Here is a 60948-nt window from a genome sequence, read left to right as displayed (position 1 = left end):
AGAATAATTTTCACCGACAGTTCTGAGATAAGCTGCATGTTATTCTTGGATGCGGTTGTAGGACCAGCTTTAAAATCGCATGACAAAAATATCATACACATTAAAAAAAACTGTATCACCAACGTAGCCTGGACAACATTTGCTAGTTAGATGAAGTCAGCTATCTCATCGTAGCATATTTATATGCATATTTATAATTATACGGTTCTTGGAGTGAGTGCATACACTCATGAAGTTTAGTAACTTCAGGTCACTGCAACAAGCCCAGGTACAGTTTACCGACGGATGGGTGCAGGACCTTGAAATGCACAGTGTAGAAAGTAAAGACCATCGTACGTATCATAAGTTTACCAGTCTCACAAATCGTCGTCATAAATACACATTCCTTAACCGTTTATTAATAGGACCTTTGAGCTCAACGGTAATTAGTCAGTAGTGGAAATAATTTCTGGTAGCATCACAGAAATGTAGCAGTGACAATAATATTGTATGCTGTAATCGCACTGGGCAATTAGTGATACAAAAAACCTGTTTTATCCTGTGAATAAAAGTATATGTTTTTGTCAATGTACCATAATAACAGAGGCGAAACGCAATATTGTGTCAGGACAATTCACTATTTATGCACAATAAATAAAGGAGCATAGCGCGACAATTTCTGTTCAGCGCCAGACTTGCTTGTAACCTATATCACCAATTATGTTATGAAAATGACGTATTAACTACTACAAAACACTGACCTTCGTGTAAATGCTTGGAGCAGACTAACCTGTGAGCTGGAGTGTTCTGGGACGTTATATTTGATCTTTGAATGGCTGAAATCCAGGCCATCCGTCGCGTCTTTGTTACTTCGGAAACATGGCTCGAACAATTTCTCTTCAACGCCGTAATCCGATAACAACCGATCTCTTTACCCGTCGGCTTCCCGTGGCTGTCATGCGACCGGCTATTGCAGTTAATAATACAACAGCTTCTTGACATTTTTGTGTTTCTTTTTATCGCTGTGTGACTGATTTCAATTGAAAGCCTGCGTGCGCTAGTACCTCTTGCCACGAGTTCCCAGAATCCTTTGCGGTTTTACCCCTGAATGACATCACATTTTCAATCTCTATATAATATGCATGTTAAGTTTTATATTTGGGGTGAAATATCAAGTCTTTTCAAGTAAACCGGTTCAAGTCCAATTCAAGTCCCAGGTCATTGGTGTAAAAGTCCAAGTCAAGTCACAAGTCTTAGAACATTTTTTCAAGTCAAGTCTAAAGTCACTGCTTTTGTGACCCCCTGGGGATTATATGAGTGGATTCGCATCCCCTTTGGACTTATGAATGCCCCTGCAGCATTTCAGCGCTGTATGGAAGAGTGTCTGGATGGACTGCGCGACAACATCTGCATCCCCTATCTGGATGACACATTAGTTTACAGCAAAACGTTCAAAGATTACTTGGAGGACGTGAGAAAAGTGCTCCAGAGATTGAGAGGCTTTGGTATAAAGCTTAAGCCAAGTAAGTGTGACATGTTTAAGTCTGAGGTGCGCTATTTGGGCAGAATAGTGTCTGCAGAGGGCAGTAAAGTGGATCCTGCAGACTCTGAAGCAGTCAAAGCCCTCAAAGGTATAAAACCACAAAATGTTGGTCAGCTCAGAAAAATGTTAGGCCTTCTCTCCTACTACAGACAATACATAAAAGACTTCTCCAGAAAAGCAGGTTGTTTGTATGAACTGTTAAAAGCTGACAAAACCACAGAGAACTCAGACACCACAAAAGGGACACGGGCAAGACCAAAGAGAGCCAGTCAAGTTGTGCCCTCCTCAAAACAAATCGTGTGGACTGGCCAGCATCAAAGTGCGCTTGAAGAACTAATAGACTGTTTGCTCCACCCACCAGTGCTGGGGTTCCCAGATTTCACACAGCCGTTCATCGTACACACAGACGCCTCACACAAAGGGCTAGGCGCAGTGTTGTACCAGAGACAAGATGGTAAGCTGCGAGTTATTGCTTATGGCTCCCGTACTCTAACAGCGGCTGAAAAAAACTACAACTTCCATGCAGGAAAACTAGAATTTTTAGCATTGAAGTGGGCTATCACTGACAAATTCAGAGACTATTTGTACTATGCCCCAACATTTACTGTCTATAGCGATAACAACCCGCTAACGTACATTCTGTCAACAGCCAAACTGAATGCCACCACATCAAGATGGGTCGCTGAGCTTGCTGATTTTCACTTCACCATTAAGTACAAACCAGGGAAGGAAAACAGTGATGCAGATGCTTTATCAAGAATGCCACTTGATGTCGAAACCTTGATGAGAGACTGCTCTGAGGAAGTGCCACCGGACACTATTGCAGCTGCTATCCAGGCCATTGAGGTACAGAAAGACACACCTGCTGCATGGACACTCTCAGCTGCAGCAATGTCAGTCACAGCAGACGGTGAGCCAGCAGAAGCAATATTCACACCCATACCAAAAGAACAGCTTAATGAAGCGCAAAAGTCTGATCCTGTTATAAGCCCTGTATTACAGTGTAAACAGACAGATTCAAAACCACTGCCCAAAGAGCTAAGAACATTTGACCCTAAGACAAAATGTTTGTTCAGAGAGTGGGGCAAGTTAAGACTAGATAACAATGGCATCTTGTACAGACTCACTTCTGCCCGGAAACAGCTAGTCCTGCCAGATCAGTTCAAAAAGACTGTACTTGAAGAGCTGCACAATAATATGGGCCATCAAGGTGTTGATCGCACAATGTCTTTGATACGTGAACGCTTCTTTTGGCCACACATGCAGGCAGACATCGAGCATTATGTGACCAACGTTTGTTCCTGTGTAAAGCAGAAAAAGCCCAGCCATGAAGCAAGAGCTCCTTTAACAAACATTATAACTACGCAACCCTTTGAGCTGGTGTGTATAGACTTTCTCCATCTTGAAAAATGCAAAGGCGGTTATGAATATATTCTAGTGATAACTGACCACTTCACACGTTTTGCGCAAGCCTATGCCACCACCTCAAAGTCAGGCAAAACTGCTGCAAACCTGATATTCAATGACTATGCCCTAAAGTTTGGCTTCCCCTGTCGCATTCACCATGACCAAGGAGGTGAATTTGAAAATCAGCTATTCAGTCAGCTCAAGAAACTTTGTGGCATGGCCGGTTCTAGGACAACACCCTATCACCCAATGGGGAACGGTCACGTTGAACGTATGAACAGGACATTGCTGCAAATGCTTAGAACGCTAACTGAAACACAAAAGTCAAACTGGAAGGAATCTATCAACAAGCTAATGTATGCATATAATTGCACACGTTGTGAAGTCACTGGCTACTCCCCATTTTACCTACTGTTTGGACGGTCACCCAGGCTACCAGTAGATATGCTCTTTGGACTGTACTCAGAAACAGATTTTAGTGACCACAGAGACTATGTTGAAAAATGGAGAAAGGGCATGGAACAAGCCTACTCTATAGCAAATGAGAATGCAAAGAAAGCTGCTGAAAAGGACACTACGACACAAAAGTAAGGAGTTCTGTGTTACAACCTGGCGAGAGAGTTCTGGTCAAAAACCTGACACCTAGAGGAGGCCCAGGGAAACTGAGAGACTATTGGGAGGACACTGTTCACACAGTAGTCAGACAAATGGGGCCTGACCTCCCGATCTATGAGGTAAGACCGGAGAGAGGCAGAGGGCGCTCTAGAGTGCTTCACAGAAACTTGCTTATGTCATGTGACCACTTACCTTTTGAATAAGTGCCTGAAAACGATAATCGTACAAGACATGAACAGAAAAAGACTGATAAACCCGTCGCTGTTGTGCCAGACTCTGATGATGAGGGCAGTGTTGATGAATACCGCTGTCATTACGCACCACCTCAACCTGTGTCCCAGCCATCAGAACAAGAACGTCTCACAGCAACGTCTCAGCCCGCAGCTTCAGTCCCTGCTCTTGCACCAACACCAGAGCCTCTTGCTGGAGACCATCTGGAGGCGCCTGACCCAGCTGTCGTGGAGACAACTTGTGAGGAGGCAGAGCCCGCTGCAGGTGACATACCTGCCCCTCCTCCACCTGTTGTACTCGAGAGACTTGAGGAGGAGACACCTCAGCGGCCACAGCGAGAGAGACACCCGCCAAGACGGATGACGTATGACCAACTGGGCACCCCATCTTGCTACAGTGTTCAGCCAGCACCGCAACTGCTTCCTGTGTACCCGGGCCTGGTTCCATGGTTTCCAGCTGTGCAGTCATACTGCACCCAGCCCATTGGTTTGTATGAACTCCAGCAAATGTAAGTTGACACTTTTTCACTGATGACTTGAGAACTGTACTTACAGACTGTCATCAAGAAAAAGACATGAACCTTTCCCCATCTGTGGATTATAACCATAGACAATAGACTTTGTGAAGACTCACATATGGACTGGTTATAGACTTTGTCTTCAGTCACCAGTGATGGACTGTGGTGAAACAGGTGTTAAACCCACAGAATTGAGGACATTGGTTCACCCTGCTGTTGATGTCCTGACTACAAGAGAATATAGACTGAAAAGCATCTTGTTGGTATAATGTCGAGACGACGTTTTTTGAGTGGGGGAGAGTTCAAGGTTCAAGGTTCAAGGTTCTTTATTTGTCACATGCATAGTTATACAAGTATAACACACAGTGAAATGTAGCCTGACACGCTCCTCGACATGTGGAAAAAAATTGGGGGGGGGGGGGGGGGGGGGTGTAGAGGAAAAACATTATATATATATATATATATATATATATATATATATATATATATATATATAACACCCAGCACGCCCCTGCGGGCGGTTTATCCTTCAAGCTCGGGTCCTCTACCAGAGGCCTGGGAGCTTGAGGGTCCTGCGCAGTATCTTAGCTGTTCCCAGGACTGCGCTCTTCTGGACAGAGATCTCCAATGTTATTCCCGGGATCTGCTGGAGCCACTCGCCTAGCTTGGGAGTCACCGCACCTAGTGCTCCGATTACCACGGGGACCACCGTTACCTTCACCCTCCACATCCTCTCAAGCTCTTCTCTGAGCCCTTGGTATTTCTCCAGCTTCTCGTGTTCCTTCTTCCTGATATTGCTGTCATTCGGAACCGCTACATCGATCACTACGGCCGTCTTCTTCTGTTTGTCTACCACCACTATGTCCGGTTGGTTAGCCACCACCATTTTGTCCGTCTGTATCTGGAAGTCCCACAGGATCTTAGCTCGGTCATTCTCCACCACCCTTGGGGGCATCTCCCATTTTGACCTCGGGACTTCCAGGTTATACTCGGCACAGATGTTCCTGTACACTATGCCGGCCACTTGGTTATGGCGTTCCATGTATGCCTTGCCTGCTAGCATCTTGCACCCTGCTGTTATGTGCTGGATTGTCTCTGGGGCATCTTTACACAGCCTGCACCTGGGGTCTTGCCTGGTGTGATAGACCCCAGCCTCTATGGATCTTGTACTCAGAGCTTGTTCTTGTGCTGCCATGATTAGTGCCTCTGTGCTGTCTTTCAGTCCAGCTTTGTCCAGCTTTCTGGATATCAGCCACCTCCTCTATCTGCCGGTGGTACATACCGTGCAGGGGCCTGTCCTTCCATGATGGTTCCTCGTCTCCCCCCTCTTTCTTGGGTTTCTGCTGCCTGAGGTATTCACTGAGCACTCGGTCAGTTGGGGCCATCTTCCCAATGTATTCTTGGATGTTCCTTGTCTCATCCTTGACTGTGGTGCTGACACTCACCAGTCCCGGCCCCCTTCCTTCCGCTTAGCGTACAGCCTATATATATATATATATATATATATATATATATATATATATATATATATATATATATATATATATATATATGTAGTATATACATTGGGTGAATGTGCAGTAGTAGCAGTAGTAGTGTGACAGGTTGAAGGACTACTGCATATAAAACTGTTCAGTTAATACTAATTCATATTAGTTGATATAAGGACGAAAATAATGTAAATATGGTAAGAAAATGGTTAAGAGTTTATTATTTTTCATGTTATATTAATGGCTTTCATGTTACTTAAGAGAACTACAATCTATACATCAGTGGTCGGCTAGTAAGCCTTTTCTGGGATCGATTAGTAGTGTCTCTATTCTCCACTAGGGGGCTTTCGCGCATTCTCCTCACTGCTTTAAACTACTGCATGAGAGACGCAAGTCATAATCACTCTCGTGATTCTTTTCCCCCTGTTTTCAGGGGTGTAACAGAAGCACAGCATGAGTAGAGGTCTCTTTTTTTCCTCTTGTACTTTCCCATTGTAGTGTACATTTCAGTGTTTTTCTCCGACTTGTATGCACATGTAATGTCTGTGTTGTGTGTGTAAGGTCGGGGGGGGGGTCCCATTTCACTGCAGGGCAACCTGCATGTGGCGAATAAAGCTTTGATTGATTGATTGATTAATTGATTGATAGATAGACTAACGAAAGAGTTTTGTGCGTAACATTTTGAAATTATGGCAATTGATCATGTTGATGAGATAGAGTTCTCAGAAACTCATGTATCAAATCAATCATCTACAATACAAAGGGCATTAAATGTATATAATATTCATGTAAATGTTTCACAGCAGAAGCTATGCGGACCAATCTCTTGCAACGGTTGTAGAAGGATCGAATGGCCAGTAGCAATGCGCCAGACACCCCATACTCCCAAGCACCTCCCACAGGAAACTCTGAGGGACATGGTGAAATGCCTTCTACAGGTCCACAAAACACATGTAGACTGGTTGGTCAAACTCCTATGAACCCTCAAGTATCCTCGAGAGGGTAAAGAGCTGGTCCAGTGGTCCATGACCAGGACAAAAACCGCATTGTTCCTCCTGTATCCGAGGTTCGACTAATGGAACCTCGGATACAGGAGGTTCGACTAATGGACGGACTCTCCTTTCCAGTACCCTGGTACCTCTGCCAATCTTGAGGTGCCAGAATCTCTTCGAGGCAGTCCGAAAGTCTTTTTCCATGGCCTCTCGGAACTCCTCCCACACCTGATTATCACCATGACAGGCACAAACTATCTTGTGGCTGCAGCTCAATGCAGCAGCTTTGGCAATGCGACCTAGGGTGTCCTGGTGCCACGTGCACTTATGAACACCCTTATGTTCGAACATGGTGTTTGCTATGGACTAATGGTGATTTGCACAGAAATCCAACAACAAAACACCACTTTGGATCAGATCCGGTAGGCCTTTCCTCCCAATCACGCCCCTCCAGGTCTCACTGTCATTGCCCATATGAGGGCAAAGCACAGACGACCTTTTCCCCGATCCAAAGTTGCAGGGAACAAACCCTCTCGTCCACCAGGAGAAACCACAAAGGACAGGCAGCAAGCCAAGGAGATACCCCTGTCTTCCGCATCTCACCAATAGCAACTCCAGACTGAGACAGAGTCCAGCCCCTCTACAGGAGACTGGTTCCAGAGCCCAAGCTGTGCGTTGAGGTGAGCTCGACTACAGGGAGTGCAGAATTATTAGGCAAATGAGTATTTTGTCCACATCATCCTCTTCATGCATGTTGTCTTACTCCAAGCTGTATAGGCTCAAAAGCCTACTACCAATTAAGCATATTAGGTGATGTGCATCTCTGTAATGAGAAGGGGTGTGGTCTAATGACATCAACACCCTATATCAGGTGTGCATAATTATTAGGCAACGTCCTTTCCTTTGGCAAAATGGGTCAAAAGAAGGACTTGACAGGCTCAGAAAAGTCAAAAATAGTGAGATATCTTGCAGAGGGATGTAGCAGTCTCAAAATTGCAAAGCTTCTGAAGCGTGATCATCGAACAATCAAGCGTTTCATTCAAAATAGTCAACAGGGTCGCAAGAAGCGTGTGGAAAAACCAAGGCGCAAAATAACTGCCCATGAACTGAGAAAAGTCAAGCATGCAGCTGCCAAGATGCCACTTGCCACCAGTTTGGCCATATTTCAGAGCTGCAACATCACTGGAGTGCCCAAAAGCACAAGGTGTGCAATACTCAGAGACATGGCCAAGGTAAGAAAGGCTGAAAGACGACCACCACTGAACAAGACACACAAGCTGAAACGTCAAGACTGGGCCAAGAAATATCTCAAGACTGGTTTTTCTAAGGTTTTATGGACTGATGAAATGAGAGTGAGTCTTGATGGGCCAGATGGATGGGCCCGTGGCTGGATTGGTAAAGGGCAGAGAGCTCCAGTCCCACTCAGACGCCAGCAAGGTGGAGGTGGAGTACTGGTTTGGGCTGGTATCATCAAAGATGAGCTTGTGGGGCCTTTTCGGGTTGAGGATGGAGTCAAGCTCAACTCCCAGTCCTACTGCCAGTTCCTGGAAGACACCTTCTACAAGCAGTGGTATTCCTCAAAAATACAACTTGCCTAATAATTCTGCACTCCCTGTATATCTAGCTGGCACCTCTCAACCTCATGCACTAACTCAGGCTCCGTCCCCACCAGAGATGTGAAATTCCATATCCCAATTGTGAGTCTTGTTAGACGGAGATCGGTCCACCAGAGCCCCTGCTCCTGGCAGCTGCATGACACACATTGTACCCAACCCCTATGGCAGCTCCTGCGGGTGGTGGACCTAAAGGAGGATGGGCCCATGTCCAGTCTGTGCCCAACGGGGAACAAAGACCCGGCCACCAGACGCTTGCCGTCGGGCACCCTCCTCAGGCCTGTCTCCTGGGCGGGGCCCCGGTCACCCTATCCTGGGCAGGGTAAACTGTTCCCTTAATTGTATAATCATACGGGTCTTTTGAATTGCTGTTTGTCTGGTCTCTCACCCAGGACCAATTTGCCATGGGAGACCCTACCAGGGGGCAAAAGCCCCCCCCCCCCTCCCCCCGACAATATAGCCCTTGGGATCCCTGGGACACAGAAGGTAGCGATTCACGGAGGGGGGAATGTTGTCTGTCTAATGTAGAAAGTTTTTGATTTAAAATTGAAACAGGCAATGTGGAGTCGGTATGAACAGTGTAATGGAGCACCTTTAACAGAATGGGATCTGCTTAAAAGTAATGGGAATCAGTTACACTGAAGCATTAGGAAAAAATAAATGAGCAGTTTTATTCAGGACTGTGTGTTTGTATTAGTTTTTCATTATGATGCACTACATTCCAGAGAACTCTACAAAATAGTCAGATATCTGTTCCCTTTTAGGCATGCATCCTGATGTTAGTCATGTTTAAATTAAATATTTAAATTATATTATATTTCAGTTGAATGATATTCCGTCATAGGTCTTTACCACATTTATTTTTCATTAGTAACATAACAGACATAAGATCTATAAAATACATTTCAAAATCTTTTAACTACCCACTAGTGCCAACAGGACTGTGATGGACCGAGTTGAAAAAAAGGAGTCCCAGGAATTATTAGAAAAATATAGTTTCCATTTATTTAACCCCCAAAAATTATATTTACAAGAATAATAAATGTTGAGCTCATAAAAGAGGTCAAAGAAACAAAACTGAACTCAGGCAAAGACTGCAAACGTAACAAACCAAATGACTGCTACAAACATACATAATTGACCTAAACATGAAATGACATACAAGGGTATATACAGGGAGTGCAGAATTATTAGGCAAGTTGTATTTTTGAGGAATAATTTTATTATTGAACAACAACCATGTTCTCAATGAACCCAAAAAACTCATTAATATCAAAGCTGAATGTTTTTGGAAGTAGTTTTTAGTTTGAGCTATTTTAGGGGGATATCTGTGTGTGCAGGTGACTATTACTGTGCATAATTATTAGGCAACTTAACAAAAAACAAATATATACCCATTTCAATTATTTATTTTTACCAGTGAAACCAATATAACATCTCCACATTCACAAATATACATTTCTGACGTTCAAAAACAAAACAAAAACAAATCAGCGACCAATATAGCCACCTTTCTTTGCAAGGACACTCAAAAGCCTGCCATCCATGGATTCTGTCAGTGTTTTGATCTGTTCACCATCAACATTGCGTGCAGCAGCAACCACAGCCTCCCAGACACTGTTCAGAGAGGTGTACTGTTTTCCCTCCTTGTAAATCTCACATTTGATGATGGACAACAGGTTCTCAATGGGGTTCAGATCAGGTGAACAAGGTGGCCATGTCATTAGTTTTTCTTCTTTTATACCCTTTCTTGCAGCCACGCTGTGGAGTACTTGGACGCGTGTGATGGAGCATTGTCCTGCATGAAAATCATGTTTTTCTTGAAGGATGCAGACTTCTTCCTGTACCACTGCTTGAAGAAGGTGTCTTCCAGAAACTGGCAGTAGGACTGGGAGTTGAGCTTGACTCCATCCTCAACCCGAAAAGGCCCCACAAGCTCATCTTTGATGATACCAGCCCAAACCAGTACTCCACCTCCACCTTGCTGGCGTCTGAGTCGGACTGGAGCTCTCTGCCCTTTACCAATCCAGCCACGGGCCCATCCATCTGGCCCATCAAGACTCACTCTCATTTCATCAGTCCATAAAACCTTAGGAAAACCAGTCTTGAGATATTTCTTGGCCCAGTCTTGACGTTTCAGCTTGTGTGTCTTGTTCAGTGGTGGTCGTCTTTCAGCCTTTCTTACCTTGGCCATGTCTCTGAGTATTGCACACCTTGTGCTTTTGGGCACTCCAGTGATGTTGCAGCTCTGAAATATGGCCAAACTGGTGGCAAGTGGCATCTTGGCAGCTGCACGCTTGACTTTTCTCAGTTCATGGGCAGTTATTTTGCGCCTTGGTTTTTCCACACGCTTCTTGCGACCCTGTTGACTATTTTGAATGAAACGCTTGATTGTTCGATGATCACGCTTCAGAAGCTTTGCAATTTTGAGACTGCTGCATCCCTCTGCAAGATATCTCACTATTTTTGACTTTTCTGAGCCTGTCAAGTCCTTCTTTTGACCCATTTTGCCAAAGGAAAGGACGTTGCCTAATAATTATGCACACCTGATATAGGGTGTTGATGTCATTAGACCACACCCCTTCTCATTACAGAGATGCACATCACCTAATATGCTTAATTGATAGTAGGCTTTCGAGCCTATACAGCTTGGAGTAAGACAACATGCATGAAGAGGATGATGTGGACAAAATACTCATTTGCCTAATAATTCTGCACTCACTGTATAATGGCTGATCAGACCATTGTGACACATGAGGGGTAACAAACAAAACACAATCATAAATCACAAACGATGCAGTACAACCTAGTTTGCTAATAAACTAAACACTAAAGAAGAAAATCAAAAACCCCATTAAACCCTAAACTCAAATATTTAATTAAATACAAATACTTTGTTTTTAAAGTAAAGAAAACACCCATTCTCCCCTTCAGCAGGAAGTGGTGGTGTGGTCCAATTATCTTCCTTTGCATTTAATGGTTTCAAACCCTGGCTACCATCTTTTGTCCAGCAACTCCCAGGGATTATGGCAGGTAAGAAATAAAAAGACAAAGGTTAGTCAGAAAGCAAAGAAATGAAGTATGAATACATAAGTAAACTAAATGCGCGCGCTTACAAATAGAACAAATGTATCCAAACCAATCAATAAAGTTATTGGAAACTAAAATGTATTACTATGTTCAAATGAAGAAAGAAAATACAAAAGTTACCGACTTTAGAGTGTGGCCACGGGTTTGGCCATCACAAGGACAGATATGAATTATAGATTTTGCTATGGTAACTACCGTTAAAATACTGGAAACTCAAGTCCTTCAAACTTTTAACAGACAGAGCAAATGTGTTATTAAAAGATATTATTTTATGGTCTCCATTGTAGCTGAAACTTAATAAGTAAAGCATCACTTTAAAACTGCAATTACCAAGCATGAGTTTTACTGGGACAGAATATGTGAACATGGATTTGCTGCAATTCATGTCAACTCTTGTACAGACATATAATTGGCAACACCCTGCTAGGATTTCACAACTGTTTAACTTTGTCTTGAATGTTGAAAAGACTCAAAGTTTGTTGTGCTACTCTAGACTGAAAATCTTTGATACAAAACCTATTTAATATCTAAGGTATTTTTACAAATATCTTGGCTTTAAAATCTGTAATACACACACACTCACATTAAAAGTATTGGAAGCAAAAGTAAATGTATTGTTCTCAATAGAGCACCCAGGTGTAACTTATCCACTGCCCAATGAGCAGAGCTCAAACACACTTTAAAAGGGTTTGATTATGTGTTGAATTGTCCATCTTTGACCTGTACATTCCTGTATTATAAGTTTCTTGTTTATAATTTCCAGGCATCTCTTTGTCTGTCTGTTCTTCAGTTCTTCGCCCTGGGAAAGAAAGCAAAGTGTTAAAAAAAAGGCAGCTAGTTTGTTCAGTTTTAAGACTAACAGTGCTCATTCAACCTGTTCTGAGATGCAGCAAACAACTTTGTAGTACCTGAGTGAAGTCCCAGTATATCCCCATTCCTTTCTGCATAGCCTCTTTACAGTTGTACAGGCCAGGCTCAGTTTCTTTTGTGCCCGTGTCAGCTAAACATCGGTTGTCATTGTACTTATGTGACTTCATGCCACCAATGTAGAGCTCACCCGTTCCACGATAATATGTGAACTTAGAAAGGAAGAAAGAGAAAGAGACAGAGAGATACAGAGGGCAAAATGATATTAGGATGTTAAAAATGCTAACAACAGACAATAAGGAACAATAATTAACTTCTTCGATCTCTGTGGACTGTGACATTCATTTCAGATGGAATTGCACGCACAAATGCTTGTGTTTTGAAAGAGACATCCTGGGTGCGATCTAAAAATACCAGCTGCACTGTCAACAATCCTGAGCTTAACAAAGAGACAAGCTTAAAGACAAAATTACTCAGTTGTAACCCTTTAAAGCTTGAACCATGAAATAATTGCAAGAAAGGTTTTGAAAATAGAAAATAGAGTGTTTACCATTAAAAATTTTAAAAATATGAGTTCCAAATTTATTTTTTCTTCATTTTTTGCTTAAACTTGTGTTGTGCAATTTGTTGAGGTTGTTTGGGGGGGAGGGGGGGGAGTCTGAAAAACTCCCAAATTTGTATCAAATATGATACAGTATGCGTTAAAAGATTTAATCAATTTATAGTGTTTTTCGTTTTGATTTTTGTTTTTTACAACTGCACTGCCTTATAATCATGATTATCAACATAATTATAAGGTGCTTCACTTACTTGAGGTCCATAGTAGTAGCAATTGTAGGCTATCGGTGTGTGACCTGGTACTGGACCTTGGTCTAGGCACATGTCAGCATCAAGGTTCTTCATCTGTCATCAGGAGAACATTATGAATATTACAAATGGAAACAGGCAAATCATCAAACACAGATTCCCACACATTGTGCAGGACCTCTCTGTACCAAACATACTAAGCATCAGAGAAAAGTAAACGTACTCCTCCGTATGCGAGGAGGTCGTCCCAGGGATCCAGCTTAGGATACACATTATCCAGGTACCATTTGAAAGGTTTACAGTTCAGCCTTTCTCTGAGTTTCTTCCTCTCTGAAATGTCGCCTATGTCAATTCCATGATTCTGCAAAAAGCAAAATAAGGTGTTAATCAGCTTATAGTTTCATGTGACTGAGGAAGAATCTAAAGAGAGGTTTCCTTTGAATGTCAATGTAGAAAAAGCTAAGAGCACTCAAAGTCTCATAAAGTTGTTAATTAACCAATGTTTTTTTGCGTCATGTAAGTAAACAAATGAAATATCCCTTAAAGAAAGTGTCATTTGCTGTTTGTGTCAGTGCCACAAACACCATGCCACAAAGTTTCTTCCTCTCTGAAATGTCGCCTGTGTCAATTCTATGATTCTGCAGGAACTAAGAAGAAGATGTGAATCGATTCACAGATTGTGACTGAGGAAGAATCTGAAGAAAGATTTTCCTTAAATGTCAATGCAAAAAAAGCTAAAACTCAAACACACAAAGAGCACTCAAAGCCTAATATGTACCCATAACTCATCTCCTCATGACTCTATGAACAGGAGAATGAAATATCCTTTAGAGAAAACATAATTTGCTGTTTGTGTCAGTGCCACAAAACACCTCAAATGGGATGTTCCAAGCCAAGTTAACGTTGTGCTTGTATTCATCCATCCAGATCTCTGCAACTCTGAGGGCATTTCTCTTCATGGCAGGACCCAGGTCAGGCATGTAGGGCTTGTGGGCCCTCTCGATGTGGGCGATCTTGGAACATGGAACAACTTCAACACTGCCTCCACATGTCCATACCTACATGAAAAAAAAAAGCACAATAAAACTCAGTCACTATTCTTTCCATGGCTAAGATATAACTTTGGACCTCATCTCCTTGTTTGTATTACATAATTCATTTACTTGCTACCTGCACCTTCAGTTTCTATGGTATGTTTATAGCCATTTTAAATGATCTGCAGATTCGGACACCTGTGGTGATTATAACAAAATCCAGAAGGTCCATCTGCACAAATATTCTATATAATCTGATGGCAAAGACACTTATGTTTGCTTTACTATGAAAGAGAATTTATAACCATGTGGTCTTTACTCACACGAATTCCCAGCTCAACATTTTCTCCACCATACACTTTCATTCCTTCATCAAGGACTCCAATTTCCCCCAGAAACTTTCTATCAGCAACCATGATCCCCATGACAGATGGACTCCTAAAGTCAAAGAAGAGAACTCTATTTTAACTATTGTACATTGATATTAGATCATAATGATAGAGTTAATATGGCTGTTATATTGTTAAACATTGATTTCACTTGAACTTACTTGCCAGGCAGTGAACCATCATTAAGTTTGTAATACTCGGGTGTAAAACTCTCATACATGCACCACAGAGCCCAGTCGAAGGCGTGTGCATTGGGATGATATGTAGTAACCTTGAGATCATCAAAGTTGACTCTATCAAACACCGGGGAAACCACCACAGTTCTGTCAGCTTTAATCTGTGTCAGCAGAGGTTCAGCCCTGTATGAAGGAGGGGAACAAAGAAAAGGTGGAAAAGTTAGTCAACTAATGTGTACATTTCATTAATTGCTGACATGTCTGGGTCAACACTCTTCAATCACACTATGCAGCATGACTATGGCAACTGGTATAAACTGGAATTATGTGTCACAGTCTGGCTGGCAGACCGTGGGGATGTGGGGAAAGGAGGACCAGATCACCAGACATGTAAAGTGTTTGTATGTGAGAAAGAAAAACGTATTACTCTCAGCAAATCTGTCGTGAAACTTTGACACATCCATGGCCTCAAAAAATCACTGATGGCAATTTATATTTGGTAAACTTGTAGCTAATCTCATGAAGACAGCATTGATATGTTCTTTAACACAATGTGGTAATATAATGATAAAAGAAAACAGAAAATATAAGACTTAAACCAACAACTGAATATATGTATTTCTGCCATGTTCCTACCACATCTCATGGACTTCAATGTGTGCGTCCAGGATGGCCACCACGTCAGCAGTAGCAGCCCTCCACCCGGATGCTCTGGCATGAGCGAGACCTCTCTGCTCACTGTGCCTCACTCTCACAATACGGAGATTAGGGTTCTCCTGCTCAAGCAACTTCACATAAACGTCAAGGTCACCCTTCAGATTGTCTGAATGGAAAAAGATAGTTATGTTTTTTTCTGAAGGAAGTGTGGGTAAGGAAGTGATACCAGCAGATTCAAACCATCTAAAGAAGAAAACTAGTCCCAAACATGTGTGATGTGATAGTCTTCACTCAGCTTTTGATGATATATTTGAATTGGCTTATAACCAATCGTTTGTATCCAATTTACCATTAGAACTATGGTCATCCACCATTATTATCTCCTTCAGCAGGTTTTTAGGAGTGCGGTCGATGATGCTGCGCAGGGCTCTTTGGAGAACAGACAGGGCTTCATCCAGGTAGATGAGCACCACACTGAGACTTGGCAGGTCCTTGGGGTAACTCTTTTTCAAACACCTATTTATTAAAAAGATCAGAAATTTGAAATATTTTAGCAAGAAATAGACTGGATAGAGTAATTTTTTTTCTTTGAATGTACAGGAGAGAGAATGAAAGATTAAAATGAAAAGTTGTAAAAGTTGTACCGAGGATCTCTGGAATCTGGAAGAGGTCGATCCAGAGGGAGGCGATCGCTCAGAAAAACATTGTACCCATACTTCTCATACAGGCTCTGAGCCTCTCTTTGGTCATCTTCAGAGAGATTTGCCCCCCACTCCTTGAACAAGACCGAGTTAGGGAACAGTTTTTCAGACTTTTTCATTTGATCTGCTTCATTTTGGGGTTGGATATTTGCATCATCTTTCTTCTTCTCTGCTTGCTTTTGAACTGCTGGCTGTTGGACTTCTGCTGATTTTCTTTGTTTTTCTCTGTCCTCTTCCAATATTTTCTGCATGATATCCTGCTTTTTCTCAAAACCTCTGAGTACTTTGTCTTCAGTAAAAGAGAATGTAAGAAAAAACATGATCAAAGAAATGGAATGAGTAACTTTCATACATGCACTCATCTTCTACATTTACTACCTCTGTTTACATGCATACAGAAGGATAAAAACAAAAGCATAAATAAAAATACACTGCACGTTCAAAAGCTAAAATTGCAGTATTAAACACTGTTAGATTTGTGTTCTCATGAGTAAATATATTGATTTATTTTATGTTGGGAGAGACGATTTTTCTGATTGTCGTTTTCTGATTATCATTTTATTTTGAAAGAGATTTTACTTTGGTGATTGTTTTTTCATTTCCTCTTCCTGTTCCGTGTGTGTGTTCAGTTGGCGCGAACTGCAGCAATGATGTATCTCATTCCCTTCCTGTGTTGCTAACAATAAAAGAAACGGGCAAAGTAATCAACCAAGTGAGTGTATTATTAAGAGAACATGGCCGAAGAAGAAGAAAACTCTTCAAGCTCAACAGGTTATGGGCCCAGGCGTGACACAACAGGAGGAAGATGGCAGAGGTTAGTGTTCAACGGAGACGAAAACAGTTACGAACTTTGGGAGGCGAAGTTTCTCGGCCACATGCGGATCATTGGCCTAAAGGACACTATATTATCAGTCACTAACCCAGATGCAGAGAAGAACGCTGAATGCTACGCTGAACTGATACAGTTTCTCGATGATAAAAGTCTGTCACTGGTAATGAGAGATGCGGCTGACGACGGAAGAAAAGCTTTAAAAATACTACGTGACCACTACGATAGTAAAGGCAAGCCCAGAATCATCGCACTGTACACAGAGCTGACGTCTTTACAGGAGAAACCAGATGAGACAGTGACAGATTATATTATCCGAGCTGAAAAAGCAGTGACCTCCCTAAGAAATGCAAAAGAAGTCATCAGTGATGGACTTATTATCGCTATGATTCTAAAGTGGCTTCCTGAAACTTACAAGCCATTTGCTATCCACACAACTCAAAGCAGTGAAGATTTAACATTCACACAGTTCAAAAGCAACCTACAAAGTTACGAGGAAACAGAAAAATTTGACAACAAAGTAAAAGTGGATAATGTGATGAAGGTTGATTTAACATCAATCACCTGCCATGGATGTGGAAACAAAGGACATTTTGTAAAAGATTGTCGCCAAAAGGGAACACCTAAGTGGTGTAACTACCATAGAAGCTCGACACACAGTGATGAGACATGTAGAAGAAAAACCAAGTACAGAGATGACGCAAAACTAACTGTAGTAAAACTAGAGGGCAAGAAAGAAGAGCAGACTTTTGTATTTAAAGTCAGTCAAAGACCTCTGACTACTGACATAATGAGAGAAGGACTAATGGTGGACTGTGGTGCGACTTCACACATCATTACGGAGAAGAATAAGTTCATAAAGTTCGACGAGACCTTTGATCCTGGGGAACACTACATGGAGCTCGCTGATGGATCCAGGACAAACAACATTGCACTCAAGAGGGGAGACGCGAACGTCTCTCTACGAGACACACAAGGACACTGTACTACCATCACACTGAGAGATGCCCTGTTCATCCCATCCTACCCTCAGAGCATATTTTCAGTGAAGGCAGCTACAAACTATGGAGCACAGGTGATCTTCAAGAAGGGACAGAACGAACTAGTGAACAAAGATGGGACAGTCTTCTCCATCGAAGAATACAACAGACTCTACTATTTGAAAACGGTAAACATTGAAACATCACTCAATGACATAATGTCCTGTGATACTGTTAATCTGGCTTGTGATGTAAAAACATGGCACGAAATTTTAGGACATTGTAATGTTAGCGATGTGTTAAAACTACCTGATGTTGTAGATGGCATGAAAATCACAGGCAGTGGGATGCTAGATTGTAATGTGTGCACAGAAGGGAAATTCACTAACAACAGAAACAGACAAAGCGACCCAAAAGCGAGTGAACCATTACAGTTGGTACACACTGACCTAGCCGGCCCTATTGAACCAAGTGGCCAAAGTGGTCATAAATACGCTATAGTATTTACCGATGATTTTTCAGGGGCAGTGTCAGTTTACTTCCTAAAACAAAAAAGTGACACGACAGAGGCCACAGCAAAGTTTCTAGCCGACTGTGCACCATACAGCAGTGTTAAGTGCATTAGATCGGATAATGGCACAGAGTTCACAAGCAGTTCCTTTCAGTCTCTTTTAAGGGAAAAAGGCATAAAGCATGAAACATCTGCACCATATTCTCCTCATCAAAATGGCACAGCTGAGAAGCAATGGAGAACTCTCTTTGAAATGGGGAGGTGTCTCTTACTAGAAAAAGAGCTGCCAAAAGAATTATGGCCTTACGCCGTTCAAAATGCAGCTCACACCCGCAACAGATGCTACAGTAACAGGACTAAAAGTACACCATATCAAATGTTAACAGGGAAAAGACCAGATCTCTCAAAACTGTGGATATTTGGATCAGACTGTTATGCATACACACATAACCACAAGAAACTTGATCCCAGATGTGAAAAAGGAATATTTGTGGGTTATAGTAAAAATAGCTCAGCATACCTGGTCTATAACCCTCGCACAGGAAAAGTGTCAAAACACAGGCTTGTGAGATTTATCAAGAAGAACACTGTTGAACAACAAACACAGACTGATGAATATGACTCAGAAATTCAGACTTATGAGTATGTAGTACCCTCAAAAGAAAGTACAGGACAACAAAACGAAAATGCAACAGAGAACAGACCCCCTAGAGATGAGGAAACCACCACAAACGAACCAAACCCTGACATAGAAAGACATGAGGATGATGAGCAAAAACAAACTGAGCGCTATCCTAACAGAGAAAGGAAACCTCCCAAATATCTAGAGGATTACACATCTAACTGCAAAGATTTAACAAATGTAACCTCTGTGAGTGTTGATTACTGTTACAGAGCAACCTGTGGAATCCCCCAAACCTATAAAGAGGCGCTGAAATCACCAGAAGCACCAAGGAGGAAACAGGCAATGACAGAAGAAATCAACCCTCTGAAAGAGAATGACACATTCGAACTGACTACTTTACCTACCGGTAGAAATACCATTGGAGGAAAATGGGTCTACGCCCTCAAAGAAAATTAACAAGGACAAATATTCAAAACCAGGTTTGTAGCAAAAGGTTACAACCAGACACAAGGGATAGACTACCAAGAGACATTTGCACCAACAGCAAACATGACATCTGAATGCAAACCCAGATCCACACCGTGTGATCTAAAAACGGATACTACCACGTGTGGAGAAAATGATGGAAATGAGACTGTTAACTCAAGAGAGTATAGAGAAATAGTGGGCAGCTTGATATATGCCATGACGTGTACGAGACCAGATATAAGCTGGGTTGTTAGCAGACTATCTCAAACACTAGCTCAACCCATGAGAGAGGACCTAGTAATGGCAAAGCAAGTCCTCAGGTATCTGAAAGGTACAAATGACTTTGAACTGATCTTTAAGAAAAGCAGTGAGGATCTAGATCTAATTGCTTACGGTGACTCTGACTGGGTATCCTCTGTAAAAGACAGACGCAGTACAACAGGCTACTGTTGTGCACTTACTAAAGAGGGACCAGTAATATTTTGGAAAACAAAGAAACAGCCTACAGTGGCACTCTCAACATGTGAAGCTGAATACATTGGTCTTGCAACCACTACTCAGGAGAGCATGTATTTAACCCAACTGTTAAACGGCATGGACAAGAAAAGATACACATGCACGAAACTGTTTGGGGACAACCAAGGGGCCATTGCTTTGAGTAAAAACCCTGTGAAGAGACAGAGGTCCAAACACATTGATGTGAAATATCACTTCATTCGTGAGGCGGTAAATGAAGGGAAAATCTGCATTGAATACTGTCCATCAGAAGAAAACTGCAGACATACTAACAAAACCAGTCACAAGAGTGAGACTCAGAAAGTTTCAAAAATGTTTCTTTGGAAATGCATAAGATGCTATGGGTTGATAGCATGAGAACAAGGGGGGGTGTTAGATTTGTGTTCTCATGAGTAAATATATTGATTTATTTTATGTTGGGAGAGACGTTTTTTCTGATTGTCGTTTTCTGATTATCATTTTATTTTGAAAGAGATTTTACTTTGGTGATTGTTTTTTCATTTCCTCTTCCTGTTCCGTGTGTGTGTTCAGTTGGCACGAACTGCAGCAATGATGTATCTCATTCCCTTCCTGTGTTGCTAACAATAAAAGAAACGGGCAAAGTAATCAACCAAGTGAGTGTATTATTAAGAGAACATGGCCGAAGAAGAAGAAAACTCTTCAAGCTCAACAAACACTTTAATTGAACAGGGACATAAACTTGTGTTATCATTTTATCTCATTTGTCAACAATAAACTGCAAAAGACCTATTTATTTCTTTTTATAACCATACTAAGGGTGCTTTCATTAATGTCTTTCCCCCTATACTTTTTACTAATAAATCATTGGCGGGCATTGACTTAATGTCATATCTTCAATACATGTGCATGTAAAACTGCCTCTGAATTTAATTGATATTTCGCTTAATTTTATTACCATATTTAACTTTCTTTCTTGTATAAAACCCACGGGTAGCATTTAATCTTAATAATAATAATAATCATCTAAAAGAGAAACTTTAATCTGACTGAACTCACTTAGATCGCTGATTCTTTCCTCCAGGTTGGACGAGGTCTTCATGCGCGGTGTGTCCATCTCGTTTTTAGTGTCCACGCTATGTTGGTGTCCATTCTTCAGAAAGATGCCGAAGTACAGCATGACCCCCACAGCTCCCACTAACAACAACAGCCGTTTTATCCACGTTCCCCTCATTCTGATAACACACCAGCCTCCCAGCCAGACAATCCAACGTGAGAGGACACAAAGAAGCACACACACACAGCTCATCTACTGACAGGACGAGATCAAATAGCTGATAACTTCTGATGTGAATGCTATTAAATCGTTAGTTGAGCAGACACGTGAAGATCGCTACCCGCCCATCGCGGCAGGTACGCCCTGCAGCAAGCAGCGTCAGGGTCATGGGCGGGCCCTGTGCGTCCAGACCTGCCCAAAAAAGTGACTGTGCCTCGTGAATGTAACAGACAATAAAAGATATATTGTATATTTAAGAATTCTTTGTAAGAATAGTGTGTTAATAAACATGGTCCAGCCAAATTAATTAAAAACAACTCTCATCTCCTCATTGAATAGCTAACCAGTCAATTAGCCTGTAGTCCAAGCGGGCAGAAATCTCAGACTTGATAAGTATCCCTCACGCTTCTTTGGGACTAAAAAGAGGTCTGCAGAAAAGTCTGCAAAGACCAAAACACCACCATATTACCAGATGACGAGGGGAGGTGCACAACAGACTATCACACAAAAATGACTACATTCCTCAGTGGCTAAAGGATAAATCTAATGACAAAAATCAACTCCTACTTCATCTCATTAATATTACGAGTCCATAAGTAAACTGTGTCTTTTCTTTTTTATTCATATTTCTAAGTATGTGTGAACCCTGAATATTTCTAAGTACTGATTGTAAGATGTGACTGGATTAAAGAAAGAAATTATGGTGAAATGATGACTGAGAGGCTGTACATTTCTGCATTTATCATACTGATAACATAAACGTATGTCTAAGTTTTACATATAAGGACATATTAATGCCGCTGTTGTTTACCAGGACAGACTCATATGCAAACCGATGACCTCGGACTTCTTTTCTTTATTTGAGTCACAGATGATGAAGGTCGGTTCTCTGAAAACCTTTTACTGTATTTTAATCTATCGACCTGCTGGACCTGCTGGGGTCTTTCTAACTGAATTTAACGACCTTCTGACATCGATCATTAAACTGGAGAAGGTTGTAATATTGGGAGACTTAAACCTTCATATTGATGACGCTTCCTGTAACACTGCTGCTGAGCTCATCACTATCACTGAGTCTTTTAACTTTAAGCAGCATGTTTCTGGCCCCACACATACAAAGGGCCACACACTGGATCTTGTTTTCTCCTGGGTTTAAATATACATGATGTATGTGTGGAAGATGTCCATGTGAGTGACCATAGTTGTATATTCTTTAATTTGTCATTTTACGTGGATCCTTCACCTCCTAAATTGATGATCCAAAGGCGGCTTATAAACCAGGATGCTGCTAGAAGGTTCTCTGCCATGTTTGTCCCTCGCATGGCTCAAAATGATATGGATTCACTTATTTTGTCTTTTAACAATCAATGTAAATCTATTTTAGATACGGTGGCACCTCTGAAACTAAATGTTGTCCATTCTTCAAATTTCTGTCCTTGGATAAATGAAAATATTCGAAATTTTAGGAGATATTGTCGCAAATTAGAACGTTTATGGAAGGCTTCCAAGCTTGAGGTCCATAGGGTACATCTCAAGGAATCAATTTCCTCACTTAACGACATGATAAAAAATGCCAGAACTGAATATTTTGCTAATCTAATAGCTTCAAAAAAGAAAAATCCCAGAGTATTGTTTGATACAATTAAAAACATTGTCTCTCCTGATATTCCTCATGTACCAGTCTATACTAAATCTGATTGTAATGAATTTTTAAACTATTTTATTAATAAGGTCGCTGCCGTCAGGTCTAATATTTCTCCATCATCCTCGATCGGGGCGATCGTGGCTCAAGAGTTGGGTGTTCGTCTTGTTCGTCTTGTAATCGGAAGGTTGCTGGTTCGAGCCCCGGCTCGGACAGTCTCGGTCATTGTGTCCTTGGGCAAGACACTTCACCTACCGCCTACTGGTGAGGGGCTGATGGCGCTTCTGTCAGTCTGCCCCAGGGCAGCTGTGGCTACAACTGTAGCTGCCTCCACCAGTGTGTGAATGGGTGGATGACTGGGTGTGTAAAGCGCTTTGGGGTCCCTAGGGAGGACTAGTAAAAGCGCTATACAAATACAGGCCATTTACCATCCTCTCAGTATCACACTGACACGTTGCTGATATCTGGTCCTCTTTTACTCCTGTTACCTTACAGGACATCAGTGCTCTGCTTGGTCAAATGAAACTGACTCAAGCCACCTTGATGTACGTCCTCCATCATTTTTCATTAGTGTGTTTGACTCTATTGGCCCCTGTATTCTGGAAATAATTAATACTTCTCTTTATACTGGCTCAGTTCCCAGCTAACAAGCTATTGTTGAACCAATATTAAAGAAACCAAATATGGACCCATCTCTTCCAAGCAGTTACAGGCCAATATCAAAATTAGCATTGGTGTCAAAGATCTTGGAAAAAACAGTTGCAGAACAACTTAACAACTTTTTGGAGAAGAACAATGTTCTGGACATTTTCCAGTCTGGTTTCCGCAAATTGCACTCCACTGAAACCGCTTTGCTTAAAGTGTCTCTGATGGCAGCAGACACTGGAGAGAACACCGTTCTGGTTCTGTTGGATCTCAGCTCTGCTTTTGATACTGTTGATCACAGCATCATGATAAATAGGCTGAAGGACTTGTTTGGGATTACTGGTGTTGTTTTAAAATGGTTTATGTCGTATCTATCTGAGAGATCCTTTACTGTCTGTATGAATCATGTGCTGTCGGAAACATCAGTTCTGCCTTCTGGGGCACCTCAAGGATCTGTTTTAGGTCCTATTCTCTTTTTGCTGTATATCCTCCCTCTAGGCCACATTATCAGACGTTACAATAATATTGCTTATCACCTCTATGCTGATGACATTCAGTTATACTGTTCTTTCAAAACTTCTGAGTTTTATAAATTGTCTTGTTTAAATAATTGTCTGTCAGAAATCAAACAATGGTTAAATGACAGTTTCCTTCAGTTAAATGCAGATAAAACAGAAACCTTGATTGTTGCACCTGATCACATGCTCTCAGAAATTAGGCAGCATATCAGTTTTTTAGACCCTTAGAAACGTAGGTGTTATATTTGACAGTTCGATGTCTCTTGAGAAACACTAAACAATTTGTCCGGAACTGTTTTTATCATCTAAGAAACATTTCTAAACTCAGGCTACTTGTGTCAAAGGCAGAACTTGAGATGATTCATGCTTTTATCTCTTCTCGTTTGGATTATTGTAACAGTCTTTTTTACGTGTCTCAACAAACCAGCTCTGGATCGCCTTCAGTCTGTACAGAATGCAGCGGCAAGACTTTTAACTGGTACAAACAAGAGGTCACACATTACTCCAGTTTTGGCTTCTCTTCATTGGTTGCCTGTAAATTTTAGGGTTCATTTTAAAATTTTAGTTGTAACTTTTAGAGCTCTGCACAGTGAAGCTCCCCAGTATAACTCTGACCTGTTGAAACCTCGTGCTTCATCCCGAGCACTTAGGTCTTCAGGTCAGAGGCTACTGGTGGTCCCACGTACCGGGTTTAAAACACGTGGGGATCGAGCTTTTCAGGCACCGAGGCTGTGGAACTCCCTGCCGTTGTCTTTACGCTGTCTAGACTCTACTGACTCCTTTAAAAAGCAGCTGAAGACATTTTTATACAAACGGGTTTTTAATTAATTTTAACTTGTATGCCTGATCTTATTGTGAAGCACTTTGTGATTTTTATCTGTGAAATGTGCTATATAAATAAATTTTACTTACTTACTTAATAATAAAAAATAATCGAGTCCTCCTCAGGTTTTAAAATAACTTTATTTTACAATCCCAGATGAACAACATGTGACCTGTTATACCTTCTCGTTATTGGTTCAAAAATAACAGAAGCAGTGTGTAAACTAAGTAGACCCCATAATTCAATACTTTTTAGCACCAATAAGTTAAAATAATTCTTCCCTCTCATGCCATTATGGAGGAATCTTGGCCAACTCCTCTTTGCAAAATTGCTCCAGTTCATTGAAGTCCTTGGGCATTTGTGTGTGCGCAGCTTTCTTTAGAGCTCATTCAGCCTTTTAATTGGCTTGAATGTGGTCTGGACATTGACTGGGCCATTGCAACAGCTTTTTCTGCCATTCTGTTTTAGATTGACTGGTGTGTTTGGCATCATTGCTCTGTTGGTCAAGTCCGACAGATGGACTCACGTTTCACTCTAGAATACTTGATGTACAGAGGCGTTCCTGGTCAGCTCAGTGAGTGCAAAGTGCCCAGGTCCTGTGGCTGCATAACAAGAATAAATTGTTACCCATCAACCACTCTGCTTGACAGTTTATGTGCTGCGTTTGATTTTCACCAATTGTGGCACTGTGCACCATAGCTCAATATCATAGTTTGATTTTGTGTGTGCAAAATACATTTTTGCAGATATCTTGTGGTTCAGATACAATTTTCCAACCCTAGCCTGTGCTGCCATGTTCTTTTTAGAATTTAGAGGCTTTCTCCTGGTAATCCTTCCAAACAAGCGAGTCTTGTTCAGTCTTTTTCTTTGGATACTTTCATTAACTTGAATATTCTAATAGAGCCCTGTAGAGTCGGCGATGTGCATTTCTTTTCCAGTTTCTCTGAACATTGCACAGTTTGACCCAGAGGTGGGACCAAGTCATTGTTTTGCAAGTCTCAAGTAAGTCTCAAGTCTTTATCCTCAAGTCTCAAGTCAAGTCTCAAGTAATGTCAGGCAAGTCCGAGTCGAGTCTCAAGTCACTGGTGTAAAAGTCCGAGTCAAGTCACAAGTCTTAAACTTTGAATTTCAAGTCCTTTCGAGTCTTTAAAAAAACCCGAAAAAAAGCATGTTGCAGTTATATGCTAAATGTAAATATTAGACCATGTAATTTTAAAATCTGTGTTTTTCTCAACACATGACAAAATAGTGAACTTAGAAAATATACACAAATTGTGAAATTGCACCTCTATAAAATGCAGCTCAATTAAACCTAGCTCCAAGAATAATTTTCACCGACAGTTCTGAGATAAGCTGCATGTTATTCTTGGATGCGGTTGTAGGACCAGCTTTAAAATCGCATGACAAAAATATCATACACATTAAAAAAAACTGTATCACCAACGTAGCCTGGACAACATTTGCTAGTTAGATGAAGTCAGCTATCTCATCGTAGCATATTTATATGCATATTTATAATTATACGGTTCTTGGAGTGAGTGCATACACTCATGAAGTTTAGTAACTTCAGGTCACTGCAACAAGCCCAGGTACAGTTTACCGACGGATGGGTGCAGGACCTTGAAATGCACAGTGTAGAAAGTAAAGACCATCGTACGTATCATAAGTTTACCAGTCTCACAAATCGTCGTCATAAATACACATTCCTTAACCGTTTATTAATAGGACCTTTGAGCTCAACGGTAATTAGTCAGTAGTGGAAATAATTTCTGGTAGCATCACAGAAATGTAGCAGTGACAATAATATTGTATGCTGTAATCGCACTGGGCAATTAGTGATACAAAAAACCTGTTTTATCCTGTGAATAAAAGTATATGTTTTTGTCAATGTACCATAATAACAGAGGCGAAACGCAATATTGTGTCAGGACAATTCACTATTTATGCACAATAAATAAAGGAGCATAGCGCGACAATTTCTGTTCAGCGCCAGACTTGCTTGTAACCTATATCACCAATTATGTTATGAAAATGACGTATTAACTACTACAAAACACTGACCTTCGTGTAAATGCTTGGAGCAGACTAACCTGTGAGCTGGAGTGTTCTGGGACGTTATATTTGATCTTTGAATGGCTGAAATCCAGGCCATCCGTCGCGTCTTTGTTACTTCGGAAACATGGCTCGAACAATTTCTCTTCAACGCCGTAATCCGATAACAACCGATCTCTTTACCCGTCGGCTTCCCGTGGCTGTCATGCGACCGGCTATTGCAGTTAATAATACAACAGCTTCTTGACATTTTTGTGTTTCTTTTTATCGCTGTGTGACTGATTTCAATTGAAAGCCTGCGTGCGCTAGTACCTCTTGCCACGAGTTCCCAGAATCCTTTGCGGTTTTACCCCTGAATGACATCACATTTTCAATCTCTATATAATATGCATGTTAAGTTTTATATTTGGGGTGAAATATCAAGTCTTTTCAAGTAAACCGGTTCAAGTCCAATTCAAGTCCCAGGTCATTGGTGTAAAAGTCCAAGTCAAGTCACAAGTCTTAGAACATTTTTTCAAGTCAAGTCTAAAGTCACTGCTTTTGTGACCCCCTGGGGATTATATGAGTGGATTCGCATCCCCTTTGGACTTATGAATGCCCCTGCAGCATTTCAGCGCTGTATGGAAGAGTGTCTGGATGGACTGCGCGACAACATCTGCATCCCCTATCTGGATGACACATTAGTTTACAGCAAAACGTTCAAAGATTACTTGGAGGACGTGAGAAAAGTGCTCCAGAGATTGAGAGGCTTTGGTATAAAGCTTAAGCCAAGTAAGTGTGACATGTTTAAGTCTGAGGTGTGCTATTTGGGCAGAATAGTGTCTGCAGAGGGCAGTAAAGTGGATCCTGCAGACTCTGAAGCAGTCAAAGCCCTCAAAGGTATAAAACCACAAAATGTTGGTCAGCTCAGAAAAATGTTAGGCCTTCTCTCCTACTACAGACAATACATAAAAGACTTCTCCAGAAAAGCAGGTTGTTTGTATGAACTGTTAAAAGCTGACAAAACCACAGAGAACTCAGACACCACAAAAGGGACACGGGCAAGACCAAAGAGAGCCAGTCAAGTTGTGCCCTCCTCAAAACAAATCGTGTGGACTGGCCAGCATCAAAGTGCGCTTGAAGAACTAATAGACTGTTTGCTCCACCCACCAGTGCTGGGGTTCCCAGATTTCACACAGCCGTTCATCGTACACACAGACGCCTCACACAAAGGGCTAGGCGCAGTGTTGTACCAGAGACAAGATGGTAAGCTGCGAGTTATTGCTTATGGCTCCCGTACTCTAACAGCGGCTGAAAAAAACTACAACTTCCATGCAGGAAAACTAGAATTTTTAGCATTGAAGTGGGCTATCACTGACAAATTCAGAGACTATTTGTACTATGCCCCAACATTTACTGTCTATAGCGATAACAACCCGCTAACGTACATTCTGTCAACAGCCAAACTGAATGCCACCACATCAAGATGGGTCGCTGAGCTCGCTGATTTTCACTTCACCATTAAGTACAAACCAGGGAAGGAAAACAGTGATGCAGATGCTTTATCAAGAATGCCACTTGATGTCGAAACCTTGATGAGAGACTGCTCTGAGGAAGTGCCACCGGACACTATTGCAGCTGCTATCCAGGCCATTGAGGTACAGAAAGACACACCTGCTGCATGGACACTCTCAGCTGCAGCAATGTCAGTCACAGCAGACGGTGAGCCAGCAGAAGCAACATTCACACCCATACCAAAAGAACAGCTTAATGAAGCGCAAAAGTCTGATCCTGTTATAAGCCCTGTATTACAGTGTAAACAGACAGATTCAAAACCACTGCCCAAAGAGCTAAGAACATTTGACCCTAAGACAAAATGTTTGTTCAGAGAGTGGGGCAAGTTAAGACTAGATAACAATGGCATCTTGTACAGACTCACTTCTGCCCGGAAACAGCTAGTCCTGCCAGATCAGTTCAAAAAGACTGTACTTGAAGAGCTGCACAATAATATGGGCCATCAAGGTGTTGATCGCACAATGTCTTTGATACGTGAACGCTTCTTTTGGCCACACATGCAGGCAGACATCGAGCATTATGTGACCAACGTTTGTTCCTGTGTAAAGCAGAAAAAGCCCAGCCATGAAGCAAGAGCTCCTTTAACAAACATTATAACTACGCAACCCTTTGAGCTGGTGTGTATAGACTTTCTCCATCTTGAAAAATGCAAAGGCGGTTATGAATATATTCTAGTGATAACTGACCACTTCACACGTTTTGCGCAAGCCTATGCCACCACCTCAAAGTCAGGCAAAACTGCTGCAAACCTGATATTCAATGACTATGCCCTAAAGTTTGGCTTCCCCTGTCGCATTCACCATGACCAAGGAGGTGAATTTGAAAATCAGCTATTCAGTCAGCTCAAGAAACTTTGTGGCATGGCCGGTTCTAGGACAACACCCTATCACCCAATGGGGAACGGTCACGTTGAACGTATGAACAGGACATTGTTGCAAATGCTTAGAACGCTAACTGAAACACAAAAGTCAAACTGGAAGGAATCTATCAACAAGCTAATGTATGCATATAATTGCACACGTTGTGAAGTCACTGGCTACTCCCCATTTTACCTACTGTTTGGACGGTCACCCAGGCTACCAGTAGATATGCTCTTTGGACTGTACTCAGAAACAGATTTTAGTGACCACAGAGACTACGTTGAAAAATGGAGAAAGGGCATGGAACAAGCATACTCTATAGCAAATGAGAATGCAAAGAAAGCTGCTGAAAAGGGCAAAAGACACTACGACACAAAAGTAAGGAGTTCTGTGTTACAACCTGGCGAGAGAGTTCTGGTCAAAAACCTGACACCTAGAGGAGGCCCAGGGAAACTGAGAGACTATTGGGAGGACACTGTTCACACAGTAGTCAGACAAATGGGGCCTGACCTCCCGATCTATGAGGTAAGACCGGAGAGAGGCAGAGGGCGCTCTAGAGTGCTTCACAGAAACTTGCTTATGTCATGTGACCACTTACCTTTTGAATAAGTGCCTGAAAACGATAATCGTACAAGACATGAACAGAAAAAGACTGATAAACCCGTCGCTGTTGTGCCAGACTCTGATGATGAGGGCAGTGTTGATGAATACCGCTGTCATTACGCACCACCTCAACCTGTGTCCCAGCCATCAGAACAAGAACGTCTCACAGCAACGTCTCAGCCCGCAGCTTCAGTCCCTGCTCTTGCACCAACACCAGAGCCTCTTGCTGGAGACCATCTGGAGGCGCCTGACCCAGCTGTCGTGGAGACAACTTGTGAGGAGGCAGAGCCCGCTGCAGGTGACATACCTGCCCCTCCTCCACCTGTTGTACTCGAGAGACTTGAGGAGGAGACACCTCAGCGGCCACAGCGAGAGAGACACCCGCCAAGACGGATGACGTATGACCAACTGGGCACCCCATCTTGCTACAGTGTTCAGCCAGCACCGCAACTGCTTCCTGTGTACCCGGGCCTGGTTCCATGGTTTCCAGCTGTGCAGTCATACTGCACCCAGCCCATTGGTTTGTATGAACTCCAGCAAATGTAAGTTGACACTTTTTCACTGATGACTTGAGAACTGTACTTACAGACTGTCATCAAGAAAAAGACATGAACCTTTCCCCATCTGTGGATTATAACCATAGACAATAGACTTTGTGAAGACTCACATATGGACTGGTTATAGACTTTGTCTTCAGTCACCAGTGATGGACTGTGGTGAAACAGGTGTTAAACCCACAGAATTGAGGACATTGGTTCACCCTGCTGTTGATGTCCTGACTACAAGAGAATATAGACTGAAAAGCATCTTGTTGGTATAATGTCGAGACGACGTTTTTTGAGTGGGGGAGAGTTCAAGGTTCAAGGTTCAAGGTTCTTTATTTGTCACATGCATAGTTATACAAGTATAACACACAGTGAAATGTAGCCTGACACGCTCCTCGACATGTGCAAAAAAATTGGGGGGGGGGGGGGGGGGGTGTAGAGGAAAAACATTATATATATATATATATATATATATAACACCCAGCACGCCCCTGCGGGCGGTTTATCCTTCAAGCTCGGGTCCTCTACCAGAGGCCTGGGAGCTTGAGGGTCCTGCGCAGTATCTTAGCTGTTCCCAGGACTGCGCTCTTCTGGACAGAGATCTCCAATGTTATTCCCGGGATCTGCTGGAGCCACTCGCCTAGCTTGGGAGTCACCGCACCTAGTGCTCCGATTACCACGGGGACCACCATTACCTTCACCCTCCACATCCTCTCAAGCTCTTCTCTGAGCCCTTGGTATTTCTCCAGCTTCTCGTGTTCCTTCTTCCTGATATTGCTGTCATTGGGAACCGCTACATCGATCACTACGGCCATCTTCTTCTGTTTGTCTACCACCACTATGTCCGGTTGGTTAGCCACCACCATTTTGTCCGTCTGTATCTGGAAGTCCCACAGGATCTTAGCTCGGTCATTCTCCACCACCCTTGGGGGCATCTCCCATTTTGACCTCGGGACTTCCAGGTTATACTCGGCACAGATGTTCCTGTACACTATGCCGGCCACTTGGTTATGGCGTTCCATGTATGCCTTGCCTGCTAGCATCTTGCACCCTGCTGTTATGTGCTGGATTGTCTCTGGGGCATCTTTACACAGCCTGCACCTGGGGTCTTGCCTGATGTGATAGACCCCAGCCTCTATGGATCTTGTACTCAGAGCTTGTTCTTGTGCTGCCATGATTAGTGCCTCTGTGCTGTCTTTCAGTCCAGCTTTGTCCAGCTTTCTGGATATCAGCCACCTCCTCTATCTGCCGGTGGTACATACCGTGCAGGGGCCTGTCCTTCCATGATGGTTCCTCGTCTCCCCCCTCTTTCTTGGGTTTCTGCTGCCTGAGGTATTCACTGAGCACTCGGTCAGTTGGGGCCATCTTCCCAATGTATTCTTGGATGTTCCTTGTCTCATCCTTGACTGTGGTGCTGACACTCACCAGTCCCGGCCCCCTTCCTTCCGCTTAGCGTACAGCCTATATATATATATATATATATATATATATATATATATATATATATATGTATATATATATATATATATGTAGTATATACATTGGGTGAATGTGCAGTAGTAGCAGTAGTAGTGTGACAGGTTGAAGGACTACTGCATATAAAACTGTTCAGTTAATACTAATTCATATTAGTTGATATAAGGACGAAAATAATGTAAATATGGTAAGAAAATGGTTAAGAGTTTATTATTTTTCATGTTATATTAATGGCTTTCATGTTACTTAAGAGAACTACAATCTATACATCAGTGGTCGGCTAGTAAGCCTTTTCTGGGATCGATTAGTAGTGTCTCTATTCTCCACTAGGGGGCTTTCGCGCATTCTCCTCACTGCTTTAAACTACTGCATGAGAGACGCAAGTCATAATCACTCTCGTGATTCTTTTCCCCCTGTTTTCAGGGGTGTAACAGAAGCACAGCATGAGTAGAGGTCTCTTTTTTTCCTCTTGTACTTTCCCATTGTAGTGTACATTTCAGTGTTTTTCTCCGACTTGTATGCACATGTAATGTCTGTGTTGTGTGTGTAAGGTCGGGGGGGGGGGTCCCATTTCACTGCAGGGCAACCTGCATGTGGCGAATAAAGCTTTGATTGATTGATTGATTAATTGATTGATAGATAGACTAACGAAAGAGTTTTGTGCGTAACATTTTGAAATTATGGCAATTGATCATGTTGATGAGATAGAGTTCTCAGAAACTCATGTATCAAATCAATCATCTACAATACAAAGGGCATTAAATGTATATAATATTCATGTAAATGTTTCACAGCAGAAGCTATGCGGACCAATCTCTTGCAACGGTTGTAGAAGGATCGAATGGCCAGTAGCAATGCGCCAGACACCCCATACTCCCAAGCACCTCCCACAGGAAACTCTGAGGGACATGGTGAAATGCCTTCTACAGGTCCACAAAACACATGTAGACTGGTTGGTCAAACTCCTATGAACCCTCAAGTATCCTCGAGAGGGTAAAGAGCTGGTCCAGTGGTCCATGACCAGGACAAAAACCGCATTGTTCCTCCTGTATCCGAGGTTCGACTAATGGAACCTCGGATACAGGAGGTTCGACTAATGGACGGACTCTCCTTTCCAGTACCCTGGTACCTCTGCCAATCTTGAGGTGCCAGAATCTCTTCGAGGCAGTCCGAAAGTCTTTTTCCATGGCCTCTCGGAACTCCTCCCACACCTGATTATCACCATGACAGGCACAAACTATCTTGTGGCTGCAGCTCAATGCAGCAGCTTTGGCAATGCGACCTAGGGTGTCCTGGTGCCACGTGCACTTATGAACACCCTTATGTTCGAACATGGTGTTTGCTATGGACTAATGGTGATTTGCACAGAAATCCAACAACAAAACACCACTTTGGATCAGATCCGGTAGGCCTTTCCTCCCAATCACGCCCCTCCAGGTCTCACTGTCATTGCCCATATGAGGGCAAAGCACAGACGACCTTTTCCCCGATCCAAAGTTGCAGGGAACAAACCCTCTCGTCCACCAGGAGAAACCACAAAGGACAGGCAGCAAGCCAAGGAGATACCCCTGTCTTCCGCATCTCACCAATAGCAACTCCAGACTGAGACAGAGTCCAGCCCCTCTACAGGAGACTGGTTCCAGAGCCCAAGCTGTGCGTTGAGGTGAGCTCGACTACAGGGAGTGCAGAATTATTAGGCAAATGAGTATTTTGTCCACATCATCCTCTTCATGCATGTTGTCTTACTCCAAGCTGTATAGGCTCAAAAGCCTACTACCAATTAAGCATATTAGGTGATGTGCATCTCTGTAATGAGAAGGGGTGTGGTCTAATGACATCAACACCCTATATCAGGTGTGCATAATTATTAGGCAACATCCTTTCCTTTGGCAAAATGGGTCAAAAGAAGGACTTGACAGGCTCAGAAAAGTCAAAAATAGTGAGATATCTTGCAGAGGGATGTAGCAGTCTCAAAATTGCAAAGCTTCTGAAGCGTGATCATCGAACAATCAAGCGTTTCATTCAAAATAGTCAACAGGGTCGCAAGAAGCGTGTGGAAAAACCAAGGCGCAAAATAACTGCCCATGAACTGAGAAAAGTCAAGCATGCAGCTGCCAAGATGCCACTTGCCACCAGTTTGGCCATATTTCAGAGCTGCAACATCACTGGAGTGCCCAAAAGCACAAGGTGTGCAATACTCAGAGACATGGCCAAGGTAAGAAAGGCTGAAAGACGACCACCACTGAACAAGACACACAAGCTGAAACGTCAAGACTGGGCCAAGAAATATCTCAAGACTGGTTTTTCTAAGGTTTTATGGACTGATGAAATGAGAGTGAGTCTTGATGGGCCAGATGGATGGGCCCGTGGCTGGATTGGTAAAGGGCAGAGAGCTCCAGTCCCACTCAGACGCCAGCAAGGTGGAGGTGGAGTACTGGTTTGGGCTGGTATCATCAAAGATGAGCTTGTGGGGCCTTTTCGGGTTGAGGATGGAGTCAAGCTCAACTCCCAGTCCTACTGCCAGTTCCTGGAAGACACCTTCTACAAGCAGTGGTATTCCTCAAAAATACAACTTGCCTAATAATTCTGCACTCCCTGTATATCTAGCTGGCACCTCTCAACCTCATGCACTAACTCAGGCTCCGTCCCCACCAGAGATGTGAAATTCCATATCCCAATTGTGAGTCTTGTTAGACGGAGATCGGTCCACCAGAGCCCCTGCTCCTGGCAGCTGCATGACACACATTGTACCCAACCCCTATGGCAGCTCCTGCGGGTGGTGGACCTAAAGGAGGATGGGCCCATGTCCAGTCTGTGCCCAACGGGGAACAAAGACCCGGCCACCAGACGCTTGCCGTCGGGCACCCTCCTCAGGCCTGTCTCCTGGGCGGGGCCCCGGTCACCCTATCCTGGGCAGGGTAAACTGTTCCCTTAATTGTATAATCATACGGGTCTTTTGAATTGCTGTTTGTCTGGTCTCTCACCCAGGACCAATTTGCCATGGGAGACCCTACCAGGGGGCAAAAGCCCCCCCCCCCCCCTCCCCCCGACAATATAGCCCTTGGGATCCCTGGGACACAGAAGGTAGCGATTCACGGAGGGGGGAATGTTGTCTGTCTAATGTAGAAAGTTTTTGATTTAAAATTGAAACAGGCAATGTGGAGTCGGTATGAACAGTGTAATGGAGCACCTTTAACAGAATGGGATCTGCTTAAAAGTAATGGGAATCAGTTACACTGAAGCATTAGGAAAAAATAAATGAGCAGTTTTATTCAGGACTGTGTGTTTGTATTAGTTTTTCATTATGATGCACTACATTCCAGAGAACTCTACAAAATAGTCAGATATCTGTTCCCTTTTAGGCATGCATCCTGATGTTAGTCATGTTTAAATTAAATATTTAAATTATATTATATTTCAGTTGAATGATATTCCGTCATAGGTCTTTACCACATTTATTTTTCATTAGTAACATAACAGACATAAGATCTATAAAATACATTTCAAAATCTTTTAACTACCCACTAGTGCCAACAGGACTGTGATGGACCGAGTTGAAAAAAAGGAGTCCCAGGAATTATTAGAAAAATATAGTTTCCATTTATTTAACCCCCAAAAATTATATTTACAAGAATAATAAATGTTGAGCTCATAAAAGAGGTCAAAGAAACAAAACTGAACTCAGGCAAAGACTGCAAACGTAACAAACCAAATGACTGCTACAAACATACATAATTGACCTAAACATGAAATGACATACAAGGGTATATACAGGGAGTGCAGAATTATTAGGCAAGTTGTATTTTTGAGGAATAATTTTATTATTGAACAACAACCATGTTCTCAATGAACCCAAAAAACTCATTAATATCAAAGCTGAATGTTTTTGGAAGTAGTTTTTAGTTTGAGCTATTTTAGGGGGATATCTGTGTGTGCAGGTGACTATTACTGTGCATAATTATTAGGCAACTTAACAAAAAACAAATATATACCCATTTCAATTATTTATTTTTACCAGTGAAACCAATATAACATCTCCACATTCACAAATATACATTTCTGACGTTCAAAAACAAAACAAAAACAAATCAGCGACCAATATAGCCACCTTTCTTTGCAAGGACACTCAAAAGCCTGCCATCCATGGATTCTGTCAGTGTTTTGATCTGTTCACCATCAACATTGCGTGCAGCAGCAACCACAGCCTCCCAGACACTGTTCAGAGAGGTGTACTGTTTTCCCTCCTTGTAAATCTCACATTTGATGATGGACAACAGGTTCTCAATGGGGTTCAGATCAGGTGAACAAGGTGGCCATGTCATTAGTTTTTCTTCTTTTATACCCTTTCTTGCAGCCACGCTGTGGAGTACTTGGACGCGTGTGATGGAGCATTGTCCTGCATGAAAATCATGTTTTTCTTGAAGGATGCAGACTTCTTCCTGTACCACTGCTTGAAGAAGGTGTCTTCCAGAAACTGGCAGTAGGACTGGGAGTTGAGCTTGACTCCATCCTCAACCCGAAAAGGCCCCACAAGCTCATCTTTGATGATACCAGCCCAAACCAGTACTCCACCTCCACCTTGCTGGCGTCTGAGTCGGACTGGAGCTCTCTGCCCTTTACCAATCCAGCCACGGGCCCATCCATCTGGCCCATCAAGACTCACTCTCATTTCATCAGTCCATAAAACCTTAGGAAAACCAGTCTTGAGATATTTCTTGGCCCAGTCTTGACGTTTCAGCTTGTGTGTCTTGTTCAGTGGTGGTCGTCTTTCAGCCTTTCTTACCTTGGCCATGTCTCTGAGTATTGCACACCTTGTGCTTTTGGGCACTCCAGTGATGTTGCAGCTCTGAAATATGGCCAAACTGGTGGCAAGTGGCATCTTGGCAGCTGCACGCTTGACTTTTCTCAGTTCATGGGCAGTTATTTTGTGCCTTGGTTTTTCCACATGCTTCTTGCGACCCTGTTGACTATTTTGAATGAAACGCTTGATTGTTCGATGATCACGCTTCAGAAGCTTTGCAATTTTGAGACTGCTGCATCCCTCTGCAAGATATCTCACTATTTTTGACTTTTCTGAGCCTGTCAAGTCCTTCTTTTCACCCATTTTGCCAAAGGAAAGGACGTTGCCTAATAATTATGCACACCTGATATAGGGTGTTGATGTCATTAGACCACACCCCTTCTCATTACAGAGATGCACATCACCTAATATGCTTAATTGATAGTAGGCTTTCGAGCCTATACAGCTTGGAGTAAGACAACATGCATGAAGAGGATGATGTGGACACAATACTCATTTGCCTAATAATTCTGCACTCACTGTATAATGGCTGATCAGACCATTGTGACACATGAGGGGTAACAAACAAAACACAATCATAAATCACAAACGATGCAGTACAACCTAGTTTGCTAATAAACTAAACACTAAAGAAGAAAATCAAAAACCCCATTAAACCCTAAACTCAAATATTTAATTAAATACAAATACTTTGTTTTTAAAGTAAAGAAAACACCCATTCTCCCCTTCAGCAGGAAGTGGTGGTGTGGTCCAATTATCTTCCTTTGCATTTAATGGTTTCAAACCCTGGCTACCATCTTTTGTCCAGCAACTCCCAGGGATTATGGCAGGTAAGAAATAAAAAGACAAAGGTTAGTCAGAAAGCAAAGAAATGAAGTATGAATACATAAGTAAACTAAATGCGCGCGCTTACAAATAGAACAAATGTATCCAAACCAATCAATAAAGTTATTGGAAACTAAAATGTATTACTATGTTCAAATGAAGAAAGAAAATACAAAAGTTACCGACTTTAGAGTGTGGCCACGGGTTTGGCCATCACAAGGACAGATATGAATTATAGATTTTGCTATGGTAACTACCGTTAAAATACTGGAAACTCAAGTCCTTCAAACTTTTAACAGACAGAGCAAATGTGTTATTAAAAGATATTATTTTATGGTCTCCATTGTAGCTGAAACTTAATAAGTAAAGCATCACTTTAAAACTGCAATTACCAAGCATGAGTTTTACTGGGACAGAATATGTGAACATGGATTTGCTGCAATTCATGTCAACTCTTGTACAGACATATAATTGGCAACACCCTGCTAGGATTTCACAACTGTTTAACTTTGTCTTGAATGTTGAAAAGACTCAAAGTTTGTTGTGCTACTCTAGACTGAAAATCTTTGATACAAAACCTATTTAATATCTAAGGTATTTTTACAAATATCTTGGCTTTAAAATCTGTAATACACACACACTCACATTAAAAGTATTGGAAGCAAAAGTAAATGTATTGTTCTCAATAGAGCACCCAGGTGTAACTTATCCACTGCCCAATGAGCAGAGCTCAAACACACTTTAAAAGGGTTTGATTATGTGTTGAATTGTCCATCTTTGACCTGTACATTCCTGTATTATAAGTTTCTTGTTTATAATTTCCAGGCATCTCTTTGTCTGTCTGTTCTTCAGTTCTTCGCCCTGGGAAAGAAAGCAAAGTGTTAAAAAAAAGGCAGCTAGTTTGTTCAGTTTTAAGACTAACAGTGCTCATTCAACCTGTTCTGAGATGCAGCAAACAACTTTGTAGTACCTGAGTGAAGTCCCAGTATATCCCCATTCCTTTCTGCATAGCCTCTTTACAGTTGTACAGGCCAGGCTCAGTTTCTTTTGTGCCCGTGTCAGCTAAACATCGGTTGTCATTGTACTTATGTGACTTCATGCCACCAATGTAGAGCTCACCCGTTCCACGATAATATGTGAACTTAGAAAGGAAGAAAGAGAAAGAGACAGAGAGATACAGAGGGCAAAATGATATTAGGATGTTAAAAATGCTAACAACAGACAATAAGGAACAATAATTAACTTCTTCGATCTCTGTGGACTGTGACATTCATTTCAGATGGAATTGCACGCACAAATGCTTGTGTTTTGAAAGAGACATCCTGGGTGCGATCTAAAAATACCAGCTGCACTGTCAACAATCCTGAGCTTAACAAAGAGACAAGCTTAAAGACAAAATTACTCAGTTGTAACCCTTTAAAGCTTGAACCATGAAATAATTGCAAGAAAGGTTTTGAAAATAGAAAATAGAGTGTTTACCATTAAAAATTTTAAAAATATGAGTTCCAAATTTATTTTTTCTTCATTTTTTGCTTAAACTTGTGTTGTGCAATTTGTTGAGGTTGTTTGGGGGGGAGGGGGGGAGTCTGAAAAACTCCCAAATTTGTATCAAATATGATACAGTATGCGTTAAAAGATTTAATCAATTTATAGTGTTTTTCGTTTTGATTTTTGTTTTTTACAACTGCACTGCCTTATAATCATGATTATCAACATAATTATAAGGTGCTTCACTTACTTGAGGTCCATAGTAGTAGCAATTGTAGGCTATCGGTGTGTGACCTGGTACTGGACCTTGGTCTAGGCACATGTCAGCATCAAGGTTCTTCATCTGTCATCAGGAGAACATTATGAATATTACAAATGGAAACAGGCAAATCATCAAACACAGATTCCCACACATTGTGCAGGACCTCTCTGTACCAAACATACTAAGCATCAGAGAAAAGTAAACGTACTCCTCCGTATGCGAGGAGGTCGTCCCAGGGATCCAGCTTAGGATACACATTATCCAGGTACCATTTGAAAGGTTTACAGTTCAGCCTTTCTCTGAGTTTCTTCCTCTCTGAAATGTCGCCTATGTCAATTCCATGATTCTGCAAAAAGCAAAATAAGGTGTTAATCAGCTTATAGTTTCATGTGACTGAGGAAGAATCTAAAGAGAGGTTTCCTTTGAATGTCAATGTAGAAAAAGCTAAGAGCACTCAAAGTCTCATAAAGTTGTTAATTAACCAATGTTTTTTTGCGTCATGTAAGTAAACAAATGAAATATCCCTTAAAGAAAGTGTCATTTGCTGTTTGTGTCAGTGCCACAAACACCATGCCACAAAGTTTCTTCCTCTCTGAAATGTCGCCTGTGTCAATTCTATGATTCTGCAGGAACTAAGAAGAAGATGTGAATCGATTCACAGATTGTGACTGAGGAAGAATCTGAAGAAAGATTTTCCTTAAATGTCAATGCAAAAAAAGCTAAAACTCAAACACACAAAGAGCACTCAAAGCCTAATATGTACCCATAACTCATCTCCTCATGACTCTATGAACAGGAGAATGAAATATCCTTTAGAGAAAACATAATTTGCTGTTTGTGTCAATGCCACAAAACACCTCAAATGGGATGTTCCAAGCCAAGTTAACGTTGTGCTTGTATTCATCCATCCAGATCTCTGCAACTCTGAGGGCATTTCTCTTCATGGCAGGACCCAGGTCAGGCATGTAGGGCTTGTGGGCCCTCTCGATGTGGGCGATCTTGGAACATGGAACAACTTCAACACTGCCTCCACATGTCCATACCTACATGAAAAAAAAAAGCACAATAAAACTCAGTCACTATTCTTTCCATGGCTAAGATATAACTTTGGACCTCATCTCCTTGTTTGTATTACATAATTCATTTACTTGCTACCTGCACCTTCAGTTTCTATGGTATGTTTATAGCCATTTTAAATGATCTGCAGATTCGGACACCTGTGGTGATTATAACAAAATCCAGAAGATCCATCTGCACAAATATTCTATATAATCTGATGGCAAAGACACTTATGTTTGCTTTACTATGAAAGAGAATTTATAACCATGTGGTCTTTACTCACACGAATTCCCAGCTCAACATTTTCTCCACCATACACTTTCATTCCTTCATCAAGGACTCCAATTTCCCCCAGAAACTTTCTATCAGCAACCATGATCCCCATGACAGATGGACTCCTAAAGTCAAAGAAGAGAACTCTATTTTAACTATTGTACATTGATATTAGATCATAATGATAGAGTTAATATGGCTGTTATATTGTTAAACATTGATTTCACTTGAACTTACTTGCCAGGCAGTGAACCATCATTAAGTTTGTAATACTCGGGTGTAAAACTCTCATACATGCACCACAGAGCCCAGTCGAAGGCGTGTGCATTGGGATGATATGTAGTAACCTTGAGATCATCAAAGTTGACTCTATCAAACACCGGGGAAACCACCACAGTTCTGTCAGCTTTAATCTGTGTCAGCAGAGGTTCAGCCCTGTATGAAGGAGGGGAACAAAGAAAAGGTGGAAAAGTTAGTCAACTAATGTGTACATTTCATTAATTGCTGACATGTCTGGGTCAACACTCTTCAATCACACTATGCAGCATGACTATGGCAACTGGTATAAACTGGAATTATGTGTCACAGTCTGGCTGGCAGACCGTGGGGATGTGGGGAAAGGAGGACCAGATCACCAGACATGTAAAGTGTTTGTATGTGAGAAAGAAAAACGTATTACTCTCAGCAAATCTGTCGTGAAACTTTGACACATCCATGGCCTCAAAAAATCACTGATGGCAATTTATATTTGGTAAACTTGTAGCTAATCTCATGAAGACAGCATTGATATGTTCTTTAACACAATGTGGTAATATAATGATAAAAGAAAACAGAAAATATAAGACTTAAACCAACAACTGAATATATGTATTTCTGCCATGTTCCTACCACATCTCATGGACTTCAATGTGTGCGTCCAGGATGGCCACCACGTCAGCAGTAGCAGCCCTCCACCCGGATGCTCTGGCATGAGCGAGACCTCTCTGCTCACTGTGCCTCACTCTCACAATACGGAGATTAGGGTTCTCCTGCTCAAGCAACTTCACATAAACGTCAAGGTCACCCTTCAGATTGTCTGAATGGAAAAAGATAGTTATGTTTTTTTCTGAAGGAAGTGTGGGTAAGGAAGTGATACCAGCAGATTCAAACCATCTAAAGAAGAAAACTAGTCCCAAACATGTGTGATGTGATAGTCTTCACTCAGCTTTTGATGATATATTTGAATTGGCTTATAACCAATCGTTTGTATCCAATTTACCATTAGAACTATGGTCATCCACCATTATTATCTCCTTCAGCAGGTTTTTAGGAGTGCGGTCGATGATGCTGCGCAGGGCTCTTTGGAGAACAGACAGGGCTTCATCCAGGTAGATGAGCACCACACTGAGACTTAGCAGGTCCTTGGGGTAACTCTTTTTCAAACACCTATTTATTAAAAAGATCAGAAATTTGAAATATTTTAGCAAGAAATAGACTGGATAGAGTAATTTTTTTTCTTTGAATGTACAGGAGAGAGAATGAAAGATTAAAATGAAAAGTTGTAAAAGTTGTACCGAGGATCTCTGGTATCTGGAAGAGGTCGATCCAGAGGGAGGCGATCGCTCAGAAAAACATTGTACCCATACTTCTCATACAGGCCCTGAGCCTCTCTTTGGTCATCTTCAGAGAGATTTGCCCCCCACTCCTTGAACAAGACCGAGTTAGGGAACAGTTTTTCAGACTTTTTCATTTGATCTGCTTCATTTTGGGGTTGGATATTTGCATCATCTTTCTTCTTCTCTGCTTGCTTTTGAACTGCTGGCTGTTGGACTTCTGCTGATTTTCTTTGTTTTTCTCTGTCCTCTTCCAATATTTTCTGCATGATATCCTGCTTTTTCTCAAAACCTCTGAGTACTTTGTCTTCAGTAAAAGAGAATGTAAGAAAAAACATGATCAAAGAAATGGAATGAGTAACTTTCATACATGCACTCATCTTCTACATTTCCTACCTCTGTTTACATGCATACAGAAGGATAAAAACAAAAGCATAAATAAAAATACACTGCACGTTCAAAAGCTAAAATTGCAGTATTAAACACTGTTAGATTTGTGTTCTCATGAGTAAATATATTGATTTATTTTATGTTGGGAGAGACGTTTTTTCTGATTGTCGTTTTCTGATTATCATTTTATTTTGAAAGAGATTTTACTTTGGTGATTGTTTTTTCATTTCCTCTTCCTGTTCCGTGTGTGTCTTCAGTTGGCGCGAACTGCAGCAATGATGTATCTCATTCCCTTCCTGTGTTGCTAACAATAAAAGAAACGGGCAAAGTAATCAACCAAGTGAGTGCATTATTAAGAGAACATGGCCGAAGAAGAAGAAAACTCTTCAAGCTCAACAGGTTATGGGCCCAGGCGTGACACAACAGGAGGAAGATGGCAGAGGTTAGTGTTCAACGGAGACGAAAACAGTTACGAACTTTGGGAGGCGAAGTTTCTCGGCCACATGCGGATCATTGGCCTAAAGGACACTATATTATCAGTCACTAACCCAGATGCAGAGAAGAATGCTGAATGCTACGCTGAACTGATACAGTTTCTCGATGATAAAAGTCTGTCACTGGTAATGAGAGATGCGGCTGACGACGGAAGAAAAGCTTTAAAAATACTACGTGACCACTACGATAGTAAAGGCAAGCCCAGAATCATCGCACTGTACACAGAGCTGACGTCTTTACAGGAGAAACCAGATGAGACAGTGACAGATTATATTATCCGAGCTGAAAAAGCAGTGACCTCTCTAAGAAATGCAAAAGAAGTCATCAGTGATGGACTTATTATCGCTATGATTCTAAAGGGGCTTCCTGAAACTTACAAGCCATTTGCTATCCACACAACTCAAAGCAGTGAAGATTTAACATTCACACAGTTCAAAAGCAACCTACGAAGTTACGAGGAAACAGAAAAATTTGACAACAAAGTAAAAGTGGATAATGTGATGAAGGTTGATTTAACATCAATCACCTGCCATGGATGTGGAAACAAAGGACATTTTGTAAAAGATTGTCGCCAAAAGGGAACACCTAAGTGGTGTAACTACCATAGAAGCTCGACACACAGTGATGAGACATGTAGAAGAAAAACCAAGTACAGAGATGACGCAAAACTAACTGTAGTAAAACTAGAGGGCAAGAAAGAAGAGCAGACTTTTGTATTTAAAGTCAGTCAAAGACCTCTGACTACTGACATAATGAGAGAAGGACTAATGGTGGACTGTGGTGCGACTTCACACGTCATTACGGAGAAGAATAAGTTCATAAAGTTCGACGAGACCTTTGATCCTGGGGAACACTACATGGAGCTCGCTGATGGATCCAGGACAAACAACGTTGCACTCAAGAGGGGAGACGCGAACGTCTCTCTACGAGACACACAAGGACACTGTACTACCATCACACTGAGAGATGCCCTGTTCATCCCATCCTACCCTCAGAGCATATTTTCAGTGAAGGCAGCTACAAACTATGGAGCACAGGTGATCTTCAAGAAGGGACAGAACGAACTAGTGAACAAAGATGGGACAGTCTTCTCCATCGAAGAATACAACAGACTCTACTATTTGAAAACGGTAAACATTGAAACATCACTCAATGACATAATGTCCTGTGATACTGTTAATCTGGCTTGTGATGTAAAAACATGGCACGAAATTTTAGGACATTGTAATGTTAGCGATGTGTTAAAACTACCTGATGTTGTAGATGGCATGAAAATCACAGGCAGGGGGATGCTAGATTGTAATGTGTGTACAGAAGGGAAATTCACTAACAACAGAAACAGACAAAGCGACCCAAAAGCGAGTGAACCATTACAGTTGGTACACACTGACCTAGCCGGCCCTATTGAACCAAGTGGCCAAAGTGGTCATAAATACGCTATAGTATTTACCGATGATTTTTCAGGGGCAGTGTCAGTTTACTTCCTAAAACAAAAAAGTGACACGACAGAGGCCACAGCAAAGTTTCTAGCCGACTGTGCACCATACGGCAGTGTTAAGTGCATTAGATCGGATAATGGCACAGAGTTCACAAGCAGTTCCTTTCAGTCTCTTTTAAGGGAAAAAGGCATAAAGCATGAAACATCTGCACCATATTCTCCTCATCAAAATGGCACAGCTGAGAAGCAATGGAGAACTCTCTTTGAAATGGGGAGGTGTCTCTTACTAGAAAAAGAGCTGCCAAAAGAATTATGGCCTTACGCCGTTCAAAATGCAGCTCACACCCGCAACAGATGCTACAGTAACAGGACTAAAAGTACACCATATCAAATGTTAACAGGGAAAAGACCAGATCTCTCAAAACTGTGGATATTTGGATCAGACTGTTATGCATACACACATAACCACAAGAAACTTGATCCCAGATGTGAAAAAGGAATATTTGTGGGTTATAGTAAAAATAGCTCAGCATACCTGGTCTATAACCCTCGCACAGGAAAAGTGTCAAAACACAGGCTTGTGAGATTTATCAAGAAGAACACTGTTGAACAACAAACACAGACTGATGAATATGACTCAGAAATTCAGACTTATGAGTATGTAGTACCCTCAAAAGAAAGTACAGGACAACAAAACGAAAATGCAACAGAGAACAGACCCCCTAGAGATGAGGAAACCACCACAAACGAACCAAACCCTGACATAGAAAGACATGAGGATGATGAGCAAAAACAAACTGAGCGCTATCCTAACAGAGAAAGGAAACCTCCCAAATATCTAGAGGATTACACATCTAACTGCAAAGATTTAACAAATGTAACCTCTGTGAGTGTTGATTACTGTTACAGAGCAACCTGTGGAATCCCCCAAACCTATAAAGAGGCGCTGAAATCACCAGAAGCACCAAGGAGGAAACAGGCAATGACAGAAGAAATCAACCCTCTGAAAGAGAATGACACATTCGAACTGACTACTTTACCTACCGGTAGAAATACCATTGGAGGAAAATGGGTCTACGCCCTCAAAGAAAATTAACAAGGACAAATATTCAAAACCAGGTTTGTAGCAAAAGGTTACAACCAGACACAAGGGATAGACTACCAAGAGACATTTGCACCAACAGCAAACATGACATCTGAATGCAAACCCAGATCCACACCGTGTGATCTAAAAACGGATACTACCACGTGTGGAGAAAATGATGGAAATGAGACTGTTAACTCAAGAGAGTATAGAGAAATAGTGGGCAGCTTGATATATGCCATGACGTGTACGAGACCAGATATAAGCTGGGTTGTTAGCAGACTATCTCAAACACTAGCTCAACCCATGAGAGAGGACCTAGTAATGGCAAAGCAAGTCCTCAGGTATCTGAAAGGTACAAATGACTTTGAACTGATCTTTAAGAAAAGCAGTGAGGATCTAGATCTAATTGCTTACGGTGACTCTGACTGGGTATCCTCTGTAAAAGACAGACGCAGTACAACAGGCTACTGTTGTGCACTTACTAAAGAGGGACCAGTAATATTTTGGAAAACAAAGAAACAGCCTACAGTGGCACTCTCAACATGTGAAGCTGAATACATTGGTCTTGCAACCACTACTCAGGAGAGCATGTATTTAACCCAACTGTTAAACGGCATGGACAAGAAAAGATACACATGCACGAAACTGTTTGGGGACAACCAAGGGGCCATTGCTTTGAGTAAAAACCCTGTGAAGAGACAGAGGTCCAAACACATTGATGTGAAATATCACTTCATTCGTGAGGCGGTAAATGAAGGGAAAATCTGCATTGAATACTGTCCATCAGAAGAAATGACTGAAGACATACTAACAAAACCAGTCACAAGAGTGAGACTCAGAAAGTTTCAAAAATGTTTCTTTGGAAATGCATAAGATGCTATGGGTTGATAGCATGAGAACAAGGGGGGGTGTTAGATTTGTGTTCTCATGAGTAAATATATTGATTTATTTTATGTTGGGAGAGACGTTTTTTCTGATTGTCGTTTTCTGATTATCATTTTATTTTGAAAGAGATTTTACTTTGGTGATTGTTTTTTCATTTCCTCTTCCTGTTCCGTGTGTGTGTTCAGTTGGCACGAACTGCAGCAATGATGTATCTCATTCCCTTCCTGTGTTGCTAACAATAAAAGAAACGGGCAAAGTAATCAACCAAGTGAGTGTATTATTAAGAGAACATGGCCGAAGAAGAAGAAAACTCTTCAAGCTCAACAAACACTTTAATTGAACAGGGACATAAACTTGTGTTATCATTTTATCTCATTTGTCAACAATAAACTGCAAAAGACCTATTTATTTCTTTTTATAACCATACTAAGGGTGCTTTCATTAATGTCTTTCCCCCTATACTTTTTACTAATAAATCATTGGCGGGCATTGACTTAATGTCATATCTTCAATACATGTGCATGTAAAACTGCCTCTGAATTTAATTGATATTTCGCTTAATTTTATTACCATATTTAACTTTCTTTCTTGTATAAAACCCACGGGTAGCATTTAATCTTAATAATAATAATAATCATCTAAAAGAGAAACTTTAATCTGACTGAACTCACTTAGATCGCTGATTCTTTCCTCCAGGTTGGACGAGGTCTTCATGCGCGGTGTGTCCATCTCGTTTTTAGTGTCCACGCTATGTTGGTGTCCATTCTTCAGAAAGATGCCGAAGTACAGCATGACCCCCACAGCTCCCACTAACAACAACAGCCGTTTTATCCACGTTCCCCTCATTCTGATAACACACCAGCCTCCCAGCCAGACAATCCAACGTGAGAGGACACAAAGAAGCACACACACACAGCTCATCTACTGACAGGACGAGATCAAATAGCTGATAACTTCTGATGTGAATGCTATTAAATCGTTAGTTGAGCAGACACGTGAAGATCACTACCCGCCCATCGCGGCAGGTACGCCCTGCAGCAAGCAGCGTCAGGGTCATGGGCGGGCCCTGTGCGTCCAGACCTGCCCAAAAAAGTGACTGTGCCTCGTGAATGTAACAGACAATAAAAGATATATTGTATATTTAAGAATTCTTTGTAAGAATAGTGTGTTAATAAACATGGTCCAGCCAAATTAATTAAAAACAACTCTCATCTCCTCATTGAATAGCTAACCAGTCAATTAGCCTGTAGTCCAAGCGGGCAGAAATCTCAGACTTGATAAGTATCCCTCACGCTTCTTTGGGACTAAAAAGAGGTCTGCAGAAAAGTCTGCAAAGACCAAAACACCACCATATTACCAGATGACGAGGGGAGGTGCACAACAGACTATCACACAAAAATGACTACATTCCTCAGTGGCTAAAGGATAAATCTAATGACAAAAATCAACTCCTACTTCATCTCATTAATATTACGAGTCCATAAGTAAACTGTGTCTTTTCTTTTTTATTCATATTTCTAAGTATGTGTGAACCCTGAACCCTGAATATTTCTAAGTACTGATTGTAAGATGTGACTGGATTAAAGAAAGAAATTATGGTGAAATGATGACTGAGAGGCTGTACATTTCTGCATTTATCATACTGATAACATAAACGTATGTCTAAGTTTTACATATAAGGACATATTAATGCCGCTGTTGTTTACCAGGACAGACTCATATGCAAACCGATGACCTCGGACTTCTTTTCTTTATTTGAGTCACAGATGATGAAGGTCGGTTCTCTGAAAACCTTTTACTGTATTTTAATCTATCGACCTGCTGGACCTGCTGGGGTCTTTCTAACTGAATTTAACGACCTTCTGACATCGATCATTAAACTGGAGAAGGTTGTAATATTGGGAGACTTAAACCTTCATATTGATGACGCTTCCTGTAACACTGCTGCTGAGCTCATCACTATCACTGAGTCTTTTAACTTTAAGCAGCATGTTTCTGGCCCCACACATACAAAGGGCCACACACTGGATCTTGTTTTCTCCTGGGTTTAAATATACATGATGTATGTGTGGAAGATGTCCACATGAGTGACCATAGTTGTATATTCTTTAATTTGTCATTTTACGTGGATCCTTCACCTCCTAAATTGATGATCCAAAGGCGGATTATAAACCAGGATGCTGCTAGAAGGTTCTCTGCCATGTTTGACCCTCGCATGGCTCAAAATGATATGGATTCACTTATTTTGTCTTTTAACAATCAATGTAAATCTATTTTAGATACGGTGGCACCTCTGAAACTAAATGTTGTCCATTCTTCAAATTTCTGTCCTTGGATAAATGAAAATATTCGAAATTTTAGGAGATATTGTCGCAAATTAGAACGTTTATGGAAGGCTTCCAAGCTTGAGGTCCATAGGGTACATCTCAAGGAATCAATTTCCTCACTTAACGACATGATAAAAAATGCCAGAACTGAATATTTTGCTAATCTAATAGCTTCAAAAAAGAAAAATCCCAGAGTATTGTTTGATACAATTAAAAACATTGTCTCTCCTGATATTCCTCATGTACCAGTCTATACTAAATCTGATTGTAATGAATTTTTAAACTATTTTATTAATAAGGTCGCTGCCGTCAGGTCTAATATTTCTCCATCATCCTCGATCGGGGCGATCGTGGCTCAAGAGTTGGGTGTTCGTCTTGTTCGTCTTGTAATCGGAAGGTTGCCGGTTCGAGCCCCGGCTCGGACAGTCTCGGTCATTGTGTTCTTGGGCAAGACACTTCACCTACCGCCTACTGGTGAGGGGCCGATGGCGCTTCTGTCAGTCTGCCCCAGGGCAGCTGTGGCTACAACTGTAGCTGCCTCCACCAGTGTATGACTGGGTGTGTAAAGCGCTTTGGGGTCCCTAGGGAGGACTAGTAAAAGCGCTATACAAATACAGGCCATTTACCATCCTCTCAGTATCACACTGACACGTTGCTGATATCTGGTCCTCTTTTACTCCTGTTACCTTACAGGACATCAGTGCTCTGCTTGGTCAAATGAAACTGACTCAAGCCACCTTGATGTACGTCCTCCATCATTTTTCATTAGTGTGTTTGACTCTATTGGCCCCTGTATTCTGGAAATAATTAATACTTCTCTTTATACTGGCTCAGTTCCCAGCTAACAAGCTATTGTTGAACCAATATTAAAGAAACCAAATATGGACCCATCTCTTCCAAGCAGTTACAGGCCAATATCAAAATTAGCATTGGTGTCAAAGATCTTGGAAAAAACAGTTGCAGAACAACTTAACAACTTTTTGGAGAAGAACAATGTTCTGGACATTTTCCAGTCTGGTTTCCGCAAATTGCACTCCACTGAAACCGCTTTGCTTAAAGTGTCTCTGATGGCAGCAGACACTGGAGAGAACACCGTTCTGGTTCTGTTGGATCTCAGCTCTGCTTTTGATACTGTTGATCACAGCATCATGATAAATAGGCTGAAGGACTTGCTTGGGATTACTGGTGTTGTTTTAAAATGGTTTATGTCGTATCTATCTGAGAGATCCTTTACTGTCTGTATGAATCATGTGCTGTCGGAAACATCAGTTCTGCCTTCTGGGGCACCTCAAGGATCTGTTTTAGGTCCTATTCTCTTTTTGCTGTATATCCTCCCTCTAGGCCACATTATCAGACGTTACAATAATATTGCTTATCACCTCTATGCTGATGACATTCAGTTATACTGTTCTTTCAAAACTTCTGAGTTTTATAAATTGTCTTGTTTAAATAATTGTCTGTCAGAAATCAAACAATGGTTAAATGACAGTTTCCTTCAGTTAAATGCAGATAAAACAGAAACCTTGATTGTTGCACCTGATCACATGCTCTCAGAAATTAGGCAGCATATCAGTTTTTTAGACCCTTAGAAACGTAGGTGTTATATTTGACAGTTCGATGTCTCTTGAGAAACACTAAACAATTTGTCCGGAACTGTTTTTATCATCTAAGAAACATTTCTAAACTCAGGCTACTTGTGTCAAAGGCAGAACTTGAGATGATTCATGCTTTTATCTCTTCTCGTTTGGATTATTATAACAGTCTTTTTTACGTGTCTCAACAAACCAGCTCTGGATCGCCTTCAGTCTGTACAGAATGCAGCGGCAAGACTTTTAACTGGTGCAAACAAGAGGTCACACATTACTCCAGTTTTGGCTTCTCTTCATTGGTTGCCTGTAAATTTTAGGGTTCATTTTAAAATTTTAGTTGTAACTTTTAGAGCTCTGCACAGTGAAGCTCCCCAGTATAACTCTGACCTGTTGAAACCTCGTGCTTCATCCCGAGCACTTAGGTCTTCAGGTCAGAGGCTACTGGTGGTCCCACGTACCGGGTTTAAAACACGTGGGGATCGAGCTTTTCAGGCACCGAGGCTGTGGAACTCCCTGCCGTTGTCTTTACGCTGTCTAGACTCTACTGACTCCTTTAAAAAGCAGCTGAAGACATTTTTATACAAACGGGTTTTTAATTAATTTTAACTTGTATGCCTGATCTTATTGTGAAGCACTTTGTGATTTTTATCTGTGAAATGTGCTATATAAATAAATTTTACTTACTTACTTAATAATAAAAAATAATCGAGTCCTCCTCAGGTTTTAAAATAACTTTATTTTACAATCCCAGATGAACAACATGTGACCTGTTATACCTTCTCGTTATTGGTTCAAAAATAACAGAAGCAGTGTGTAAACTAAGTAGACCCCATAATTCAATACTTTTTAGCACCAATAAGTTAAAATAATTCTTCCCTCTCATGCCATTATGGAGGAATCTTGGCCAACTCCTCTTTGCAAAATTGCTCCAGTTCATTGAAGTCCTTGGGCATTTGTGTGTGCGCAGCTTTCTTTAGAGCTCATTCAGCCTTTTAATTGGCTTGAATGTGGTCTGGACATTGACTGGGCCATTGCAACAGCTTTTTCTGCCATTCTGTTTTAGATTGACTGGTGTGTTTGGCATCATTGCTCTGTTGGTCAAGTCCGACAGATGGACTCACGTTTCACTCTAGAATACTTGATGTACAGAGGCGTTCCTGGTCAGCTCAGTGAGTGCAAAGTGCCCAGGTCCTGTGGCTGCATAACAAGAATAAATTGTTACCCATCAACCACTCTGCTTGACAGTTTATGTGCTGCGTTTGATTTTCACCAATTGTGCCACTGTGCACCATAGCTCAATATCATAGTTTGATTTTGTGTGTGCAAAATACATTTTTGCAGATATCTTGTGGTTCAGATACAATTTTCCAACCCTAGCCTGTGCTGCCATGTTCTTTTTAGAATTTAGAGGCTTTCTCCTGGTAATCCTTCCAAACAAGCGAGTCTTGTTCAGTCTTTTTCTTTGGATACTTTCATTAACTTGAATATTCTAATAGAGCCCTGTAGAGTCGGCGATGTGCATTTCTTTTCCAGTTTCTCTGAACATTGCACAGTTTGACCCAGAGGTGGGACCAAGTCATTGTTTTGCAAGTCTCAAGTAAGTCTCAAGTCTTTATCCTCAAGTCTCAAGTCAAGTCTCAAGTAATGTCAGGCAAGTCCGAGTCGAGTCTCAAGTCACTGGTGTAAAAGTCCGAGTCAAGTCACAAGTCTTAAACTTTGAATTTCAAGTCCTTTCGAGTCTTTAAAAAAACCCGAAAAAAAGCATGTTGCAGTTATATGCTAAATGTAAATATTAGACCATGTAATTTTAAAATCTGTGTTTTTCTCAACACATGACAAAATAGTGAACTTAGAAAATATACACAAATTGTGAAATTGCACCTCTTTAAAATGCAGCTCAATTAAACCTAGCTCCAAGAATAATTTTCACCGACAGTTCTGAGATAAGCTGCATGTTATTCTTGGATGCGGTTGTAGGACCAGCTTTAAAATCGCATGACAAAAATATCATACACATTAAAAAAAACTGTATCACCAACGTAGCCTGGACAACATTTGCTAGTTAGATGAAGTCAGCTATCTCATCGTAGCATATTTATATGCATATTTATAATTATACGGTTCTTGGAGTGAGTGCATACACTCATGAAGTTTAGTAACTTCAGGTCACTGCAACAAGCCCAGGTACAGTTTACCGACGGATGGGTGCAGGACCTTGAAATGCACAGTGTAGAAAGTAAAGACCATCGTACGTATCATAAGTTTACCAGTCTCACAAATCGTCGTCATAAATACACATTCCTTAACCGTTTATTAATAGGACCTTTGAGCTCAACGGTAATTAGTCAGTAGTGGAAATAATTTCTGGTAGCATCACAGAAATGTAGCAGTGACAATAATATTGTATGCTGTAATCGCACTGGGCAATTAGTGATACAAAAAACCTGTTTTATCCTGTGAATAAAAGTATATGTTTTTGTCAATGTACCATAATAACAGAGGCGAAACGTAATATTGTGTCAGGACAATTCACTATTTATGCACAATAAATAAAGGAGCATAGCGCGACAATTTCTGTTCAGCGCCAGACTTGCTTGTAACCTATATCACCAATTATGTTATGAAAATGACGTATTAACTACTACAAAACACTGACCTTCGTGTAAATGCTTGGAGCAGACTAACCTGTGAGCTGGAGTGTTCTGGGACGTTATATTTGATCTTTGAATGGCTGAAATCCAGGCCATCCGTCGCGTCTTTGTTACTTCGGAAACACGGCTCGAACAATTTCTCTTCAACGCCGTAATCCGATAACAACCGATCTCTTTACCCGTCGGCTTCCCGTGGCTGTCATGCGACCGGCTATTGCAGTTAATAATACAACAGCTTCTTGACATTTTTGTGTTTCTTTTTATCGCTGTGTGACTGATTTCAATTGAAAGCCTGCGTGCGCTAGTACCTCTTGCCACGAGTTCCCAGAATCCTTTGCGGTTTTACCCCTGAATGACATCACATTTTCAATCTCTATATAATATGCATGTTAAGTTTTATATTTGGGGTGAAATATCAAGTCTTTTCAAGTAAACCGGTTCAAGTCCAATTCAAGTCCCAGGTCATTGGTGTAAAAGTCCAAGTCAAGTCACAAGTCTTAGAACATTTTTTCAAGTCAAGTCTAAAGTCACTGCTTTTGTGACCCCCTGGGGATTATATGAGTGGATTCGCATCCCCTTTGGACTTATGAATGCCCCTGCAGCATTTCAGCGCTGTATGGAAGAGTGTCTGGATGGACTGCGCGACAACATCTGCATCCCCTATCTGGATGACACATTAGTTTACAGCAAAACGTTCAAAGATTACTTGGAGGACGTGAGAAAAGTGCTCCAGAGATTGAGAGGCTTTGGTATAAAGCTTAAGCCAAGTAAGTGTGACATGTTTAAGTCTGAGGTGTGCTATTTGGGCAGAATAGTGTCTGCAGAGGGCAGTAAAGTGGATCCTGCAGACTCTGAAGCAGTCAAAGCCCTCAAAGGTATAAAACCACAAAATGTTGGTCAGCTCAGAAAAATGTTAGGCCTTCTCTCCTACTACAGACAATACATAAAAGACTTCTCCAGAAAAGCAGGTTGTTTGTATGAACTGTTAAAAGCTGACAAAACCACAGAGAACTCAGACACCACAAAAGGGACACGGGCAAGACCAAAGAGAGCCAGTCAAGTTGTGCCCTCCTCAAAACAAATCGTGTGGACTGGCCAGCATCAAAGTGCGCTTGAAGAACTAATAGACTGTTTGCTCCACCCACCAGTGCTGGGGTTCCCAGATTTCACACAGCCGTTCATCGTACACACAGACGCCTCACACAAAGGGCTAGGCGCAGTGTTGTACCAGAGACAAGATGGTAAGCTGCGAGTTATTGCTTATGGCTCCCGTACTCTAACAGCGGCTGAAAAAAACTACAACTTCCATGCAGGAAAACTAGAATTTTTAGCATTGAAGTGGGCTATCACTGACAAATTCAGAGACTATTTGTACTATGCCCCAACATTTACTGTCTATAGCGATAACAACCCGCTAACGTACATTCTGTCAACAGCCAAACTGAATGCCACCACATCAAGATGGGTCGCTGAGCTCGCTGATTTTCACTTCACCATTAAGTACAAACCAGGGAAGGAAAACAGTGATGCAGATGCTTTATCAAGAATGCCACTTGATGTCGAAACCTTGATGAGAGACTGCTCTGAGGAAGTGCCACCGGACACTATTGCAGCTGCTATCCAGGCCATTGAGGTACAGAAAGACACACCTGCTGCATGGACACTCTCAGCTGCAGCAATGTCAGTCACAGCAGACGGTGAGCCAGCAGAAGCAACATTCACACCCATACCAAAAGAACAGCTTAATGAAGCGCAAAAGTCTGATCCTGTTATAAGCCCTGTATTACAGTGTAAACAGACAGATTCAAAACCACTGCCCAAAGAGCTAAGAACATTTGACCCTAAGACAAAATGTTTGTTCAGAGAGTGGGGCAAGTTAAGACTAGATAACAATGGCATCTTGTACAGACTCACTTCTGCCCGGAAACAGCTAGTCCTGCCAGATCAGTTCAAAAAGACTGTACTTGAAGAGCTGCACAATAATATGGGCCATCAAGGTGTTGATCGCACAATGTCTTTGATACGTGAACGCTTCTTTTGGCCACACATGCAGGCAGACATCGAGCATTATGTGACCAACGTTTGTTCCTGTGTAAAGCAGAAAAAGCCCAGCCATGAAGCAAGAGCTCCTTTAACAAACATTATAACTACGCAACCCTTTGAGCTGGTGTGTATAGACTTTCTCCATCTTGAAAAATGCAAAGGCGGTTATGAATATATTCTAGTGATAACTGACCACTTCACACGTTTTGCGCAAGCCTATGCCACCACCTCAAAGTCAGGCAAAACTGCTGCAAACCTGATATTCAATGACTATGCCCTAAAGTTTGGCTTCCCCTGTCGCATTCACCATGACCAAGGAGGTGAATTTGAAAATCAGCTATTCAGTCAGCTCAAGAAACTTTGTGGCATGGCCGGTTCTAGGACAACACCCTATCACCCAATGGGGAACGGTCACGTTGAACGTATGAACAGGACATTGTTGCAAATGCTTAGAACGCTAACTGAAACACAAAAGTCAAACTGGAAGGAATCTATCAACAAGCTAATGTATGCATATAATTGCACACGTTGTGAAGTCACTGGCTACTCCCCATTTTACCTACTGTTTGGACGGTCACCCAGGCTACCAGTAGATATGCTCTTTGGACTGTACTCAGAAACAGATTTTAGTGACCACAGAGACTACGTTGAAAAATGGAGAAAGGGCATGGAACAAGCATACTCTATAGCAAATGAGAATGCAAAGAAAGCTGCTGAAAAGGGCAAAAGACACTACGACACAAAAGTAAGGAGTTCTGTGTTACAACCTGGCGAGAGAGTTCTGGTCAAAAACCTGACACCTAGAGGAGGCCCAGGGAAACTGAGAGACTATTGGGAGGACACTGTTCACACAGTAGTCAGACAAATGGGGCCTGACCTCCCGATCTATGAGGTAAGACCGGAGAGAGGCAGAGGGCGCTCTAGAGTGCTTCACAGAAACTTGCTTATGTCATGTGACCACTTACCTTTTGAATAAGTGCCTGAAAACGATAATCGTACAAGACATGAACAGAAAAAGACTGATAAACCCGTCGCTGTTGTGCCAGACTCTGATGATGAGGGCAGTGTTGATGAATACCGCTGTCATTACGCACCACCTCAACCTGTGTCCCAGCCATCAGAACAAGAACGTCTCACAGCAACGTCTCAGCCCGCAGCTTCAGTCCCTGCTCTTGCACCAACACCAGAGCCTCTTGCTGGAGACCATCTGGAGGCGCCTGACCCAGCTGTCGTGGAGACAACTTGTGAGGAGGCAGAGCCCGCTGCAGGTGACATACCTGCCCCTCCTCCACCTGTTGTACTCGAGAGACTTGAGGAGGAGACACCTGAGGAGTCAGCTGAATGCTAAGAACAAGATCCGGGCCATCAACACGTACGCCCTGCCCGTGATCAGGTACCCTGCTGGGGTAATAGGCTGGCCAAAGGAGGAGATAGAAGCCACTGACATAAAGACAAGAAAGCTCCTTACCATGCATGGAGGGTTTCACCCCAAGTCCAGCACCCTGAGGCTGTACGCTAAGCGGAAGGAAGGGGGCCGGGGACTGGTGAGTGTCAGCACCACAGTCCAGGATGAGACAACGAACATCCAAGAATACATTGGGAAGATGGCCCCAACTGACCGAGTGCTCAGTGAATACCTCAGGCAGCAGAAACCCAAGAAAGAGGAGGTAGACGAGGAACTATCATGGAAGGACAGGGCCCTGCACGGTATGTACCACCGGCAGATAGAGGAGGTGGCTGATATCCAGAAATCCTACCAGTGGCTGGACAAAGCTGGACTGAAAGACAGCACAGAGGCACTAATCATGGCAGCACAAGAACAAGCTCTGAGCACAAGATCCATAGAGGCTGGGGTCTATCACACCAGGCAAGACCCCAGGTGCAGGCTGTGTAAAGATGCCCCAGAGACAATCCAGCACATAACAGCAGGGTGCAAGATGCTAGCAGGCAAGGCATACATGGAACGCCATAACCAAGTGGCCGGCATAGTGTACAGGAACATCTGTGCGGAGTATAACCTGGAAGTCCCGAGGTCAAAATGGGAGATGCCCCCAAGGGTGGTGGAGAATGACCGAGCTAAGATCCTGTGGGACTTCCAGATACAGACGGACAAAATGGTGGTGGCTAACCAACCGGACATAGTGGTGGTAGACAAACAGAAGAAGACGGCCGTAGTGATCGATGTAGCGGTTCCGAATGACAGCAATATCAGGAAGAAGGAACACGAGAAGCTGGAGAAATACCAAGGGCTCAGAGAAGAGCTCGAGAGGATGTGGAGGGTGAAGGTAACGGTGGTCCCCGTGGTAATCGGAGCACTAGGTGTTTTTTTTTTTTTTTTTTTTATAACACCCAGCACGCCCCTGCGGGCGGTTTATCCTTCAAGCTCGGGTCCTCTACCAGAGGCCTGGGAGCTTGAGGGTCCTGCGCAGTATCTTAGCTGTTCCCAGGACTGCGCTCTTCTGGACAGAGATCTCCAATGTTATTCCCGGGATCTGCTGGAGCCACTCGCCTAGCTTGGGAGTCACCGCACCTAGTGCTCCGATTACCACGGGGACCACCATTACCTTCACCCTCCACATCCTCTCAAGCTCTTCTCTGAGCCCTTGGTATTTCTCCAGCTTCTCGTGTTCCTTCTTCCTGATATTGCTGTCATTGGGAACCGCTACATCGATCACTACGGCCATCTTCTTCTGTTTGTCTACCACCACTATGTCCGGTTGGTTAGCCACCACCATTTTGTCCGTCTGTATCTGGAAGTCCCACAGGATCTTAGCTCGGTCATTCTCCACCACCCTTGGGGGCATCTCCCATTTTGACCTCGGGACTTCCAGGTTATACTCGGCACAGATGTTCCTGTACACTATGCCGGCCACTTGGTTATGGCGTTCCATGTATGCCTTGCCTGCTAGCATCTTGCACCCTGCTGTTATGTGCTGGATTGTCTCTGGGGCATCTTTACACAGCCTGCACCTGGGGTCTTGCCTGATGTGATAGACCCCAGCCTCTATGGATCTTGTACTCAGAGCTTGTTCTTGTGCTGCCATGATTAGTGCCTCTGTGCTGTCTTTCAGTCCAGCTTTGTCCAGCTTTCTGGATATCAGCCACCTCCTCTATCTGCCGGTGGTACATACCGTGCAGGGGCCTGTCCTTCCATGATGGTTCCTCGTCTCCCCCCTCTTTCTTGGGTTTCTGCTGCCTGAGGTATTCACTGAGCACTCGGTCAGTTGGGGCCATCTTCCCAATGTATTCTTGGATGTTCCTTGTCTCATCCTTGACTGTGGTGCTGACACTCACCAGTCCCGGCCCCCTTCCTTCCGCTTAGCGTACAGCCTATATATATATATATATATATATATATATATATATATATATATATATATGTAGTATATACATTGGGTGAATGTGCAGTAGTAGCAGTAGTAGTGTGACAGGTTGAAGGACTACTGCATATAAAACTGTTCAGTTAATACTAATTCATATTAGTTGATATAAGGACGAAAATAATGTAAATATGGTAAGAAAATGGTTAAGAGTTTATTATTTTTCATGTTATATTAATGGCTTTCATGTTACTTAAGAGAACTACAATCTATACATCAGTGGTCGGCTAGTAAGCCTTTTCTGGGATCGATTAGTAGTGTCTCTATTCTCCACTAGGGGGCTTTCGCGCATTCTCCTCACTGCTTTAAACTACTGCATGAGAGACGCAAGTCATAATCACTCTCGTGATTCTTTTCCCCCTGTTTTCAGGGGTGTAACAGAAGCACAGCATGAGTAGAGGTCTCTTTTTTTCCTCTTGTACTTTCCCATTGTAGTGTACATTTCAGTGTTTTTCTCCGACTTGTATGCACATGTAATGTCTGTGTTGTGTGTGTAAGGTCGGGGGGGGGGTCCCATTTCACTGCAGGGCAACCTGCATGTGGCGAATAAAGCTTTGATTGATTGATTGATTAATTGATTGATAGATAGACTAACGAAAGAGTTTTGTGCGTAACATTTTGAAATTATGGCAATTGATCATGTTGATGAGATAGAGTTCTCAGAAACTCATGTATCAAATCAATCATCTACAATACAAAGGGCATTAAATGTATATAATATTCATGTAAATGTTTCACAGCAGAAGCTATGCGGACCAATCTCTTGCAACGGTTGTAGAAGGATCGAATGGCCAGTAGCAATGCGCCAGACACCCCATACTCCCAAGCACCTCCCACAGGAAACTCTGAGGGACATGGTGAAATGCCTTCTACAGGTCCACAAAACACATGTAGACTGGTTGGTCAAACTCCTATGAACCCTCAAGTATCCTCGAGAGGGTAAAGAGCTGGTCCAGTGGTCCATGACCAGGACAAAAACCGCATTGTTCCTCCTGTATCCGAGGTTCGACTAATGGAACCTCGGATACAGGAGGTTCGACTAATGGACGGACTCTCCTTTCCAGTACCCTGGTACCTCTGCCAATCTTGAGGTGCCAGAATCTCTTCGAGGCAGTCCGAAAGTCTTTTTCCATGGCCTCTCGGAACTCCTCCCACACCTGATTATCACCATGACAGGCACAAACTATCTTGTGGCTGCAGCTCAATGCAGCAGCTTTGGCAATGCGACCTAGGGTGTCCTGGTGCCACGTGCACTTATGAACACCCTTATGTTCGAACATGGTGTTTGCTATGGACTAATGGTGATTTGCACAGAAATCCAACAACAAAACACCACTTTGGATCAGATCCGGTAGGCCTTTCCTCCCAATCACGCCCCTCCAGGTCTCACTGTCATTGCCCATATGAGGGCAAAGCACAGACGACCTTTTCCCCGATCCAAAGTTGCAGGGAACAAACCCTCTCGTCCACCAGGAGAAACCACAAAGGACAGGCAGCAAGCCAAGGAGATACCCCTGTCTTCCGCATCTCACCAATAGCAACTCCAGACTGAGACAGAGTCCAGCCCCTCTACAGGAGACTGGTTCCAGAGCCCAAGCTGTGCGTTGAGGTGAGCTCGACTACAGGGAGTGCAGAATTATTAGGCAAATGAGTATTTTGTCCACATCATCCTCTTCATGCATGTTGTCTTACTCCAAGCTGTATAGGCTCAAAAGCCTACTACCAATTAAGCATATTAGGTGATGTGCATCTCTGTAATGAGAAGGGGTGTGGTCTAATGACATCAACACCCTATATCAGGTGTGCATAATTATTAGGCAACATCCTTTCCTTTGGCAAAATGGGTCAAAAGAAGGACTTGACAGGCTCAGAAAAGTCAAAAATAGTGAGATATCTTGCAGAGGGATGTAGCAGTCTCAAAATTGCAAAGCTTCTGAAGCGTGATCATCGAACAATCAAGCGTTTCATTCAAAATAGTCAACAGGGTCGCAAGAAGCGTGTGGAAAAACCAAGGCGCAAAATAACTGCCCATGAACTGAGAAAAGTCAAGCATGCAGCTGCCAAGATGCCACTTGCCACCAGTTTGGCCATATTTCAGAGCTGCAACATCACTGGAGTGCCCAAAAGCACAAGGTGTGCAATACTCAGAGACATGGCCAAGGTAAGAAAGGCTGAAAGACGACCACCACTGAACAAGACACACAAGCTGAAACGTCAAGACTGGGCCAAGAAATATCTCAAGACTGGTTTTTCTAAGGTTTTATGGACTGATGAAATGAGAGTGAGTCTTGATGGGCCAGATGGATGGGCCCGTGGCTGGATTGGTAAAGGGCAGAGAGCTCCAGTCCCACTCAGACGGCAGCAAGGTGGAGGT

General features: G+C 42.2%; 2 protein-coding genes across 2 annotated transcripts; both read right to left on the bottom strand.

The window, feature by feature from the left end:
* Nucleotides 1-9228: 9228 nt before the first annotated feature.
* LOC146569332 (putative polypeptide N-acetylgalactosaminyltransferase 8) lies at nt 9229-21348 on the bottom strand. Its single transcript, XM_085281531.1, has 11 exons — nt 21055-21348; nt 16052-16397; nt 15757-15923; nt 15387-15573; nt 14736-14933; nt 14509-14623; nt 14024-14209; nt 13375-13512; nt 13155-13247; nt 12386-12556; nt 9229-12276 (listed from the first exon to the last, which is right to left on the bottom strand). Exons 1-11 carry the CDS (start codon nt 21302-21304, stop codon nt 12157-12159), a joined length of 1971 nt encoding a protein of 656 aa, XP_085137657.1. The 5' UTR covers nt 21305-21348; the 3' UTR covers nt 9229-12156.
* A 14080-nt stretch (nt 21349-35428) lies between these two features.
* LOC146569331 (putative polypeptide N-acetylgalactosaminyltransferase 8) lies at nt 35429-47539 on the bottom strand. The gene is made up of 11 exons (XM_085281530.1): nt 47256-47539; nt 42251-42596; nt 41956-42122; nt 41586-41772; nt 40935-41132; nt 40708-40822; nt 40223-40408; nt 39574-39711; nt 39354-39446; nt 38586-38756; nt 35429-38476 (listed from the first exon to the last, which is right to left on the bottom strand). Exons 1-11 carry the CDS (start codon nt 47503-47505, stop codon nt 38357-38359), a joined length of 1971 nt encoding a protein of 656 aa, XP_085137656.1. The 5' UTR covers nt 47506-47539; the 3' UTR covers nt 35429-38356.
* Between the last annotated feature and the right edge of the window lie 13409 nt (nt 47540-60948).

Source organism: Mchenga conophoros, linkage group LG7, assembly GCF_057382185.1.
Source record: "Mchenga conophoros isolate Kocher_MC1m ecotype Shallow Benthic linkage group LG7, M_conophoros_male_GT1.1, whole genome shotgun sequence".
In the NCBI taxonomy this organism is placed as follows: domain Eukaryota; kingdom Metazoa; phylum Chordata; class Actinopteri; order Cichliformes; family Cichlidae; genus Mchenga; species Mchenga conophoros.
This window is presented reverse-complemented; position numbering and strand designations above follow the sequence as displayed.

What these genes read in the sequence shown, in the direction of transcription:
- LOC146569332 (XM_085281531.1), bottom strand. Translation starts at nt 21,304, where the DNA reads ATGAGCTGTGTGTGTGTGCTTCTTTGTGTCCTCTCACGTTGGATTGTC. An exon ending in ATGTTGAGCTGGGAATTCGT is followed by an intron (nt 14,210 to 14,508) that starts GTGAGTAAAGAC and finishes TTTTTCATGTAG; the next exon opens with GTATGGACATGTGGAGGCAG. An exon ending in CTTGGAACATCCCATTTGAG is followed by an intron (nt 13,513 to 14,023) that starts GTGTTTTGTGGC and finishes TGCTTTTTGCAG; the next exon opens with AATCATGGAATTGACATAGG.
- LOC146569331 (XM_085281530.1), bottom strand. Translation starts at nt 47,505, where the DNA reads ATGAGCTGTGTGTGTGTGCTTCTTTGTGTCCTCTCACGTTGGATTGTC. An exon ending in GGAAAGAATCAGCGATCTAA is followed by an intron (nt 42,597 to 47,255) that starts GTGAGTTCAGTC and finishes CTTTTACTGAAG; the next exon opens with ACAAAGTACTCAGAGGTTTT. An exon ending in ACCTCCTCGCATACGGAGGA is followed by an intron (nt 39,447 to 39,573) that starts GTACGTTTACTT and finishes TCCTGATGACAG; the next exon opens with ATGAAGAACCTTGATGCTGA.